The sequence below is a fragment of the Rattus norvegicus genome, chromosome 9 (genome assembly GCF_036323735.1).
Source record: "Rattus norvegicus strain BN/NHsdMcwi chromosome 9, GRCr8, whole genome shotgun sequence".
In the NCBI taxonomy this organism is placed as follows: Eukaryota; Metazoa; Chordata; class Mammalia; order Rodentia; family Muridae; genus Rattus; species Rattus norvegicus.
In genome coordinates, this window is record NC_086027.1 from 98,452,949 (window position 1) to 98,524,688 (window position 71,740).

A 71,740-nucleotide genomic window follows, 5' to 3' on the forward strand; every position below is an offset into this window, starting at 1 on the left:
TGTTCATAGGTTTATTATGATGCACTAACTCAGCCACTCACAGATAGTTGTTTGCTTGTTACTTAAAGTGGAGATCTGCCCTGATCTTTTTGAGGTGTTTGAGATGCATGTGGATGGAGAGGGGTGTATGTGGGATGGAGTGGAATGTATGTTGCATGTTGATGGAAGTGGAGGAAGGTCTGTCTGTGGAGGTGCCTGAAGGGATGGAGCTCTGCACTGGGAAGCTGGAGAAGCATAGCCTTAAGACATGCTCTTGCCTTCTGCAGCTCATGGATCTTAATGGTGTCATTGTGATTCCAGGTTTTTCCCTAACAGAATGCCGCTACTGCTCCACTTTTGTGAATGGGCTTTTAGCATTTGGAATGATGGCTAGACTCCAGCCTCCTGGTGCCATGTTAAAGGAAAGGACCTAGAGAACAACAAGGCTCTCTCAGCTTTGACAAGGACAACAGTATTTTTGTCTAGCTCTTTTTGTAGAAACATTTGACCTTTTCTAATATAGGAAATAAAATCAGCTACATCATCGTTTGGTGTGGAAATTTACAGTTTTAGTCCCAGCACTCGGGAGGCAGAGGTAGGCTGATCTCTATGAGCTTAAGGCCAACCTGGTCTACATAATGACTTTCAGGCCATCCTGGGCTACATATTGAAACCATGTTTAAAGAACAACAGAGTGGTTTAAAGAGCTCTATGAATTTAGGACTCTGGCTTGGCTGCCAGATATTTTAAAATGATTTATTTCCTGGAAGAGTATGATAAGATGAAACAAAGTCCTCTTATGTTTTAGGATGGCACGAATTATTTGAAATGCCAGCAGGGAGGCACTTAAGACGTGCACTGCTTTTAACAGAAAATCCAAGCTTGCTTCCTAGAACCTATGCTGTAACTCCAGCTCCAGGGGATCCAACCCTCTCCTCTGGCTTCCAAGGGCCACCCATAATCCTGAGCACAAACCCAAATATGTGCACGTGCGCACACACACACACACAGGCACACACAGACACACGGACACACATATACAAATACACACACAGAGATACATAGACACATAGAGAGACACACTGACAAACGCACAGACACACAGACATATACAAATACAGATACAGATACACACAGACATAAACACAGACACAGATATACACAGATACAAACAGATAGACACACACAGACACACAGAGATACATGGATAGACACACAGACATGTGCAAATACAGACACAGATTACTCAGACACACATACACGCATGCACACATGCACGCACACATAAAATAAAAATATAAGTCAGTACTCGGGAAAGTATGTAGCCTAGCAGCGAGGCTTCCTTCTCTTCTTTCCCCAGGAGAGTTCTTTACGTGCAGGTATCTTGCCTTTCTGGATGTGGTGTGGATAAAGCTGCTTGGATGTGTTTGCCGAAGGGGGATGTAATTAGAAAACCAAGTCTGCAGGCAGTCCATGAAAAGCGCTGGGCGCGTTTCCCTGAAGGGGTGTTGTCAATAGGAAGCAAACCCTTCGGAGAAGAATTAGACTCCCTGAAAAAATCCACTCTCCCGAACGCAAGGTCATTTGTTTTCAAAGCATTTGCAAGCATCCATGTTGACAGGCAGGAGGAAATGGGAGTGGGCCAGGCAGTGCCCTTGATCCAGAGTTTACCTGGGACCTTTGTAACCTGATGACAGAAGAGGAGAGAAACCAGGGCCTGGTTGTCCTCTTGCTAGGCCTCCCATGCTGTGCTGGAACATGTGGATCCCCTACCCCGTAAGTCTGGCCTCCTCTCTCAGACCGGGTTTCCATGGTGCCCAGGGCCAGGTGTGCACAGCAGCACAGGTCCTTTCCCTCTTTCCCAAATGCTCCCTGTGACCTCCCTGTGACCTCCCATGACCTCTCCGTGATGCCTCCTCTTGGTTTGCTTTCACCTTGGCTGACCTTCAAAATCATTTACATAAGTGATTGATTACTTGGCAAGCCCTTCTACTCATGGACAATGCTCATAGACTTATTATGATTTATTAAGTCAGCCCTTCAGACACTTGTTTGCCTTTTATTTAAGGGGAAGGTCTGCCTTGATGTTTTGTTTTGTTTTTTTTTGTTTGTTTGTTTAAGCATGGGCCACCCATCCTGTGGCTATTGGTAAAGGCTCGGTGGCCTTCCTGGCTGGGATGCAGTCTCTATAGATGCGTTTAAGAGGGCACAAAAACAGCTTCTCCCCATTTCTTCCCATGCTAACCAGAGATATAGGGTTTTAATCCCTTTGACTCTAAAGGTCTCTAAGCCCCCAGTGTTGAGAGGATCCTCCTCCCAGGCTCTGGGAAGCCTCTGGTTTATGTTCTCAAGCCCTCTTTAAGGTGGAGCTTTGTGGGTAAGATGCCATGCACATTCCAATGGGCTGGGGGAGGGTAGACAGCTGCGGCTGCTTGTGTGGCTTGCCTTGCCTTCAGGAAATCCCATTTCCAGGTCCTGACTTCTAACTCCAGTCTCCCTAGCAGCCTCCTCTATGTCCTTGAAACCTTGGTGGCTAACAAGTTCCACCCTCTGACTTTTCCTCTCATGGGCAAAACCTCCATCTGGGCAGGTGTCACAATTTTTGCAACCTCTGAAGTCCCTGTAGCTAAGTGACCTCTCCCTGCCATTCCTCACCCTCCCTGGACTTGTGTAGGTCTCATACACACACTCTGGGAAGCCTTGGTCATTGTCTTGCTCAGTAACTTTACTAACTCTAAAATTCAGGAGATATGGGAGCATTTCCATAGAAGCACCTCCCTGTCCATGAAGGTCTCCACTTGCTCCACCTTCTGGCCTGCCTTTGAAGGGCTTCTCTGGAGCTCCAGATTATCTTGGGAGAAATGTAATCTCGTTACACATTTCCCCATCCCTGCTCCCTGGTTACACTACCATGCACTGATGGGCTCCCTTCTACACCTCCTATGCTGATGGAGTCACTTGCAATTTCAACATATCTATGGAAAACATAGATACAAGGAAAACCACTCCGTCCACTCACTGGCCACTTTTGATACCTTTTGTGGATTCGGTTTAATGTTTGCATTATGGTCGCCCAAATTTCATGAGGATCTCATGTGTGAGACACTGAGGGTTCCTGCCCCCAGCTGATTCTAATTCATAAATAAGGTTGCTTGCAGACAATGGCTGAGCAGGGAGACAGAGAGATGAGACTTTAGGTTTTCCGGTCAAGGGAACTAGGGGAAGAAAAAAGATTTTTAAAATTGCCATGTTGAGGAAGCAGAGAGACCAGGCTTGAGAGCTGGAGAAGGGAAAGCATAGAGCCATGTAAGAGCTGGGGGAGAGAGGCCCCATTTGGGTTTAGGGTAACAAAGATGAAATTTAGATTTTAGTAAGTAGTAATTCAGGATAATTGGAGGGGAGGTGTTGTTGTTAAATATTGGCCCTCGCCCAGCTGGATAAAACACACCAAACCAACACCAACACGGTTCCACCTGAAGAGATGTAATGGGAGAACAAGACAAGGGGAAGAGGAGAGAGAAAGAAGAGAAAAGAGAAAAGAAGAGGAGAGAAAAGAGAAGAGAAGAAGAGAAGAGAAGAGAAAGAAGAGAAGAAGAGAAGAAGAGAAGAAAGAGAAGAGAAGAAAAAAGAGAAGAGAAGAGAAGAGAAAAGAGAAGAGAAGAGAAGAGAAGAGGAAGAGAAGGCAGAAGCTGTCTGCCTTTTATTTGGATTGTGACGTAACTACTCCCAGGTGAGGTTGTGAATTGACTCAAAGGTTTCCTGGGAATGTATGGGCATTGCCATGGCAACAGTGACCAAATGATGTCACTGTTGGAGGTAAAGGCAATTCCTAATGTTAGCTAAGAGGAAGTTTGAGAGTGGTTCTGCCAGTCCGCTGTTTAAGGCATATTAAAATAGCAGGGCAATTTGAGTATTGATAATAATTACCGCAACAGATATCTACGCACGTGTTCCCTCCATGCAGGCCCTCATATGCCACACCATACACACTTTCAAACAATTCTTTGTTCTTGGGCAATAACTAATGCTTTATACCACTGCTTAACTCCAGCATCCTAACCTTTTGCTTTAGTTCAACCACATAGCTACCCAGGGTCAAGATCTCATCCCACGGCTTAGGGCTCAGCTTCACAGCAAGTACTTCCTTCAAGACAGCAGTCTGAGGTATAAATCTGTCACCCCTACCTCTAACCAGCTATAAAGTAGAGGGACTTGTGAACCTTCTCCTCTTCCTCCTCCTCCGTCATGTATTCCTCCTCCCCCGTCTCCCTCCTTCCCTCCCCCTCTCTCTCCCTCTGCAGCTAGAGGACTCAGAACTCAGAAGACTTACTACCTGTTTATAATAAAGGATAGCTCAGGACAGAAGAGAGATGAGTCAGGGGAGGTGGAGAGTACTGTGTGTGCACAACCTCTCTGAGGCGTCCTTGGGGCTTCTGTGAAGCATTTATGATACCTGGTTTGGTTTGCTATGCTATCCACTAGGTAAGTCAGTCTCCAGTCTCCTCCTCTCCAAAGAAACAATGGGAATGGGTGTTCACCTCAGTACAGCCCTCCCTCCGGGGCTCTCCAAGAGTCACCTGGTGGGTAGAAAATAGCTGTGGCTGGAAGAAGATTATTATGGGTACCGAGGGCCGCCTTATCTTTACCACTCCCACTGCACCAGGGATGCAGACCATCACTGCTACCTCTTCGGGTATGCAGGCATACAGGTGCGCAGGCACAGAGGCGCCCATCCCCCTACAGACATGTGCCCAGCCCCCACCCTTGCCCCACAACCCCGTATTCAAAATGGAAACAGGCTTTCTTAAGGCCTTTTTTTTTTCTTCCAATTCTTGGCTTGGTATGGCCATTCTAGCCATCAGTCATGCCAGGTACATGACATCAAGCGAGGAGCTGACGATCAGAGCGACATCGTCTCCCCCACATAGCAAACATGGTGAGCCACCACCCAGAACCAGCTTTCTGTCACGCCCTTTAACATCATTTTGCCCCCACAGAGGCTTGACCTCTGCTGGCTGCTGACCATTCTGGTTCATCCAGAAGAGCTGTATGTCCCAGGCTTTCTCTCTTATCCCACAACCCCCACCATTACCATACCAGTCAGCTTTCCCAACAGCCTCTGGCACCCCGGCCTCTGGACTTCCAAAGCACTTTCTCTCCCTATGACTTCCAACCCTAATTTCAAAGATTTAAATAACGCATTCTAGCGTTTTTTAAACTGCAATCCTTAGCCATGAGTGCTGTGATTTAATAGATAACGCATCTGGCCTTTGCTCAAGAATTGTAAAGCCTGAGGAATCTCCTGAATGATGGAGGGCTCTTAGCTATTCACTAAAAAAACATCCCCTGCCCAATTGGTGTTGAGGTTTCCAAGGTAGGGGCTGGCTAGGATCAAGATGGAAAGACAAGAGACTTGATTAGAAGGTTGGGTATACAGCTTCGTGCCCCGAACTCTAGGGAGGAGAGAATAGATCCTGTGGCCAGCGACTTCATCCATCCATCAGTCCTGTCTAGGAAATGAAACCCTCATTAAAAATCCCGAAACCAGATTCCAGGAAGCCCCACAGATGAGATCATGTGTTCCCTGCCCATCCCCCTCACCCAAGACTTCATGCCGTCTACATCTTTGAATTCTGTCATATAAACTGTAATTAATGCTTTCTGGAGTCCTGAGTAATTTGAGGGAATTAACAAGTTTGAGCATGGTCCATGACAATCCAGCTTTAGTCCATTTCTGTCACTAGCACAAGATTCTCGATGTTAGACGTTTTATCGAAAATAGAGGCTTGTTTAGCTCATGGGTCTCGGCCCTAGGAAGCCCACGGGTGTGGTATGGGGAGCTTCTAAATATCTGGAGGGCCGAACCTCTTCCCTGGGCCATTTGACATGGCAGAGACAGCCCAAGATGAGGTGGAGCAAACGTGCTATGTCTGATCACCTCTGAAAGCCACAGACCCATCATGGTGCTTCGGACTTATGACCTCGTGTACTTGAGGTTACCATCAAATTGAATTAGCATAGGCAATTGGAGACTAAGACTCCAACACAGGAACTTCGGAGGGACGTGGTTTTGGCTCAGATATGCAGCAGAGTGAGAAGTCAGCCTGGAGATATTTGTAGGTAGTGTGTCCCCCGGAAGTGGTTGTCCTGAGGGGACCTTGACCTTCAGGGTGTGAATTGAGACACGAAGTCCAGGTAAGTAGTGCTAAAGCTGGAGGGCTCTGCCCTCCACTTGAATGGGGGGAACCCACTAGGTAGGTGATAGCCTCAGAGCTGAGTGGGGTGGTAGGAAAGCCAGTTGGTGTCAGCAAAGATTGCAGACCCAACCCCTGGAACGCTAGTAAAAATGTAGTTTCAAACTGTAGACCAGATCACATGGGCTGGGGATTCCTCCTTTACAAAGAGCCTTAGTGAGACTCAACACCGTTAGAATCCGAGAACTCTTGACCATCTTAAAGCCCCATGCCAGGTCCAAGCAAGCACAGACTGAGAAGGAAACCACCGCCCACCCCACCCCAAACATCCCCCTGTGCTTCCCGCTGATATTCCTCGCCCATGTTTGCGCTATGGGCTGGCCCATGCCCTCCATTCAGTACTGAGCTATGCTTTCTCCACCGTGGTCATGGACTCATCTAGAATGGAGAGCCATGTGTTTCCGTAAGCATTCCATCTCCCCGAGGATTGCTTACAATATTTCCAGTTTGTCCTTGTTATTAATTACACATTGTGCTGAAAACCTTTGTCTCTGGAGCACTTGAGGGGTTTGTTTGTAATACCTCAGGCTTCCCAGAAGTTAGATAACTCAGCCTGTCCGCACAGATGGCTGCGGAGTACCAGAGGAAGAGCCGGCCGCTGGTTGCCTAAGAGACCGTGTTGCTATACCTTCTCTGGCAGTGCTGTTTATTTTCTTAAACTTTGTTAACTTGATAGGTCAAAATGGTATGTAATTATTTTAATTTTATTTATCCCGTCCCCAATGTTGCAGGAAATCTGTCCAAGTGTCTGTTTACTAATTGCATTTCCTTTGTGAATTCTTGGCTCCTGACCCGCAACCCTTTGGGTTGGAAGAACATGCCATTTTGCTGTGCAATGAACTCCCTGCCTGCAAATTAAAAAAAAAAATACATTGGCTATGAAACCGTTATTTCTTAATGGCATCAGCACTTAAAATGACTATCTGGCCAAAATGTGACCACTCTTTCTCCCTTAATCATTTATTTCATTATTTTTTTTTGAAATTTAGAAGCATTATCTGGATGCTTGAGTTTGGTTTTCTTATGAAGAGAGATAATTTGAAATGACCCTCTTTAAGCCATCCGGGCATATTTTGGTGTGTGGTATGAAGTCATCTAAACAAATTACTTTCCTAAATGTCATTGTTCCAAAATTATCTACTGAAGAAATTTCCCCTTCCTGTCTCATGTCCTGGGATAGTAGCTCTAGAAGCTCTCCAAAGACAGTATCTGGTGACAGTGTCACCCATGGCCAGGCCTGTGCCCCACAGCCCAGCAGGGTGTTCAGACTTCCTGGAGTTTGAGAACAGCCATTTGAAACACTCGGGAGGAGCTGGGGGCGGTTAGCTCAATGGTGAGAGCAGCTGCTGTACAAGCATGAGAACCCTGGAACCTGAATAAAAGCCGGTGTGGCTACAGGACCGTGAGGGGCAGAGGGTCATTGGCTGCCATCTTGGTTCTAGGTCAGTGAGAGACCCTATATCAAGGAGTGAGGAAGAGAACAGAGATCATACCCAGTGTTTTCCTCAGGCCTCCATGTATACTTGGGCACAGAAAAACATGTATATACACACATATCTAGGTACATATAAAAACATACATACATTTATACATACATATTCACACATATATGCATGCACACAAACACACACACCCACACCCCCCCACACACACACACGCACGCACGCATGCACGCAAGCACACATGCACCAGAAAGATAAGCATATCCTAAGCAGGGGTTTGTGGTCCTTTCTACACTGGAAGCCTGTGGTGGGAAGGACATGAGCTCAGGAGTTCAAGGCTAGCCTGTGCAGCCTGGTTAGATCCCCATCTCAGAAACAAAACAAACCCAACAAAACACAAAGCAAAACCAGAAACATCTCAACGCAGAAGGGAGGTGAGGCTGCAAGTGGCAGATACAGACATCAGCTATCCCCAGATCATGGAGAAGCACCCTGCCTGACACACGTGAAAAAGCAAAAACCACACTGATAAAAGCCACAGCTTCAGTGCCTTTAGGATCTTTGAAACACCAAGATTCTAACAACCTCTGCGCTACAAGCAGGAGTTAGACAAAGATGCTTGGGCAGAAGCTCTTGGGAACCGCTTCCGGAAACACATGGGATCCTGGGCATTTGCAGGAGCCTTGGAGGGGAGCCTTAGGGCTCTGTCATTCATCTGCCCTGGCTCTGGCCTTGGAGAGCAGGAAGTCATAGGTCACCATGGGAAAGAGGATGAGGATAGGCCCTGTGTCTCAGTGTATGAAGGCAGAGGTAAGCACTCCCATCTCTGGGGAACCCCAGTCCTTGGAAAGAGGTAGCTGCTTGTGATCTGGGAAGGGTACTAGGATCCTGTGCTGTTGTTCTTAGCCGAGAGTTGACACAGGAAGCCTTGTCAGTAAACTTTGGGGGTGGGGGTTCACTTGTCACTGGAGGAACATGAGTTAGCCTTGGAGATCTTGACTTTGGGGGAGCTGCGGAATGGTTAGAGGAGACCGTGGGTCCAAGTGTGAAGATGCATTGCATTCTTGGTCAGTGATGGACAGTCTGAAGACCTGGCACAGGGCCTCTGGGCTTCTCGAAGCGCATTTTTCTCACCAACATGGAGTGCAATAAAATGAGATCAGAAGTGGCCTCTAAGGCCCAGCACTTTTCTTCCGTTTGAGGCAACAGAGGACACTTCTAAAAATATCTACCCATTTCACACGAGCCATGGAAAAATAAAAGCTTACGAGTGGCCATGCCACTGAACCGAGACTTTCCTGGGGGAAAATCGCATGTGCCAAATATAAATTTAAAAAAGGAAAAGATGTAATGACTGCCCCAAGGCAGGGTCATGCATCTCCAGAGTCTGAGGAGGACTGATGTTTGCAGCTGCTATTCGCAGACTCACCTCTTCTGTCTGTAGGTGTTTCTGGTTCTGTTTGCTTTTGGTTTTTGAGATGGGGGAGTCTCACTAGGTTTCCTGGGCTGGACTTACCTCAGGCCTTTGGAGTAGCTGAGACCATAAGCTCATGCCTCTCTCCAGCTCTTCATGGTGTGTGTGTGTGTGTGTGTGTGTGTGTGTGTGTGTGTGTGTGTGTGTGCATGCACGCACGCGTGTGTATTTGTGTTGTGTTTATGGTTATGCATACATGTGTGTGTGCCTGTGTTCATGTACACATAAACTCAGGCACTAAGGAGGCCTGAGGAGAATTTTTTGCTGTCCTGCTTTATACTTTCTTTCTTACTCCTTTGAGGCAGGGTCTCTCACAAACCCTGGAACCAGGATGGCAGCCAGTGTACCCCGTGCCTCTCTGCCATCACAGTCCTAGGGTCACATATGTGGCCACACCTAGCTACTTACTTGGGTTCCAGGGTTCTCCTCTTTGTGCGGGCAAATGTCCTCACCCATTGAGCTGTCTTCCCAGCCCCTCCTCTGTGTTTCTAGTGCTGTTTCCAAACTCCGGGAAGCCGGATCACCATGGTGATCTGTGGGGCACAGGCTTGGTCATGGTGATACTGTCACCAGACATCGTCTTTGGACAATAAGCAGAATAGGGTTCGCATCCACTCTTGCCCTGAAGACAGCAGGAATCTGCAGGGTGGGAATCTGATTCTTTGTCAAGGAATCTGCAGGAGTCCTGACAACCACCTGCTGCTCTATGCAGCATGTGAGCCAGTGGTTAGCTAACACTCCCTTTTCCCTTGGCACTTGCTTGATGTGTGTCCCTCCCAATGTCAAGGGCGCTGGGGTCCTAGAGCGGCAGCCTCATTAGCAGCCTTTCTCTGCCAGCACCTCCATCAAGCATAGTCATTAATTTCCTTTCCAATGTTGAGCTCATGGCCCAGCCAACCTTGCCGCCCCGTTCTCATCTACAAGGAATTTGATTAAGGACAGATTAGCTGGAGCTCAGCTTCCCTTCACAGTCCAAGGGGCAGAAAGTTCATAAGCTCTGCTGCACGGTACATCCTGTGTGCACTAGAGGAAACTGCTGATTGTGGAGCTCGGTACTCTCCCAGAACCCTGTTCAGGAAGTGATGCTGTCCCTACCGGTGCTCTGCCTGTAAATACCATGGAAACTCCATCATCTGAAAACACCCATGCCTTCTCGGAGTTTCACTGGGTGGGGAGGGCACTCATCTTATCTTGCTTGGAAAATACACATCACTCCACAGAAAGGTCATGGGAATAAGAGATGGCTGAATGAAAAATATTGGAAGATGACAGACAACACAGGCTGGAGGGCTCTTATCTAAATTGCTCAGGACCTGAGTGTTTTGGTTGCATGTACAAAGAGAGATAGCTTGAGGATGGGACCAGGTGGAAACCAGGTATATTTTGATTTACCTGAAGCTACTTTAGTGTGATATGGGTTTTAGTCAGGGTTTTTTTTATTTTTCCTATGAAGAGACATCATGGCCACAGCAAGTCATATAAAGAAAAACATTTAGCTGGTACTGGTTTAGGATTCAGAGATTTAGTCTGTTCATATTATGGTGGGAAGCATGGCAGAATGCAGGCAGACATGGTGCTGGAGAGGTAGCTACATCGGGATAGGCAAGTAGCAGAAAGAGATAGTCACACTGGGCCTGGCTTGAGCATCTGAGATCTCAAAGCCCGCCTCCTAGTGACACACTTCCTTCAACAAGGCCACACCTACTACAAGGAGACCTCCTAATAGAGCCACTCCCTATGAGTCTATGGGGTCCGTTGTCAATCAAACCTCTAAACTATGTAAACCTGCCCCTTATCTATGACCCATCCCACTAGGGCTGTTGTGACAGTCTACTCATGACCCATCATGTCTGAGCTCAAAGCACTTCAGGGGTTTTGTTGTTGTTGTTCGAGTTTTTGAATTAGGGATGTTCAGTTGAATTTGGAATGATCTGAGGATTCGCCAGTGACTCCTCGTTCCCTCTGAAGCTGAGGAAGTCTGGCACAAGTTTCACAATTCATGAGGACCATTCTCAGAGCCAAGATGCACCAAATGCTTCTTCATTTCCTCTTAGTTGTGGGTCATCTGGTCAGTTAGATGCACTGCAGCCTGTTCCTTCGAGATCCTTCGATAAGCATCTCTCTCCAAGTATGAAAATTTTGGCCTGACTGTATGCACAGGGAACTCCAGCCTTGGGAGAGCAGGAACTGTCCTGTTAGAACAGGTTTCTTCCAGCATTGGTTGCATACTTTTGAAAACGTTGCTTCTTTCCTTCAAATCAAAGTTAGGCACAGAGGCCAGAGCAACCCGGCTTGTGGCAGGAACTCAGAAAAGCTGATGCTTGGTTGTCATTATCTTTACAACAATGTGTGTCCCCTCTGCTACTGTTCTGGCTGGAGTTTGATCTGTTGGCATCCGTCCCACCCCCAGCTACACTCCTGTACACTTGCCCAGCACCAAGGTGGGCATCAAGACAATGCACACTGACCAAAGGATGGGACTTGAACTAATGCCGGATAGGCGATGTCCATTGTCCTTGTGCCCTTCCCTCCCCCACCCTGGGTCCCCTTAGCGGTGGTGTCTCATCTCAGCAAGGAAGCAGTCACTGTGAAGGGTAATTAAACAAGGAACCTGCTGAGAATTGATTCTGAAATAGATAGTATTACCCTATGCCCTAGGAAGATGGGCATTGACAACAATAGTAGGTGACACCCTTTACACAACTCACACCGAGTCTTTCCCCAGCAGGCTTGCTGTAGACCTCAGCCTCTGCCCTGAGCACCCTGAGGTCTTGAGAATAAACTCATTCCTATTCTAGTCTCCCTAGGCAGTGTCCCATGATGACCCCAGCACACACTCTGCTATTATCTCTCTGACCTCCTCCAGGTATCAGTTCCCTGGTCGCCACTCAGCTAGTCAATGCAGATACTCCATGTGGCATCCTTTGGCTTCCCCATAATTCCCTGGGTGGTTTAAGGCCTCTCTGTCTGCTGAGCCTTGGGGTAGAAGGCCTGCTCCATGTCCTTCCCGACTTGGAGCTCATCTGTTCCATGGTGGAGCAGGTGGTAACACAGAGGAGCACTGGGTGGGAAATACTAAGAATGTGACTGTGTGGGAGACAAACGGAAGCTAGAGGAAGCCAGAGAGAGCTTGAGGGCTTGAAAGGCACCTGGAACTTGGAGACGGAAAGGGAGGGCCTTCATGCCTCGGTATAGGGTGATTGTAAGGCACAGCAGCCTGAGACAGCCACACTAGTGTAACCTGAGGCGTAGCAGCACTTCCCTGTCCAGAGGTAACTGTAGGTGTCAGGTATCTCTCTGGCCATCTCCTATGAGCTTACTGGGTTACTAAGGAGCCCTCGTAGTGATCTGGAACTGCATCAGAGAAAGACTTAATGAATGTTACATTCTAAAGCTTGGTGTAACTTTTAATGGTTCCCTCCAGCAACTCTGTGGATTGGTCTTATTTTACCCTTAAATCTAATTTAGAAGCAAAGTCACCGAAGGAAAAGTTTGCTAAGAGCTCCACTCAAAGATGCAGGGCCACTGTCCTTAGTGGTCTCTGACACAAGAGGGAATCTTGGGCAAATCTCACTTAAGCTGACTTCAAGATGGGGGTGGGGGGGGACAGATGAAGATGAGAGGAAGTAAGAAAGCAGCAGCCATTGTATACTTAAGACGTTGGCTGCTAAGGAAACCTGAAACTAAGTTGACTAGACAGCTACTTCCCAAAGTAACAGGTCACTGCGGCAGTCAAGGCCCAGGCAACCTTTCAACGACACAGGCAAGCTCTGCGGGGAGATGAAGACATTGCCTAACTGTGTATTTGGACAGAAAAGGGAGTGTTTCGGGCTCAGCTAAGCTGAGTCCCACCACAGTGATGGGTAGAGCACCTTCCCCCATGTGCACTGTTTGAGATCCTCCAAAGGCAAAACACACCACTGTGTTGTGAGTTTTAAAATGTTATTCAGTCTATTAACAAATAGGGAAATCCTAGCCACCGTATTGTATCTGTGACAAACAGGCTGTGGTCTAAGAGGAGAGCCATAGGTCTGTACCGAGTAGAACACGGCCCAGTGTTTGAGGACTAAAAATGGCGGCAGCTCCACTGTGGTTGCTGTTGGGGTGGGTGGGATCTAGGGCTGTTGTGGTCAGAAATGGAAGCCAGCATTAACTGATGTACTACACAGCTATCTGAACTGTCACAGGGGTCAGGGACCCAAGTAAATGTCAACACCAGTTGTTACGCAAGGGACCCAGGAATTGTCGGAAAAGAGTCAAAGCCATGAAAGACAGGCAACCCCAACTGTTTAAACTCATTCTCCTTGTTTGGAAAAACCATGCAGAATTACTATGATGCTAGGATTAGTCACTGATTCCCCTCACCCTGGCTTCACAATAGCAGTGAATCTCATCCCTTTGATGCCTCCTTTCACTTGAACCCACATGTAGAAACAAACAGTCTTGGTGTGGTGGAACACTGTGATTTGGAAACAACTGCTATTGGCTATGTGAATTTATTAGTTTATGAATACCTCATTTATCATATTCATTGATATTTTGAGGAACTCCCTGTTAATACTAAATCTTCTATTTGCTTGTCGTATGGGCTGAAAGTTTCCACAATGCACATTTACTTTTAATGTTTCACGGGTCAGTTTAATTTCTACATGCATCTCATTTCTAGGTTTAAGAAAACAATGTTAAATGTCCCCTGCTAAATTCCGATCATGGTGTCATGCTTGCAAACACCACATTTAGACACAGATTTGTTTGACTATTAAAATGCTATTTGAAAAATGTTTCGTTATTTTATGGCTTCGTTTTATTTTTTTAATTTTTTTTATTAACTTGAGTATTTCTTATTTACATTTCGAATGTTATTCCCTTTCCCGGTCTCCGGGCCAACATCCCCCTTACCCCCCCCTTCCCTTCTTTATGGGTGTTCCCCTCCCCATCCTCCCCCCATTACCTCCCTCCCCCCAACAATCACATTCACTGGGGGTTCAGTCTTAGCAGGACCCAGGGCTTCCCCTTCCACTGGTGCTCTTACTAGGCTATTCATTGCTACCTATGAGGTTGGAGCCCAGGGTCAGTCCATGTATAGTCTTTGGGTAGTGGCTTAGTCCCTGGAAGCTCTGGTTGCTTGGCATTGTTGTTTATATGGGGTCTCGAGCCCCTTCAAGCTCTTCCAGTCCTTTCTCTGATTCCTTCAACGGGGGTCCTGTTCTCAGTTCAGTGGTTTGCTGCTGGCATTCGTATGGCTTCGTTTTAAAAGCATCTCTCTAACATCAATCCAGTGGCTCTACGCCTGGCTCGCCAGCTGAGAAAAGGACCTAAGCCAATCAGCTAGTGCATGACCTCATCCTCATCGGATAACTCAGGCAACAATTACTTATAGATTAGTAAGATAGCAGAAGAGGTTGGCTTGACTTCACTTGGCCTGACATGACTATTACCTTTTCTTTTGGGGGGTGTGTCTCACATGGTAGGGGTTTAGAGCAGTCTGCCTGGCCCTAGAGAGCAGAGCTTGGCTTATGCAATGGAGGAGTCATGGAAGAGCTGACACATTAGCAGAGATGACAGTAGAAGATTCTCACAAGGATGCCAGATAGGCGCCGTGACAAGGTTCTCTCCAACCCAGAGCTGACCTACAAGAGCTCCCCTGGCCTCCCAAAGGAGGGTGGTTATCAGGCAGCAACTTCATTACACTGGTGCTCTGGAGACATTTGGTTCTCAGTGGGCACCCTGACCCCAACTCTGCCCCATGTGAGAACAAAGCCACGGCACCCATAGCAGCTGTCCACTCTCTCATGACTAAGGGCTGTGGGATCTGGGAAAGTATTTGCTCTGTTTACTTTGGGCCAGAAAAAGTCGCATCTTGTTTGTGTGTAGATGTTTAGCAACAGAGAGATTGGGCAGTCTAAATTTAATAAATACTAAAAATATCATTGTTCCGATACGAAATACGATCAGCATTTTCCCACCTGGTGGGCTGGTGGGACTTGCATCCCAGGATCCCACAAACATGGATTAGCATGAGTTTTCTCGTCTTAGGAATTTTTTCCTGGGCCAGAGCCTGGCATTTCATCCGCGAGCCCAGTGAGCTCAACTATCTCATCTATGTAAGGCCATGACACTTGGTCCCTACAATTTCAAATATAGGCAGAATGCCCCTGGTGGATGTTCTCAGTGAAGCCAAGAGAGCTAGTTCATACTGCCATGAGAAAAATATCCAGGCAGCCTGGACCTCTCTCACAGCACCTTGTAAGGACATGGCTCACAAGCTCAGTATCCATCATGGCTCCCACTGAGGCCCCAAGAGCTAGGTTGGGCCTCAGGCATGGTTTGGATGCCCATGGAGACATCTGCCTATGTTCATGACAGAAGAAAGGGGAGAGGAGCCTTAAGCAGTTTGATTCTACTTTTGTCTGATGTGTGAGTGAATTTTCTCCTTGCTGTGTCCAAAGGCCTGACCAAGGTACCTGACTCAAAGCCAAGGTTCAGTCCATCATGGTGGAAAAGGGATGGCAGCTGGTACATTGTTTCTACAGCCAGGAAAAGAGAGAGAGAGAGAGAGAGAGAGAGAGAGAGAGAGAGAGAGAGAGAGAGAGAGAGAGAATGAATGAATACTGGTGCCCAGCTGGTTTTCCCTTTTTAATTCAACCTCAAACCCTATGGGATGATGCCGCCCACCGTTAGGGTATGTTTTCCCTTCTTTTTTTTTCTTTTTTTTTTTTTTCTGGAGCTGGGGACCTTGTTTTTCCTTCTAAGTTAACCAAATCTACAATCTCCTTCATAGATATTCCCAGAGATAGTGTCTATAAAGAGAGTCTGCCTCCTGTCAAGTTGACAGCCAGTATTAACTACCACAGCCCCTACCTGAACAGTCTACACTAGGGTTGAAGGGAATGGAGTGTGGATGGTGTGGGGTTGAAGGACCTGATCCAATGGCTCACCTGACCTTCCAGTATGTTGTTTTGTTAGAATTAGTTGTGATTGACATTCTCAGGGATGACCAAGTAGCCTCAGGCCTCTGGCTTCCTCGGCAGGTGTGGGCCTTGGGCAGGTGAGAGAGCCCTCTCCTCCCTGTAAGTAGGGAACGGAGTCACTATGAGAAATGAGCATCTGTGTTTCTCCTGCACATTCAAGTGCACATGTGTGCAGTGTACCTGTGTTTTACATTTTGATTTATTTGGAATATATTGCTGTAAAAATTATAAAAAAAAATAGGGGTTGGGGATTTAGCTCAGTTGTAGAGCGCTTGCCTAGCAAGCCAAGGCCCTGGGTTCAGTCCCCAGCTCCGAAAAAAAAAGAAAAAAATTATAAAAAAATAAAAGCTATCTTTTTACCCCACACTAGATCTGGCACCGCAGTGCCCCAAGGTATCTGGTAGATGGCTTTATATCAGTCAGCAAAGCCTCTCGCCTGCTTTGCTCTGTCCCACATCACACTGCTGATGGCTTCTCCCTGAGCCTGGCAACAATCTCTCTACCCATCTATTTCCCAAGGCAGGTTGCCACCATGCCAGAAATATGCATCCCAATTCCATGGTGCACACTCTCTTGAACAGAAATCGCCACATGAAAGAACACAGAACACAATAACCTCTGATCCAATTGATAAGATATAATTTGCTCATCTAGACATACAAAGCCCTGTATACATCCATCCCTTAAGAATATTCATAACAACCTGTAAATGTACAGAGAGAATCTTAAGATCCGCTTCCACGTTCTCTCGGCTGCCTCTCCTCAGCTCCTCTCAGTCTCCTCTTCGTCTCTAAAACTTTTCCCCGCCCATCTTTCCTTCTCATCCAATGACAGGCCTCATCCTATCTTGTACCCGCCTTCACCTGTACAGTGACCTCATCCTACAGTGTGGTACAGTGCCATGCTAAATGGCCATGGCACTGCTCTCAAGGCCCACCCTTGACATTGAAATCCCCAGGCATCCATGTGAAAAGGTACTGACTGTCTCAGCCAGCTTTCTGTCACGGTGACAAAACTCCCAAGACAGTCAACTTGAAAGAGTTTAGTTTGGCTTCCGGTCTCAGAGCTTTGCACTTGGCTTGCTGCTTTCCGACGGGTAGCAGGGCGGTGCACCCAGGTGCTGAGTCCTCCGTGGAGTAAGAATGTAAGAATGAGGAGACAGCTTGGGGTGGAGGGGACACGGAGGGGACAGGACACCAACATGGGACACTAGACATGGGGGACCGGGGTTCCAATACTACTTCAAGGACTCTTTCCCAATGATCTGACTTCTTTCCTTTAGGACATTCTTTAAAGTTTCTATCACTTCTCAACAATGTCAGACTGGGGACCAAGCCTTTAAATGGAGCCCTTTGAAGCTGCTTATCCAACCAGAGCATTTCTGGAACATGAGCAGTGGGTGGCAAGAGGCAGCAGAGGCATGAGAATAAAAAAGCCAATACTAGTGTAGAGCATCAGGGGGCAGCAGTGCAGAGCATCAGGGGACAGCAGTGTAGAGCATCTGGGGGCAGCAATGTGGAGCATCAAGGGACAGCAGTATAGAGCATCAGGGGGCAGCAGTGTGGAGCATCAGGGGGCAGCAGTGCAGAGCATCAGGGGGCAGCAGTGCAGAGCATCAGGGGTCAGCAGTGTAGAGCATCAGGGGGCAGCAGTATAGAGCATCAGGGGGCAGCAGTGTGGAGCATCAGAGAACAGCAGTGTAGAGCATCAGGGACAGCAGTGCAGAGCATCAGGGAGCAGCAGTGTGGAGCATCAGGGAGCAGCAGTGTGGAGCATCAGGGGGCAGCAGTATAGAGCATCAGGGGGCAGCAGTGTGGAGCATCAGGGGGCAACAGTGTAGAGCATCAGGGACAGCAGTGTAGAGCATCAGGGACAGCAGTGTGGAGCATCAGGGGGCAGCAGTGCAGAGCATCAGGGGGCAGCAGTGTGGAGCATCAGGGGGCAGCAGTGTGGAGCACCAGGGGCAGCAGTGTAGTGCATCAGGGGCAGCAGTGTAGAGCATCAGGGACAGCAGTGTAGAGCATCAGGGGCAGCAGTGTGGAGCACCAGGGGCAGCAGTGTAGAGCATCAGGGGGCAGCAGTGTGGAGCACCAGAGAGCAGCAGGGACTCATGGCCTATGCTTTCCTGTATTTTTATCTCGTTTATTTGCCCTTTAATATCAGAGGAAATAGGGGCTGAGGCCACACCACAAATGGAACTATGCAATCATTTTCCTGTTGAAAACTTTTGCATGCTTTAGTGACGGGTGGGAGCAAGGTCTAGCAGGGCCAGAGCAGACTGCAGGGTGAGGCTCCGTGTCCCCAAAAGCCAGAGTACAGGTCAGAACCACAACTGTCACAGCCCGGAGGAAGGTCTGCCTGGGTTCTGTATCTCTCTTTCCTGGGCTTTGTCCGTATCTTCTCAGTGACCCTAGGAGTTGCATTTCTGTTCCTATTCCTCAACACACATCAGGCCTGAGCAAGAAGCCTGACTGAAGCCCATGGGGTGACCATGTTGTTCCAGGCAGTTTGTCCTGGTCCCATCTCTCTTGTGGAGACCTACACCCACCTGAGTCCCATTCCCTGGCTGTCTCCTTGCCCTGCTTTCCTTCCTCTCCACTTGGGTGTTTGTATCTGACCTCTTGGTAAGGTCAGTGGCTGGAGCCTGCACAGCCCCCTTCCAGGGCTGCTGCCGAAGTCAGGGTGGCCTATTTAAATTTAATTTGAGCTTGAGGAAAACCCGAGTCACATGTCCACTGGAAGTCTCTCCCGACTACCTGAAATTCTGATTTACCTGGGTAGCCTGGATTGCTGTAGGCTGACTCCGTCTGTCCTGTTCTCATTCTGTTAGAATATGTACCTAGCTGGATGCTGCTCTGAGCCACTGACTTCCCAAGGGTGGATGTCACTACAAGACAGCCATACCTCCTCTCATCCCTGCTTTAGAAGAACCATCACACTAGTATCAGCCTGCCAACCGTGGAGCAGACCATTCTTCCAGAGAAAGTGTGTTTCCTCCCCAAAGCAATCTGCCTCCCAACTCAGCATGGACGGGCCTGGCTCTGGCCCCAGCAGCTGACATACTCTTATTACAAATGGACAGGACTCCACGTAAGCACAAGTCTGAGGCTGCTGGTTGACCAGAAGTTCACAGTATCCAATCAGGAGCAGAGGCTTTCCACGTCGGTCTTTTACAGAGCTGCTGGGACAGGTTTTCATCTCATCAACTGGGCTTTCCTCAGTGGTGCGATGCTCCCACAGAGATGGGCAGAATGAGAGCCTGGGTGTGGAAGAAGAGAACTAGCTCGCAGTTTGCCTGACCTCTGAGGGCTGCAAAATGCCACAGAAGTGGAGAGGAAGGATTTAAGAAATGGTGTTTGCTAAAGGTCAGCTCTGGGAGCATAAGCCATGCATACGGTGGTGGGGCACTGGATGGATGAAAGTTGAGCTGAACAGCCATCCCTGGATCCCACCCTAGAGCTGAGAAGGATGCAGCAACCATAAAGGCAAATACTAGGGAACTACATACCACCAGCCTATGGGAGCATCCCAGATGGCCATGACTACCCTGACAGGTTCCCCAGTAAAAGGGGAGCGTTGGAGAGGCACACGGGGCAACGGGGAGGAGGTTTAACTGGAAGTCACTGAAGGGAGCTAAGAAGGGCCTCAGAGGCTCAGGGATGCACCTGGCTGCCTACCAAAATTGCCATCTTGTGGATGGATAGGCTCAGGGGGAAGGGTCCACATCAGGCACCTCTTGGGCTTCCCTTTGTATACTGTGGTGGTTTGAATATGCTTAGCCCAAGGAGTGGCACTATTAGGAGGTGTGGCATTGTTTGAGGAGATATGTCATCATGGGTGTGGGCTTTAAGACCCTCCTCCTAGCTGCCAGGAAGCCAGTCTTCTAGCAGCCTTCAGATAAAGATGTAGAACTCTTAGCGCCTCCTGTACCATGCCTGTCTGGATGCTGCCATGCTCCCACCTTACTGATAATAGACTGGACCTTTGAACCTGTAAGCCAGCCCCCAGTTAAATGTTGTCCTTATAAGAGTTGCCTTGGGCATGGTGTCTCTTCACAGCAGTAACTTTACTCTTGGTCCTGCCTGTGCTTCCTGCTGTGGCTAAGGTGAAAAGCTGTGTAGTGACCCTGGTCAGCATCTCTCAGATCGCAGCTTACCCTGTGAGATCACCACCCTACCTCTCATATCCCACTGTCACTCAGGGATCTGTGGAAGCCTGGTTGTCATTCTTGCATGGGCAATCCTGACGTTTAGGAGACTGAAAGCCTTTGGGTTTAAAAAAATCTCACCCCGTTGACATATGACTCACTCCAATTACCATATAACTTTGAACTCCTGCTGTTTCTTCTCCTTTAGTGGGACAGCAGACATTTACTCGGGGCCTGAGACTATACTGAGCAATTGAGGATGAGTCCAGAGAAATATCTCTCTGGAGCTCATTTTTCAGGAAGACAAAATAAATGTGCCTGTGCGTGTGTTATATGTGTATATGTATACATATACAGGATATACTGTCATCACCTAAGCAAATGACAGTAACAACCAGGCCTGGGGTCTTGCTGACAGGAACTTAGGAAAGAAACAGGCTTGCTATTCATCAGTTTTTAGTTGTCTGTCCCTGCCTCTGTTACATGGAATTAAACTCAAAGCCAGCTGGAACTGACAATACATGAGTCACTTTCACCGTGTCAGCAAGATAACCTCACCCCCAGACACCCATCCACAGAGCTTCATGGTCCTGAGGGCCACATCCCGCAGCTGGAGGATGTGTGTTGGGGGTGGTGCCCATGGCCTGGAAACCAGAGAATAAATTGGAAAGGTCAACTCCAGGGAGGTCCTGCAGTCTCCATGGTGACATCTCAAGTGACACAGAGGTCACGGAAGGTTGCGCTTAAGAGCCACAAAGCCGGGCTGCCAAAGTCTCTGGGAGAAGGTCAAAGGAGGTAATGGAGCAGGAAAATCAGCCCGGGCACAGTCTGGGAAGGGACAGCAGCCGAGCCCAAGCATGCACAGAGGCTCCAACCTTTCCCTTTTCCGCCTTGGGAATCTGTGTCTCCTTGTGACATCTTAGCCAGCTACCCAGACCCTTAGCCCTAAATGTAGACATGGCCCTTTGTCACCATTCTATTTGGAAGTGGCCCCATTGCTCCCAGTTGGTGGCCTCCCCAGTATCTTCTGCAGCACCTACAATAGCCACGCCTTCTGCTGTGTTTGAAAGGAAAGGGGCCACCCTGACTGGGGCCACAGGTGGCTTTGCACATGCCTCCTGGGAGTAGATAATTGGGCCCTGGTGCTACCGTAGAAGCTGTGTTTGTTATTTCCTCTGCTGGTGGTCTGCCACTCCCCCCCCCCAGCCCCACCCAGGTTCTGGTGTTTCGGCAGGACCTTTAAGAGGTGGAGCCTAGTGCAAGGGAGTGAGGTCATGGAAACACTGCTTGGAAAAGATTAACTCAGGTCTCATGGGACTTAACTAGTTCCCAGACTCCCAATGAAGAGGGGCAGATGTGAACGTCATGCTCTTGAGACTGCATAACTAGTCATTATTATCTAACATTTTTTCATTGATTAGTTGACTTATTGATTATATGTGTGCATGCACACATGCCCATATATGCAGATATAGGTTATGGGGACTGAATTCAGGTGATCAGGCTTGGCAGCAAGCACTTTAATAGCGGAACTATATCAATGATCCTAGTTTATTAAAGATTTATTATTTTCCTGTGTGTGTGTGTGTGTGTGTGTGTGTGTGTGTGTGTGCTGGTGCTCATTGTTATGAATTATAATGAGGTAAGGGGGTGCCTGACAGGCCCAAGCCAAGGTGTCCTTCTGAGAAACTATGCCATGCAACAGATCTGATATGAAGGGAGGTTTATTTAGGGGAAGGGAGGGGAGTGCGGGCCTGGAGAAGGGGTAGAGGTGGACAGATGGGGAGCAGAGCCATGAGGGTAGAGAAGGGAGCGTAGAGAAGAACAGAAAGGAGAGAGAGTGGGGAGGGGGAAGGAGACGGGAAGGGGGGAAGGAGGAAGGGAGAGAGGGAGAGTGAGAAGGAGAGGGAGAGAGAGAGAACTGCCTGGAGCACATGGGAATAGAGAGAGCTGGAGTGGCGAGCTGTTGTTTTCTATGCTGCCCATGCCTGGCAGTGGCAGGTAATAGCTGCAGATGATGATGTAAGCCCTGGGAGGAACCTAGTGGAATTGTCTGTAAGCCAACACCCATGAAGGTTAAAGTAAGGCTTTAGATCACTTAAAGCTGGAGTTACACGTATGTGTGAGCCTCCAAATGTGGGTGCCCGAATCTAAATTCTGGTCCTCCGAGAGAGCAGGATGTGATCTGTCTTAGTCAGTGTTCTATAGCCGGGAGGAGACACCAAGATCACAGCAACCCTTATAAAAGAACACATTTAACTGGGGCTTGCTTACAGTTTCCGAGGTATAGTCCATTCTCACTGCGGCAGGGAGGCAGGGGGGCAGGGAGGCAGGGAGGCAGGGAGGCAGGGAGGCAGGGAGGCAGCGAGGCAGGGAGGCAGCGAGGCAGGGAGGCAGGGAGGCAGGGAGGCAGGGAGGCAGGGAGGCAGGGAGGCAGGGAGGCAGGGAGGCAGGGAGGCAGCGAGGCAGGGAGGCAGGGAGGCAGGGAGGCAGGGAGGCAGCGAGGCAGGGAGGCACCAGAGAAGGAACTGAGGATTCTACAGCTGGATCTCTAGGCAGCAGGAAGTAGAGCGTGCCAGTGAGCCTAGCTTGGATCCTTGCGACCTCAAAGCCCCCAACCAGGGACATACCCCCTCCAATAATGTCACACCTACTCCAAAAAGTTCACACCCTTAATCCCTTTCAGGTAATGCCACTCCCTGATGACCAAGCATTTAAAGCACCACGTGGTCTCTTCCGTGGAGCATCCCTCCCACCCCTGTAACTAGGCATAAATAAACCTATTTTTCAAGGTTCTCACCCTTGGGCATTTGAGCTAGGCAAACTAGACACAGACATTATTGACACTGACAACTCTGCCTGTGTTATTACCCTCACGGGACAGTGAGGATGTTTGCATCAGCCTCGCTCGTTCTTCCTCCTTCAAAGCCAGCCGTGGCTGGTTGGCTCTCATCTGGGATTGCTCTCTGATCTCTGCTCTCACCACCAGGCTTCCTTCCCTGCTTCACCCCACCCACCCACCTACGGACCCTGTGGGTACCTGGAGCTAGCCTGGTTGATCTGGGATAATCTCCACTTCTCCAAGCCCTTACCTTATAAGAAAGAGGTTTGGGGACTAACCCAAAACCTGTTTAGGGACATCTTTGGGAGAAGGAGATTCAGCTACTGGCCCAGCTCCTTTGTCTTCCTCTTTGTCGAGCTCCTATTGAGACTGGGAACTCAAAGCAATCCCCCAAAGACTCATTTTCATGCCCCACTTCCTGAATCCTGGCTCTGGTGCACAAGGAGGTCATGTTAGTTAACTTTCTCTTTGCTGAAACCAAAGATCAACACGAAGCAACTTGAGGAAGGAGGTGTTCATTTGGACTTACTATTTAGGAAGAGTATAGCCTGTAATGGCAGGGAAGCCGATGCAGGCAGAGTGCAAGTTGGCAGGGCTGGCCACATTGTATCTGCGATCAGGAAGTAGGGCTGGGTGATCGATCCAGCAAAGTCCAGGCCCAGGATTCAATTCTCTACCTCAGAAGTTTTCATGACCTCTGGAAACAGCAGTGCTTGTTGTGGATATTTCCCGAGCAAACTACAATGGGGACTCTCATAAAGTTCCAAGAAACTGAGTCAGGTTGTATCATGTCGACGAGTCCCATCCCTATCCCGCCCCACAATCCCCCCAACCCCTCCACTCTCACCACCCCCTGTCCCCACTATCTAGGTTGCACTCGGTCACACTCCTGAAGTGCAACTGGCATTTCAGGTGACCTCTTTCCCTTCCCTAGGATGGGCCAGGAACTCTGGAGACCAGAACCTTTCCGGCTAACGGAAGAGGAAGGACAGGACCAGAGAGGGATGCTCTCAGGCACTCACTGCTCTGGTTTCCCCGGGGGGGGGGGGGTGGAAGAGCCTGAGTTTAACAGCCTCTCCAGAGAGGACCCAGACTGACAATTTTGTCTTCTAGATTCTGTGTTGATGCCTGACTACGCTAAGGTCCACATGACAGACAGACCAAGCCACGGGAGGATAAGAGATGGCGTTAGGGCCCTGAGGATAGATCTCAGCCACGGCCACTAGAGGAAATGGTTTTTGAAGGCAGAACTGCCCGAAAGGTAGGCGTTGTTGGGAGGTGCGATGACTCATCCTCCTGCACATTTCCAAAGCCTTTTGTCCAGTCAGCATCTCTGAGGACCATAGCTTGGGATGGGTATGGCCTCATCTTCTCCAGGCACTGCCCCCTGTCTGCTCTGCACTTTGGTCTGTCTGCATTTAGTTTTGCTGCTTCTAACCACAAGATAGGATTTGTGTTGGTTTTTGTTTTGTTTTGTTTTTAATTGAGACTGGGTCTCACTGTGTAGCTTTGTCTGGCCCAGCGCTTGCTATGCAGACCAGGCTGGTCTCAAACTCAGACATTTGTCTGCCTCTCCCTCCTGAGTGCTGGCATTTAAGTTGTGTGCCACCACCTTCAGCTTAAAAAAAATAGATTTTTAAAGAGCCTCTCTGAGAGAGAATGGGATCTTGGTCCATACTGGAAAATGCCCACTAGGAAAGAACAGAAGCCGAATGCCGCTACCAGAGCACAGGAAGTTAACTCTGCAGACTTGTAGGCCAGCTGGAGACCACTGGGGACAGGTTTCTGACAGACAGACTCCGTAGCACCCAGACATCAGGCAGAGTCCTTGTCTACCCTCCCTCTCCCCCAATCCCTTTCTTTTCTTTCTTTCTCTGTCTGGGTTTGCTCCATGAGAGGTCCCAAGAGTTTAAGCTGGAGAAGCAAGAGACCCATCTCCTTTTTTTTTCTCTTTTTTTCCTTTTTTGTTCTTTTCTTTCTTTCTTTTTTTTTTCTTTCATAGTCAGAGGACAGAAGTTGAGCACACACAAACCCAAGTCTGTAATTAGCTGTCCCCTAGGGCCACCAGTCACGTTCCTGGGAACAAAGTTACATCCTCTCTCACTGGCCCTCAAACCATGCTGGGAGCTTCTAGAGACCTCACACTGCAGCTTCCCTAAGTGGTCCCGCTCTGTGCTGAAGGGACAGCAGAGAAGAACCACCTCAAAGTCCCCTTCAGCATAATAAAAAGCAAGCCCGAAGGCAGGCCGGATCAAGGGCACACCCAGCTTGCTGGTTCCACATGACTCAGCCTGCCCATCTGCTCAAAATCAGGGTCGGAGCATCTCCAACCCAGTGACCACTCACTCAGCTGCTGCCCCTGGAGGCAGCCAGAGACACCGTGTAGACACACATTGCCGAGCTCCCCCAATATTTACACAGACAAGTGTCAGTGGGATTTGGCCTGTAGGGAGCAGTTTATGGACCCCTGTTCTAATTTGTGAAACATGAATCGAGAAGGTGCCTAGCAGGAAGGAATGTAGAGAAAATGTAAAACGCCTCAGGGCTTAGCACAAAATCTGGCAGTCGGAAGTGTGATAAATGCTCGATGTTAACAGGGCGTGTCGGAAGTCTGGCCCAGCTGCTCCTGATAGGTCCTGTGCTCATGTGCTTGTAGAAGCTGGGACCCTCCTTCATCCATCTGGGCCACAGCATCTGTAGAGAAAGATGGAGGCCTGGATGGGTGTTGGGTCACCAAAGTCACATTCATTTTTTAAAAGTTCCTGAACACCTAACCTTATTGGGGGCGGAAGGAAATGGAGGAAACCCCGTAGGTTCCTTTAATGGCTCCTTGAACTCCTCCCTGGATTGTCTGTATGTCTTCATCTTTGCAACTCTGCCTCTCATTGGTTTCTCTTCTCACCTACTTCAGCTCTCTTCATAAAGCTTCTGGGTAGCTCGGTCTGCTGTGCAAGCCCAATAGGGTTCCATGCATGTCTCATTGATGTCTCTTCCGTGACCAAACACCTGAGAAAAAGAAGCATTTCTCTCACAGTTCCATCCTGCTGGGCTTCTGGCTACTGCGGTGGGAGCCAGTTATATTCCCACCTGTGATAGTCTGTATATGCTTGGGTCAGAGAGTGGCACTATCAGGAGGTATGGTCTTATAGGGGTAGGTGTGTCACTGTGGGTCTGGGTTTTAATACCCCAGTCCTAGCTGCCTGGGAGTGAGTATTCTGCTAGCAGCCTTGAGATGAAGATGTAGAACTCTCATCTCTGATGCACCATGCTTGCCTGGACTCTGCCATGCTCTTGCCTTGATGATGATAATGGACTGAATCTCTGACCTCTAAGCCAATTAAACGTCCTTATAAGACTTGCATTGGTCATGGTGTCTGTTCACAGCAGTAAAACCCTAACTAAGACACCACCAATTAGGAAACAGAGCATCAGATTCTATTGGACATAGCTAGTCTACAGAACCCACATTGACCCCATTCCAGTCCTCAGTGACCTACTTCTGCCTGCTACACCACACCTCTCCAGGGTTCTATGACCTCCCCAAACATTACTACCATCTGGGAATCTTGTGAGAGGTACGTCACATTCAAACCTTACCTGGCTCTGCTTCCCTGGTTAAGATGTTCAGTAGCTCTACACCTCCTGCAGCCTTCCTGGCTTCACCAGTCCTGGGCAGGAGGCTGTGTACCATAACCCCAGCTGGCTGCCCCTGTTGGGGACTGGGGTGAAGACAAAAGGAAGTCACATGCAGTGTTTTCTGTATAGCTGTTTCTCGAATTTGTAACTCATGTTGTTTTAGTTTTCGATTTCTACGTGCCAATCACTGTTAAACTGAGTGACTTGAAGCAATAAACATCTTTGCCTACAGTGTCTGTGCACGGGGAAATCCCAAGGAACTTAGCCAGAAGGCTCTGGCTCCAGGCTTAAGGCAAGATGCTGGCATCTGAAGGCTTGGATGGGTTGCCTCTCCCACAGGGCTCTTGGCAGGCAGTTCCAACCCTTGTGGCTGCTTGCTGGGGGCCTCAGCTCCTTGGCCTTGGATCATTCCATCCAGCTGCCTAAGTAACTTTATGCTGTCAGCTGGCTTCCCTCGAGAGGACTCAAGAAAGTGAGGGACATGCTTGGATGATTTGGGTAACCTGTCTTTGGAAGCCAAATATCGCACTTCTGCTAAACTCTCTTCAGTGGTAGAAAGGCTCACACAGCACAGCCCCCATTCCAGAGGAAAGGGACTAAGCCAGCTCTTAAAGAACATGTGCCCAAGAATCCACGGGCATATCTTAAAACCACCACTCACCCATAAGCTCCCTTCTCAGCCAGCACACTGGTGTATGGAGACACATAGCCATAAGAATCCACTGTGCTCTGTGGCTCTCACGATCATAAATAGTGTGGTTCTTCCCCAAGCTTCTCTCTGTCTGTAGAAAATGATAAGGGTCTGGGTGCTGTAACATACCTCTAACCTCAGCACTCAGCAATGGAGTCAGGAGGACCAGGAAGTTCAAGACCAGCCTCTGCTACATAGTGAACTTAGCCAGGAAACAAACAACAGAAAGCCATGAGCAATAAAAATGGCTGCACAGCAGAAGAATGGGGAGGGGAAGACAAAAGGAGGAAGAAGAAGGAGGAGAAGGAGAAGGGAGAGGAGGAGGAAAAGAAGGGAGAGGAGGAGGAAAAGGAGGGAGAGGAGGGGGAAGAGGAAGGAGAGGAAAAGGGAGAGGAGGAGAAGGAAAAGAAGGAGAGAGAAGGAAAGGAGGAGGAGGAAAAGAAGGGAGAGGAAGAGGAAAAGGAGGGAGAGGAGGGGGAAGAGAAAGGAGAGGAAAAGGGAGAGGAGGAGAAGGAAAGAAGGAGAGAGAGAGAAGGAGGAGGAGAGAGAAGGAAAGGAGGAGGAGGAGGAAGAGGAGGAGGAAGAGGAGGAAGGAGTGTGCCTGCAGAACAGCACTAGCACTGAAGGTTCTGATCTGAAGGTGCGACCAATTTTGGATTGTAAGTAGATGGAGGAATTCCACCCCTGGGCAGAGGCACTGCATTCTTACCAAACATGTGCACATGCTTTTCTTGAGTGTTTTTACAAAGACTCGAGAGTAATAATGACTCACACGACGTCTAGATGTTTAGGGAGTAAGGTCTTTCGAGTTGTCTGCAGAGTTCTGAGGTGCACAGGACTGTGTTCTTGGGAACCCTGGAACCAATCTCCCTGGATGCTCAGAGATCACATTGTACATTGGCTAAGGCTTCTACCAAAGGCTCCATCACTGGGATGTGACAGACTCTGTGGGTTGACCGAACCTCAAACGATGGAGTTTCCTCATGGTCATGAACTTCCTGTCTCTCTGCTGCTAGCCAAGACTGACAGCACAGCTGTAGCACATCCACAAAATCCAGTGTTTCTCGGCACATGACAACCTGAGCTAACAGCCTCCATGTGGCCTTCACTCCTTCTGCCATCCTGCCCTCTACAGGACCTGAGGGAAGAGGGCCATGATGAAGGCAGGGGGCCAGGCCTCTCTCTGGGAGGTCTCCCCATATGGACACTCATCTATTGTCACTCGGGATTCTCCTGACTCACTGGGGATTCTCCTGACTGTAGGGTCACCAACAATTGTCCAAGGGACATTGTGGGCTGGCAGTGCCTAGGCCCAGATATTCAGAGCCCTGAATTTCAAATCCGCCAAAGCTTCCTGCAGACCCACATTCCTTGTAACATTATGAAAGCCAGAAAGACATTTCAAATCCTCGCTGAGACAAATCACTGCCTGGCGTAGTGAGAGCGCCTGCCTGGCACGGCCCGTGTTTACAGAGTCACAGGAGGTAGGGCAGGGAGCAGAAAGCCTGCGTGCACTCCGTGGAGAGCATTGTGTTGCTATGAGCTGCAGGCACGTGGGAGCGATTAACATTTTTCTCCGAGCAGAGGGTAATTCTGTGGTTGGTACTTCTTGGCGCCTGGCAGCAATGAGTCAGGTTCCCCCTAGTGTCTGCAGCCTATTTCCTGGTCCCTGTGTCCTGTACCAGCCCACCAACTATTCTGAATCTGTGAATCTGGTTGCTGACCTTGGCCACCTGGAGATGCTATGGACCTGACCTTAGTGGTTGATGCTAGGTCCTATGTAGCTTCTAAGCTTGGATGCCTATCCCAGAGTCCGAGGCCTTTGCATGCTGCCTGGTCTGGGTTGGGTTTCCTAAACACTTCCTCCTGTGTCCTGCGTTTTACAGAAGGAAGGCTACAATAAAGCAGGAGCCTTGCCACCCTTGAGAAGCTCCTGAGAGGACTGGTAAAATTATCTCAGCTCAGAGAAAAGTAAAGGGGGAAGGGGGAGAAATCATGTTAAATACACTCGGAGTGAGGGGTGAGGTCTCTTTCCAAGTTTACTATTAGTGATAGTTCAGTACTAGCTGAGACGTGTCCCCAGTATTTAAAGCTTCAACATCAAGCACATGCTGTTTCTATAACATACCACAAGGGGCTTGCTTCTTCCCCAAGGGGCAGTTTTTGCTGTAATACCACAGAGAAAGGCGCTGGGGTATGAGCCTTTAATGGCTGCAGAAGAGATGGACCAAAGTCTTGAGATGAAGGGATCCCTACACTCGCGTTCTTCAGATGAGCGCCTACACCTGACCTGACCTCTAAAGTAGACCTTGGCAGAGTCCAGAGCCCAGGTAGGGTCTGAGCCCTAGTCTAGTCCAGCCTCTTTCATTAGAGAGGGAGTGATGGGCAGTGTGACCGTTAGTGTTACATTAACTATGCAGACCACTGGCAGTTAATGTGACCTAAGGGAAGCGAAGAAGCTGGCCAACCCTTATTTCTTAATGTGTATGAGGAGCTGTCTTAGGGAGCGATTAACCCTGGAATTAATAGGCTGAAAATAATGTCTATCCTTACCAGTGTGAGTTGGCTCCATCCAATCCTGTGTGGACCTAAGGCGGACAGAGTCTCAAAAAGGGTGTGGTGGCTAGTGGCAATTGTCAACTGGACAGACTCTAAAATCATCTGAGAAAAGGGCCAATGGGCATACCTGTGGGGGATTATCCCGATTGTATTAATTGAAGTGGGAAGACCCGCCCACTGTGGGTGGTGCCATTCTCTGATTGGATCTTGGTTTGTACAGAGGAACGGAGCTGAGCAGCAGGACTCATTGCTCCTGAAGGTGCAATGTGACCAACTGCTTCAAACATGGCTTCCCACTGTGGTAGACTAAACCCTGAGCTATGAGTGAGAATGAACTCTTTCTCCCAAGTTGCCTTCCTTAAGGTGCTTTAATCATACCAACAGGAAAGGGAGCTAAGACACAGGATAAATGGTCCATCCATCTTCTCTTGGAAGAGCTTTTGCTCTGACCTTTGAACTCTCTAGACTTACACCATGAGCCAGACACTTTTAGGGCTTTTGGATAAATGATACCAGTAGAGTTTGATGTTGTTTTGTTTAGTTTGGTTTGTAGTTGTTGTTTTTGTGGTTGTTGCTGTTTGGCTTCACTGTTTGGTGACAGCAAATCATGGGACTCTTTTCTGACTGGTTGACTGATTCCTGTACAGAATTCCCCTCAGGTACTGATGCCTTTTCTTCAACTCTATTCCACAGAAACCCTGTCTGACTCAGTGCCGCTCAGACGCCAAATCTTTTAAGTTCAGACTCCATTTTAGAGAACCTAACCTAAGTGTGAATTCTAACAGACTGGTACCTAGCATTAGTTTCCAGGTTGCCACCCCTCACCCACCCAAACCCCAGCCTAGCTCCAGTCTCTAGGCTAATCCAAAACAAGGCCAGAGTCTCCAGGTTACACCCTCAACAAGACCAGCATCTCTAGGTTATTCCCCCAACAAACCTGCACCCCCAGGTTGTAAGCCCACCCCTTGTCTAATGACCACCAATGCAGAGAGAGGAAATTAAGTTCATGGTATGACTCCCAGCACCAGCCAATTATGTTAAAGGCCACAGTAGCTTTCCAGTTAGATGCTTGAACACTTACTCCACCCCTTGCCCCAATAGATATCCAGGTCCCTCCCCTCATCCTGCATAATGGTGGTGTGCTGGGTCGGGGGCATGCAAGCTAGCTTGAATAGAATCAGGACGATGCTGTGAGTTGCATCGAATCAGCTCCTATCTGTTTTGGGGATCACTAACATTTCCCTGGCACTAGACCGCATCCCTCAGCAGTACCATCCCATGTTAGCCTCTTCCTCCCTTTCCCTCCAGTGCCTGTTACAGATTGCTCAAGCTGACCAGATTCTGAGCAAGACAGGAAGAATTTATGAAAATGTTTGGATCCTGTAACTAGCAAGGATTCATTCCTCCCTCAACAACAGAGAGATCCACCCTATCCCTCTGGTATCCCACAGCCTTTTAAGACTCCCACAATTGGCCTGGACATCTGTCCTACATCTTGGCTCTCCACACCCAAATATTGATTAATCTTAGGCGTGGTCCACAAATGATGTCAATACAACTTCCTATGGTCATCTCCAAGGCCTCAGTTGGGTCTATGAGATGAGAGTCAAAACCGCAGGGCCTGTAGCATACGGTGGTAGCAGGTCCCACCCCTGGACCATTTGTTGTGTATCACTTACTGCAACCCAAGTTGCTCTATGATTTGCTGTGCCTCCTTCCCTCAATCTTCCCAACAGCTTTTGAGGTAGCCATTAGAATGATTTCTACTTAGTAAAGACTGCCACACATTGGTACTTATAGGTCACCCCTTCCTCTACCCTGGCTGCTGGACACACACATTTTGTGTTTTATCTTACTTTGCTCCCATGGTATCTCCATGATCCCTTTCCATTTCACAGGCAGGAGCACTGAGGGCTTGGGAAAGACCCCAGACCATAGTTCACAATCATGAGAGCTGAGGAACCCATTCCAGTCAGTGGTCTTCAGAGTACTGAAGCCATCCAAGAGCACATGGCCATACAAGTTCCTGGTGGGATTCTTTCTCTGAAGGGCACTGCTCTAATAATCTCTCTGAGGTGACCCTGATGCCCCTCATAGAAGGCTCCATCTGTGGAGGACCTCAGATCAGCTCTTCTGGCCTTGCTGCTGGCAGTGCAATGACCCCAGCTGACTCTCCCTAGTGGACCAATGCTGAGGTGCAGAGTTCAGGGGGAGACATGGCCTACTTTGTGGGGAGGGCTTTGGCTGATGCCTGACACAGAAAACTCTGAAGAATGAGTGTATTTGAAACAAAGATTAAACTCAATCCACAGGAAGGATGGTGGGGGGGGGCGTGTCACTGAGGAGATTTGCCATAATCACAACCTTATGTCTTGCGAGAGTGGGAAAGTTTCCCCCCTTACACAAGGGCCCTGGAAAGTGCTCCAAGGAATCAGCTTCAAACCCTGATTAAGTTAAACTCAATGTGTCAGAGGCAGATGGAGTGAAAAGCGGGGCTCCCTGCAACTCCTGGCCATTAACTATATTATATTGACAAGAGATACTGTACGTAGACAAAGAAAACTTCAGAATATCCGGGGCGAAACTAAATCCGCCAAAGGTTATGGTATTCACTTTTCCTACAGCTTTCTAGGTAGACTTGAAACCTAATCTCACACCAATGGTTTTACTGAAAGAACAAACCAGTAAGAAGAGAGACGTAGCATTTACCGGCATTTTCTCTTCCTTTTAAATACTGAGCTTAATAATTCTGAAGCAGCTCTCTGCCCACCTTCTGCACAACGACTCATTTCTAGCATCCTTTTCAACACTGGCTAATAAGAGCTATAATTTGTGTCTCATAAAATCGCCTCCTGCTCATGCAACTGGACTTTGAAATGAACAATGACTGTATTGACTTCAGCCTCTGGGCCTGTGGCTGCCATGTGCACTTCCAATTTCCCAAGCATGTCTTTGACAACTGGCGTAGGATAATGGGCACCCGGAGTGGGCAGGAAATGGCTCCATGTTTCTTTCTTTCCTCTTCCTTCCTTTCTTTGTTTCTTTCTTTCTTTGTTTCTTTGTTTCTTTGTTTCTTTGTTTCTTTGTTTCTTTCTTTTTTTTTACCACGTTGTTCTGATTCTTGTGGAATGGTACCACTCAAACTTCATTTTATGACCAGCATCAAGGAAACACTGGCCCTCTTGGAGGCCCTTCCTCCTTCCAAAATGTAGCCCTGGTCTGGGTGACTCCTTCTTAGGTCAGGAGACTTCACTGCTGAGGAAGACAAAGGCAATCCAGTGAGCGACTGCACCCAGACTCCAAGCAAAATGCTTAATAATGACATCACCATCGAAAGGTCTTTGGGAAGCCAAGAATCACGACCTGGGATTGCCAGGATAAGCTTTTAAACCTCGGGGGTGAAAGCTGATTCACTCTTGCTTTCTAAAGGGTTGGAGGGAACTTGAGTAGGGCTCTCATCTGTGGGCACTAGCATGCACTGGGCTTTCAAAGGAGCCCTCCCCCACAGGGTAGCTAGGAAGGCCCAAACCCTGGCAAAGGCTTTTATTTCCTTGGTTTCCATGATTTACCAAGTGCCAGCTGCTTTTCCTAAATGAGGCCCATCTGAGAACACCCCTCCCCACCATGATTCCTGAGATGCCCCGTCTCTTGTCCTGTCTGCTCCTCTCTCCCAAGTGGCTCTCTGCTCCTTAAGGCAAACCTCTTACTGTCTCTTGACACACAGGGTCTGAAATCTGAGGTGGCCCTCACCTGCCACTCTCCATTGTCCCTGTGTGTTCTCATGACATTCCTCCCCTCATCTGAGACTTTCAACTTTGTCCCACTGCTGTCTCCCTGGGATAACAATGAGGCTCTATACTTGAACCTTGTACAGATTCAGACAGGAGAACAAGGACCTGGGCTATCAAAACCACCACAGCGCAGGAGAAAGGGCCTTCTGCTCCCATGGTGTAAGAATGAGAGAGGATCTCTGGCAGAGCAAAGATTACCACATTCCAAACTCTCCTGACTTTCAGATAACAGCAATCTTATTTGTGAAAACAGTGTAGGCAGACAGTTAGATGTTTCTCCTCAATTAATGACTTGAAGTCAGAAGATAGGAGGAATATTCTTCTGTAGCAATCAGTATTGCGACTGATATTTTAGTCATAAATGTCGCAATACTGGGACATTCCTCTACTATGCACGCCATTAGGAGCTAGCGTCTAGATTAGCATGTTCATGGCAGCATGAACGTCCCCTTCCCCCACTTCTTTGTAATCTTTGATATTGGGTTTTGCCCTTTTTAAAAAATAAGATTGTGTGTGTGTGTGTGTGTGTGTGTGTGTGTGTGTGTGTGTGTGTGTGTGTTGTAGCTGTCTTCAGACACACCAAAAGAGGGCATCAAATCCCATTACAGATGGTTGTGAGCCACCATATGGGTGCTGGGAATTGAATTCAGGACCTCTGGAAGAACAGTCAATGCTCTTAACCACCGAGCTATCTCTCCAACCTGGGTCTTGCCCTGACACAGGCATGCTCAGTCACTAGCTCTAAAGAGCATCTATCTTCCTTACGAAGTCGAGGAGAACATGAATCCAGGTACCTTGCTTGGACACCACTCTAGGTAACTCTCTGATATGCTGTCTTTTTTAAATTCATGGCTTGCTCAGTCATTGCTTGGCCTTGTAGAGACCCTTTACAGACGACGTTATCATGACTGCCAAGCAGTAGATCATCGCTTTTGACTTCACAGAAAGAAACTGAGGTTCATTGAAAAGTAGAGTCCTACCCAAGACAAGATTAGAGTCCATCCATGTCTGTGAGTTATCTGTGTCCAACCCATCAGGATGCACAGGGCCTCAGGCAGAAACACTTGTGTGTACATCACCGTGTTGTATTTATGTGTATGTGTGTGGAGGTGGGCATATGATTGCATGTATGTGTGAACGTGTGTGTGTGTGTGTGTGTGTGTGTGTGTGTGTGTGTAGTCCAGAGGTCAATCTCAAGTGTCATTCCTTAGCAACTCTCTACCTTATTATTTAAGACGGGGAGTTGTGACAAAGTCTTGACTGCCAATGGAAATCACTCTGTAGACCAGGCTACCCTCAAACTCAGAGAGATATGCTTGTCTCTGTCTCCATAGTGCTTGAATGTCCAGGTTTTAAAAGTGAGAACTGGGATCTAAACTCAGGAAAGCATGTTCCTGACTAAACCATTTTCCCCAGCCCCACCATAATAGATCTTGATGTCACATATGTTGGGGGTAATGTTTTATGCCCTTGAAGCCCTCCTGTAGTCTAGTCACTTACCAGCAATGTTTTGTGGAGTGCCAGTGAATGTCTGCAGGATCCTCTTAGCAACACAGCAACCCCTGTTAATTGAGACAAGGAAATATTCCAAGTGTTGGGGTGTCGACAGAGATAACCGTGACCCTCAGCCTTCCCCAGCTTTCTGTAGAAGACCTCAGGGGATTTTGATGGAATCTTTAAAGTCTGGTTAAATATGCAAGAACTTTGAACCCCAGTCTCGAATAATTAATGCTGAAAGTGTGACCTAAGTGCCAGAGGCTGATGTATATTTTTCAATCTCTGGTCCCTGAAGAGTAAAGAAACAATACTTTACAACTGTGCAATGCTGCTCTTTTCTCAGAGCTGGGCGATTGGAGTCCTTTACTCACTCAACAAAGCAAAACACAGTTGCCCCATTTGTCTTGCTTTCCAAATATTTGTCCATTTTGTTAGCCTCCCTGTGAACCACCTTCTTCATTCTGGAGGCCAGAACAGGACATGGTTTATGATAACCAAACTGCTGTCAAATATCCAAATATCATTAGGGTGGCCATTATACTAACACATGATGGTGCGTTATACCTCATCCCAGAATGTGCCTCCACTCCTGACTCCAGCGTCCCTGCCAGTGGGTCTTTTCCACAGACAAGTGTGTATGACTTTGTATGACTTACGTGTTCATCCCTTGACCCTGCTTACTATTCTAATGAATCACACTATGTCAAAAGCCCCATTGTGTTGCTTCCTATTTAGGGCAGAGAAACTGTAGAACATTCTGGAAAATCTATTTCCTTTCTCTTGTGCAATTTCTTTACACACCTCTCCAGGCAGTGTGGGTACAGAGATGCCGCAGTGTGAGCTGGGACAAGCCAATCGTGGTTTGCCAGAGGGTGTGGGAAAATTCTGTCCAGCTGGTGTCAGACATAGAATGGAGCTTAGGAAAGTCTGCCTCACTGTTTGATTCATGCTGCCACCTTTCCTAGGACACTTCCAGTCAGATCAGTAGCTTCCCAGTACTTGTGTGTAAGCGGATGTCTTCCTGACGCATGTGGAATGAGGTCAGCAATCATTTTTTTCTCGTATTATCTTTCAGCTTCCTACCATATAGAGCCAGCAACGCCATCATATGTGCCTTAGATAGTGGGAGAAAGCAGGTTTCTTGTAGTTCAGGCTAGCTCATGTAATGCTTTGACATGACTCTCCACTCTTTCATTCATTCATTCACACCCTCCCTCATTCATCTATCTCCCAGAACACTTTTAGAGAGCCCCTATTATGTGTAAGGTCTAATGTAAGATATTCTACCTCAGAAGCGCATGATCCACAGTGTTCCCAGCAGTGTGGCAAGCATACTGTGACCTTGTTTGAAATAAATTTGTCTTGGATCCATATTCACCACTGTTGTTGGCTACATTAGGTTAGACACACCCATACTACCTGATGTGTGAAAGGATATGTAGAAAAGAATTAGCTGTTGTGTCTGCACGTGCATGTGTGCCTATAGGTGTGCTTGTGTGTGTGTGTGTGTGTGTGTGTGTGTGTGTGTTGTGTGTTGTATACAATGCACAAGGAGGCCAGAAGAGGACCTAGGGTGCCCTGTTCTATCATGCACCATCTTATTTCCCTGAGATAGGATATGTCACTGAGCCTGGAGCTAGTCTGGCAGGGGAAAGCCCCATTCACTCTCCTGCCTCCACTCCCACCACATTGCTGTTACAGGCACAAGTGCAGTCATGCCTGACTTTCTGCAAGCATCCTGGGAATCTGGGCTCATGTCCTCATGTTTGCACAGCAAGCCCTCTCCCCCACCAAGCCATCTCCCCGGGCATTGCCTGTTTTTTGTTTTGTTTTGTTTTGTTTTGTTTTGTTTTGTTTTGTGACCTTTATTACTGAAAACAAAACATGTCACGAAATAAAAACCCCTTACGATTTAACCTGCAGATTTCTGCAGAAAAATAACACTTCAAACATAGTTACTACAACGATTACACAAAGCTTTGACCAAAAACTAGGTGGTTGAAATTATGGTTTCAAGTGAGTACAATCGAAGTGGGGGATTAAGGACATGTGGGGGCAGGGGATGAGGGGTGGGGCTGTTTCAGGGGCTACTCCAACTCCCTCATTCTCCATGGTTATTGAATTCCGATAGGTTAGGTAGAGGTTGGCAGTGGTGGAGGGGGTCTGCGGTCACAACCTTGGTTCATAATAAACGAGCAGGGCCTGTGATGCCAGGTCAGTGTGGGTCACTACACTTCAGGCAGTTTCTTCTGGATCAACATCTTGAAGTTAGAGGCGTGACCCATGAAATCATACTGAGCGTGTACCAGGAGTGCAAATGTTAAGAGCGAATGAGTGTGTGGACAATTGTTAAGGCTTTTTTTTTAATTTCCTCAAAATAAAGACCTGGACCACCATGCCTCCTGAGACCAGGCAAGGAGCATCATCAGACCTTCCAGCTCCCATGTATGTGGGGTGCCTGGTCGTTGGCTCTTGGCAGCTGTTGGGAGATGGTGGTGTAATGGGATCCAAGGCTCAGGGGCACTGCTAGGGAACAGGTGCAAAAGTGCAGCATGCTCATTGCATTTAGCAAGGGGCTCACAATTCCCCAGGGGCTAGCTGGTCTGCAAGATGAGATTACTGTGGAGATCTGGGAAATAAATTCCTTAGTCTGGCCTCTGTCTCCCATTCTCTCCTCTCTTTCTGATGTTTTATTCTTTTTCTTCTCTTCTCATTCCCATTCCTTACTTCTCCCCACCCAGCCTTCCATCTACTGACCCATCCACCCATCTACCCAGCCACCCATCAAGCCAGCCACCCATCCATCCACCCACCTACCCACCCATCCACCCACCCACCCAGCCACCCATCCACCCAACCACCCACCCAGCAATCCACACATCCATCCAGTAGCCCAACTACCTACCCATCCCCATCCATCCATCCATCCATCCATCCATCCATCCATCCATCCATCTCCATCCATCCTGCTTTTCAGAAAAGAATTCTTCTACACTTCTAAGTATGTGGAGAATTTTATACACTTTCTAGAGGGATGACATCACAGGATGCTAACAATGGCTCCGTGTGTGTGTGTGTGTGTGTGTGTGTGTGTGTGTGTCTGTGTGTCTGTGTGTCTATGTGTCTGTGTGTGTGTGTGTCTGTGTCTGTGTGTGTATCTATATCTCTTGTGTGTGTATGCAAATGCCCATGTGTGTTCACAATCTTGTGTGCACTCGAAGGAGAGACCTTTTAGTTGGAATGAGAGAATGGAAGCTTAAAGATGGTTTTAGTTTGGTTCAGAGCAAGGATAAAAGGCCCTCGTGGCTCTGGATGTAACATGATATTAAAATCAACACAGAAAGAAAAACTCCTTAACGTCAGGCAGATTTCTGCATTCTTTGCAGAGTGAAAGATTATACCCTGCATGTCTCAAGAATGCAGACAGAACACCCGTTTTTATTCTTGACTCTTTACTCTGTTCCTGTGTCACAGGCTAACCTGGTGAGACTGGAATTTTCCGTCTGTATGCTACGTGTGTATAAAGTTTCCTGAGAGCCTGAGCTTGGCTTTTCCTATGCATCTCAGAGCCTGGGTCGCTGCAGTGTCCCTGAGGCTCTGAGGCATCCTGACCATCTTCATTGGACTTTGTGGGAAATCCATGCAGCACAGGGTACTGTCTTTCCTAAGGAGAGGATTCGCTGCAATTGGGAGCTTCTCGTAGACATGCCCCACAGTTGCCTTAGGTCACGGACTCCGTGTGTTTCATACCAACTGTTCTTTCCTCTGAAATGTGTCAAGTGGAAATGAGACCTGTCCATTCTTCCTCACAGCTCACCTCAGGGACGTAACCCTGAGGTCTGTGCTCAGCGACCAGGGTCACAGGTGGCCAAATGGAATCGAAAGGGCCAGTTGCATAAACACTTTCAGGCTGGAGACTGCTGACAACTGCTACTTTAGACTCTGAAATTAGTTAAGTTCAGTCCCAGCTCCCAGCTTCTGAAGCTCCCTGAATACCTACCTGGAGGAGCTGCCTCAGGAATGCACTGACAGCCAAGGAGCTGACCCTGTCTGCCACTTTGCTGCCTCTTCAAACAAACAGACCCTTTCCTCTGTAGCTGTAATGTGTCTTCTGTCCTATCTTTGGAACCTATCACCACACACTGTCGCCCCAGAGGAAGTTACCCACTGGGGCTTCACATTTCAGTGTTGTACGCAGATTTTTCTCCTTCTAGGATGACAAGTACAAACACTGGAAGTCCTTACTGGACAAAGCAGGAGACCCACTGGGTCTTTTGTCCTTCAGCAACACCCCCTCTGAGATACACCCGTCATGCTCATAGTTTCGGCTGAGTCTTGTCAAGGGAGACCTACACAGACTGACTCTACTCCCTGTCCTCCAAACCCATGCTGAGGGCACAATGGTAACGCTGTCCCCATCTGTGTTAGAAATAATGAGACTCTAGGAATCGGTGGAAAGTGGTGACAGCAAGAGAGCTGATAGCCTGTCTCATAGCATCTGGAAGACCTAATACCTAGGACAAGGCCACCATTCCTCTTAGCTGGGGCCAGAATCTGAGGGACGGGAAGGGCCCTGCAAATCTGGGGAAGGATGAGATGGGGAAAGATGCCAAGGAAACACCTGGCAGACAGATCCTCTCCCCTCTCTCCTCTCCCCCACCCCACTCACTCTCACTCTCGATGTGTGTGTGTGTGTGTGTGTGTGTGTGTGTGTGTGTGTGTACATGTATGATCTCACTCAGACCAGACCTTCTTCTGATCACAACTTCAGACCAGACTTCAGGCCCTGCTGGAGCTACAGAGAATTGCTTCCAATGAGGCATTTGGATGATTTTGTTGCTGTTGTTGCAGTCTGAGGAATTGAACCAAAGGCCTCCTGGAATCTAGGCAAGGGTTCTACCATGGAGCTACAGTATATTGATACTACCACCACCACCACCACCACCACCACCACCACCACCATTGAGGTTATACTGTATACATTTGCACTGCTCTCTGGTTACTGTCTTTCTCTACTCTGTCTTATCTCCTTCCTACCTCTATCAACCTCCCTTCCTCCCTACTTGTCCTTTCCCAAGATTTCAGCTCTTTTCTCACATTTTACTTTGAGACTCAGCCTCACTGTAGTCTCCCCAGGATATCACTGAACTTTCTTTCAGTCCTCCTGCCTCCAGCTCCCAGATAACTAGGACTACAGGCCTAGAGCATTACCCCTAGACTTTTAGAGGCTACTTTGACAAAGGAATGTCCTAGCATTCCTAATTTTCCATGAGCAACCACGGATCACAGTGAGCTTACAGCGCAGTGAGCCTTAGACTGCATAGGCCACTCTCTCTAGCTGCCAGAAGCTTCCAGATCAAAGAAAATGAGTCATGTCACCCAAACACACAGTCACAGACTTCCAGGAAAGAGCTGCTAGGAAGTGGGGACCTCGATTGATTAGCTGTGGTGGGCAGGGACACTGTACTCGATCAGGAAGCCCTGGCTGGCTGGATGGGAAGTGCAATCTGCTGACCTATCTGGTTGTGCCTTCCAGTCACCAGCTGAGGAAGATGCCAGGGGTAAGAAGGATAAACGTGTGTGGAGAGAGCAGAGGGCTGGCTGGCTTGCAGATGAGGCTTCAGTCTCTACTGGAAGGGTGGTGCTTGCCTGGCAGCATCTGCCCAGGCTGCCCTGGGTCATCTGCTCTGAGACCTTCTTTCCTTCTCTCCACTCAGAGCGCAGCTGTTAGGGTCATTGTGCATCCCAGGTGGCTCTGTGTCCTCTGTGCCAGTTTATTCTCAGTCCAAGGACCTCGTGGTTCTGGGGCTTCCATTCTAGCCCCTACCCAACCCATGCTGATCAACAAAAAATGAGTAGAGTTCTTAGTTCTTCAATGTCAGATGCTAAGGTGATTCGGCCAGAAAGACGTGGGACACACACTGGTCTTGTTACCCGCTGCAGACCAACTTCTTCTGGCACTGTGGGATGAAGCTAGAGGGGTGTGGGTGGGTGTGGCTGCTGTTTTGTTAGGGCTTTGAGACCTCAAGATGTAATTCGTAGACTGGCCCAAAAGTGTCAGGTTTTCCTTGTTTAATCCCTTTTTTTCTCCACCAGGGGTTGGTCAGGATTCTTCACTCAGCTGATGTTTTTGATGAGTTAAGAACCCATCTCTAAGGGGTTGGGGATTTAGCTCAGTGGTAGAGCGCTTGCCTAGCAAGCACAAGGCCCTGGGTTCGGTCCCCAGCTCCGAAAGAAAAAAAAAAAAAGAAAAAAAAAAAAGAACCCATCTCTAAAGCTGACTGGTGTAAACCGACTGTCCAGGGAAGGGCAGAGCAGGCGACACAGACACTGGGCAGGGCAGCCAGTGCCAGCACAAGGGCTCAACTTGCCCTTCTTGGGGCCCGGACTGTTGGGATAACTGATTTTTGCAATGAGTTGGGATCATTCAAATATATTTTTAAAAAGTAGGGGATGGAGAGATGGCTCAGTGGTTTAAAAATACTTGCCATTGTTCCAGAGGACCCCAGTTTCATTCCCAGCATCCACATGGTAACTTAAGACTGCCCATAACTAACTCCAGAGAATCTGATGTCCTCTTCTGGCTTCTGAGGTCATTTGAACTCATATACTTATACCTACACACACACACACACACACACACACACACACACACACATTTTGTGTAAGCAAGCTGCCTCAGGCTCTGTTTTTACCTTGTTCTGTTGTTCACAGATTTTAGAGTCTAGGCTTTCATAAAATTACTTCGGGAGACTGCTGGACTCGCCTCATGTTGTAGAAGAGCTGAGGAGAGCTGTGTTTCTTGCAGAAATAATTGTAGGGAAGCTGAATGAGGTCTACACAGAGAACCCGTGTGTATAGGGAATAGCTTGGGAAGGGAAGGTGCTGGCCACGGATGGGCTGGTTTTGCAGAAGCTCTCTCTTCAGCAGAACAGTTCCTAGGGGTTTACAGGCACGAGTGATTTGGAGATATCCCTCCCTCAGTCTACTTCCTGAATGGCTGTGTAGGGTTACCATTATTACTGTAAGTCACGCTTTTATTTCTTTGAGACAGGGCCTCCCTCTGTAGCTCCCAGCGCTCCTGGAATTTGCTAGGCAGATCAGGTTGGCCTCAAACTCACAGAGATCCACCTGCTTCTGCCTTCTGCCTGAGCCACCGTGTCCAGCAAAGCTGGGCACAAAGCTGGAGATTTCTTCGTTGATTTTTAATTTTATCATGGTGGGCAAACATGTGACATTTAATCTTTCTAAAAAATAAGTTCTGGGGACTTATTTTAAAAGCAAGGCCATGCCCTTTGTGGAGAACACCCCTGTATACCTGAGTACCAGGTGTCTTCTGTGTCACTGCCGATGCTGCCCCTTTCAGATCTTTCCCCTCCAGGCATTGTGGTGTCTTTCCTGTCTTGTTCTGGAGACTCCACTCACCCGGGTCTTTAAATCCAGAATGGTTTCCAATGTCTCTTTCTTTCCCTTTCATCTCCAGACCCTGTATATCTGGTTCTTGTTTTCTCATCTAATCTAGCAATCTCTCTTGTGGTCAGGAGCATTCAAAGGGCTTTCAGTTGTAATGCAAATGTCCTCTGTCTAGACTGCCCAGGGTGGCAGCCACTACCACAGGTCACTACCCGGCACTGCTCTCGATTCTAATTTGCCTGAGGCCTGAATTTAAATTTAAATGTTAATGGGCAAAATGTCTAGTGACCACCACATTCGACAATGTGGGTTTACATAATTTACATTCCATGCACTTTTTAAAAGTTATCTTTAATCTTCTTTACACAGTCCAGTCGTTCTCCCACTCCTGGTCTGCCCTCCACCAGTTCCTCATCCCATTCTTCAGAGGATTCCCCCCCTACCCCACCAGGCCTCCCCACTCCCTGGGGCCTCAGGTCTCTTGAGAGACATTCCATGTACTTAATGATGCATTTGGGCTTATATTATTTTATTATTATATTATCGCTGTACAATAATAACATAGTTAACATTTTTAATACAGTATCTTTAATACAGATCATAACTACATTTCCACTTGTTAATTTTACATTCATTTCTGTCTTTCTTTTCTCTCTCTGCGTTTTATAATTAAGCACGTGCCTTTTGTGACTCTGTTTTATGAGTACTTTTTGATATTTATAGTATTAAAAATTTGTTTGGCAGGCCAGCAGAATGGCTGAGTAGAGAAAGACATTTGCTGCCAACCTCGATGATGTGAGTCCAAAGCTTAGGTACATGAGGAAAGAGAATGGGTTCCTATTAATTGTCAGTTGACATGGACCGTGGCCGGTGTGTGCTCCCCAAACCACACAAAATAGATTCATGAATGGAAACGAGTCTCTGCCTCCAGCTCGCAGGTCGCCTGAGGTAGCAAATGATTCTGCATCCAGCCGTGGCTCCCCTTGCTGCTCCTGTGGCACAGTCTCGGCCTCATATTTAGAAGTCACACAAACTAACGTCCTTATTTCTGTGACTAATGTTGCTTGGATGAGAGAAATTTAAAACAAAAAAAAATCCAATTTCAATTTTTCGCATATATTTAAAAATCTCAAATGCTCTTCACTTCTTGTACGGGCTGAGTTTGGTCCATCATTGTGGGGAGAGTGTAGGAGAATCATCTACACCTTGATGGACAGAAATGCTCACATGCTGGTGGACAGGAAGCAGTGGAGAAGAAACAGGGAGGGGCTAGGGTAGGATATGGCCCCCAAATTTAAGCAGACCTTTGGAAGTGGTGGGACTATGGGTGTTTGGCTGGACAGGAAGAAGCAGGTTGCTAAGGGGAGGTTCTTGGGGCTCCCCACATCCTACTGCTACACTAGGCTGTCTGTCCACTATGGTGTGAGCTGACCTGCCACCTCCTCCTGACCATGACAGATCGATGCCTCTGAAACCATGGGGAAAGCAACCCTGCGCGACACTGTTTATGCTGGGTGTTTGCCACCATAATGGATTGAAATGGCGATGACAGTCTGGCCAGTACAAGCCAGCACTTCCCTTTCCTGGACAACAAATACTCCTGTCAATGAACAGGAGGAAATGGCTCTGCCCAGCAAGATGGACGACCCACCTCTTTGTGGGAGGCGTGCTTGAACTCAGCTGACTTTGTGTACCTTTCCCTCATGACCAGTGTTTGACCCCTTTGAAACCTTTGGCTTGTTCCACCTTATGGTACTTGTTCAAATGCACTTAACAAAAGGGTTCTTGACAGATATCAAACATGGAGGGAAGCAACCCAATCCCAGCCAGGAGTTAGGAGAGCAATCACAAGGGCTTCCCTCAACAGGAGATGACCAGGCTGGGAAGTGGCTGCTCTTCTGTGTCTCACAGGATGATAGGATGGTCATAGGATGGTCATAGGATGATAGGATGGTCTTGGGAAGTTTTTAAAGATTAGTTTATTTGTGTGTGTGTGTGTGTGTGTGTGTGTGTGTGTGTGTATTGCCTGCACATATGTGCACCACATCATATGTCTGCCTAGTGCCTGTGAAGGTCAGAAGAGGGCATCAGATCCCCCAGAACTGGAGTTATAGTTGTGGCCACCCTGTGGGTGCTGAGAATTGAACCCAGATCCTCTGGAAGAGCAGCAAGTGCTTCTAACTACTGAGCCATCTCTCCACCCCAGCCCTGTCTTCTCATGCAATCCTTCCTTGCCCAGACTGAGGTAGAATCACAAAGGAGTCCAGGGCCTGTTGATAGAAAGATCTTGTTGCTGGGGATATAGGCAGTGACCATCCAACCTCTGGTGTCCTTGTATGGGTTTACCTTCTCTGAGCTTGCTCCTCTCTCGTATATCTGCAAGGCACATGGGTTCTATTTTAAGTAGCAAGGTGGCTTAGACTTGATGGGGACGTGTCTGTTTCCTTGATCAATGAACTTTTTTTTTTTTTTTGGTTCTTTTTTTCGGAGCTGGGGACCGAACCCAGGGCCTTGTGCTTCCTAGGTAAGCACTCTACCACTGAGCTAAAACCCCAGCCCCAATGAACGTTTTTTTAAATCAACAAATAAAACAATAGTCATGAGAGGGTTGAGGCTTCTCCTGGGCTGATGAGGCTTTTGGTCTGCAGTGACTGTGCCTGTGCTCACAGGCGGCCATGGTGAGCAGGACACAATGGGGCCAACTCTGCTTCAACAAGCATCTGGAAGAGCTGAGGTAGCTAGATGGGCATGTTTACTGCCCACCCCACCCCTTATGGTCCCCCATATTGAATTTTTTTAAAGCTGTTTGCAAGAATTGGCTGTATTAATTAAAGAGCTTTGTCGGAGTCATGGTTTATGTTTGCTGGAGTCTGGGATTCTTCAGGCATTATTTTTACTTGCTGAGAATAAACTATGGGCCAGAGATGAAAATGCCTTTTAATTTCATCCCCAAACTTGGAGAATGAGTCCTTACTCCTGCTCCACTTATATTTGGTTTTAAGACTAAGTCACAGGGAAGAAACTTCAGGGGGTTTCAGGACAATATATGGAGAATTCATTCTAGATCTCTGGGACATGGGGAGAAGTCCAGGAAAGTGACTGGTGACTAGCATCTGCTGGGACACAGATGCCCCCTTAGAGCATGAGGAATGCTTCAAATGGCTCCCCAACTTCTGAACTAGAGGAACCTCTCCCCAGCCTAAGGGTTGATGACACTGTCAGAGCCAGGCAGTGTCCCACTAGAGCATGGGTACTTATGGTCACATAGTTCCTCAGTACCAGATTCAACCAGACCATGTAGATGTTTCGGTAATAATTTAAAAAAGGCGAGACCAGTTCCCATGCGTCACCACTCCATGCTGGCCCCCTGGTACTCTCGGACCCCGGTGGTTGCTCTCTGGCGTTAGTTCTGGCACCGTAGGGCACCATATAGAATTAACATTAACTTATCTCAGTGGCAGCTGGTTTCAGTGTGGCACCACACCACGTTAGCCTAGCTTTCTTCTAGCCCCAGTGGTCTCTCCACTCCCATTGCTAGTCACCCTGGCCAGCCCTGGCCAGCCAGGAACTCTCTGGTTCCAGCTGCCCACCCGGTAAAATCAAGACTCACCAAACTGTAGCCCAACAATCAGATTTACAAGTTAAATTCTCAATCCACAATACATCCACCGAATAAATTCATTGCCAATTTATAAAGATAGATACCGGCCACCTAGGCAAGGTAAGCTTGACCTAAACCACCTGGATCGGAATCCTCCTCCTCCTCTGTCGCCATCTTGATTCCTCTTGCTCTGAGACTTTTCCCCGCCTACCCTTCCTTCTCATCCAATGATAAGCAACGCCTTATCCTGGACCCGCCTTACTGCATAATGACATCATCCTACAGGTAGGCACTCTGCCATAACCATGCTCAACAAAGCTCATTTCATGTTAAAGTGGCCTTTAGTAATTTGCTAGGGGATGAAAGTGCTTTATGAATGTGGTTTTTAAAAAAGGACAGAAAGATGTAAAAATGAAGATAAAAGCATCGACAGGCATAAAGTTCAACGTGTTGCTTCTACGAAGGCTGCAGTGTTTCTCTTTATATTTTATTAGACTTTGCAAGAGGCTTCAACAGTCTGTAAAAATATATTCTTTATGGATCCATAATATTCTACATTGTGGATATATTGTGACTTACTTGGACATTTTCCTGCTATCAGGTATTTATGTTGGTTTTTTTTTTTTTAACTTTTCTCGTTGTTAAAAAAAAACAAACCTTGGACATTTTTACACAAAAATCTCAGGCTATTTATTTTTAATTTACCGTTATATGAGTGTCTCTGTATGACAGCCTCAGAGGTCAGAGACTTTGGCCAATGGTTGTGAGTCACCTGGCATGAGTACTGGGAATTGAACCTGGGTCCTCTGTAAGAGCAGCAAGTGCCCTTAACCTCTGAGCCATCCCTCCAGCCCCAAATTCGAATGATAACGTACTGAGAAAAATCAACAGTCTCTAGTTGGCTCTTTAGAATCCGATCATCTGATGTGTCTGCTTAAAGTCAGCCAGATTTACCTTGAAATCATCTTGAAGGGAAAGCTTTGCCCTAGATATAGAAGGGCACCATCCACTGTCTCTCCGGTTGTCTGTTTTATAAAACACTTCTAAGCTTGCTAAGCTGCATCAGCTCTGTGTGAGCATGACAGAGTAGAGCTGCAGATGCCCAGGTCCTCAAACAAGTCTTCTCCAAGCACAGGACATCTGGGTACCAGTCACACCGCTTTGGCTTTTGTTTGCAGTATTAGACAGACACACCAAGGTCTGTTCCGGTTGTGATGCGGAAAATAAAGCCTGAGGTTTATATTGCGCTAACCCAAGGTTATCACTGGCTATGCAGGCCTGTGATTTCCTCTCTGTTCAGCCTTCCAGATAAATCAGAGGGCTCCATCAGCAAGGAATTTGTTAGCTTCCCCGGGATAGGTTTGTTCTCCCGACCTTGAAATTCCTCCGTCTGTGTGTAACTTCCCTGCTAATGAAGACAAAAAATAAATAAATCCGTATGGAGAAAGGGAGAAGGACAAAAAAAAAAGAGAGAGAGAGAGAGAGAGAGAGAGAGAGAGAGAGAGAGAGAGAGAAATGACATTCGTACCCTTGGCACCGGCTCTTGATTAGTCAGGAAGGCCTGAGCTGCCTTTCTGCCACGTGGCCTCCTCTGTGCGCTGTTTTTCTGAAGAGGTAGTTGAATACCAGCATTTATGTGCTAGCAGCCCTGGTGTCAGAGGAACAGCCACCTGTTGCTGTGATTCAACTGGAGCCAGACTTTGGAGTTAAGGCAGTGGGGTAGCTACTTTGAGGCTTCCCCTTAGTTCCCTCCCCCACACCCTATGAATCTGGGGTCACCCACTATCAATCACCAAGGATCACCTACACTTAGAGCACCCTCCCCCGACTCCTCCATAAGGCTCGCCCCTACAAAGCAGCAAGCATTGGCTTAGAGATGTGCAAGTGTTCCTGCTGAGACCTGGGATTGTGTCGGAGCTGAGGAGGAGCGAATAAGCTAGACTATTTATATCCCACCTGTCCTGGTTCCCAGGGTTACAGTCCTGCAAGGGAAAGAGGTCAGCCGTGTCTGTAGCAATAAACAAGCGCTATGCTGTGCTTTGAATGCAGAGACAAGAAAGCCCTCCGAGCCTCTTCCTCCTGGTGCTTACATTCTACAGGGCAGCAAACAGAAAGCACTAACAAATGACTCATGGGGCTATTTCCATAAGCCACTGGGTGGAATGTGCTACCTAGAACTACAGCAGAAGGAACAGTCAGTCAGACAACAGCGGGCCTGGAGGCTTTGCAGAGAGCAGTGAACAAGGACCTGTTTGTGGGGTCATCTGGGACACAAGCGTTTGCACGATGTCCTACACTGGCCAGCACCCTGGCTGTGTAGAGTCGAGGAGAACCAATAGGAGATTCTAGATAAGAAGGGTCTTAGAAATCTGGGGGTGGCTGTGGAGTTTCTGGAAAGACTTGATATTTACTGAAGACCTGAACAGCTTTGGGGAGGTTGAAGGCGCATGGCTGTCTTCAAACTGCAGAGAGGAGACAGGTGTTCGAAAATGGGCTCCAGGCGGCCTGTGAGTGGGAACAATGGAGCTGGCAGCTTCTGAAACCCAGACTCACCGTTGCTTGGGTAGGTGAAAGGGGAGTAGCTTGGTGGTTTTAGGAGATTGTAACCTCACTCAAGCTTTGAAAAGAAGTCAAGGTCCCATTCCCCAAGGCTGTTAGAGCAACTGCAGAAATGGCTTGGTTACAGTATAGGGGTAGCATAGGCTCACTGTCCTGACCATGTCATGTCTCCTGTGCCCCATCCCCACCCTGCCCCATCTCCTTCTAAGCCTCAACAGCCATCCACAGTGAAAGTATCCAGATGTGACCAGTTTAAAGGTTCAAAATGATATTCTTCAAAACATGAATTAATCTCCCCATGAGAGAAACGCACATCTCATTTTTTTGTGCATCCCACTTTGTTTTGCTTTATAGTTTTTGATGTACTGGGTTTTCCTTCTCCAGAGTGTCACTGCCATCACAGGGCTGAGCTTCCTAGACAGACAGGTGAGGCTAACAAGTTAATAAAATCCTATTTATCAGATGCCCAAATCCATTTCCTCTTCCCTGACTCACAGTTATTTATTGGTCTTTATGGAAGTTCAGTATTCCTTTACACCTGACGTCCTCTTTCTCCCTCCCATTTCCAGAAGTGATGCCACTGAAGGAGGGAAGGTCACTGAGATGGGGCTACAGGTCATCCCATCTGGGTGTTGGAAAGGTCGGTCTGGAAGAGTACGGTTAGGTAGCCAAGATTTTGACGCATAGGCAGGCTGCCCGTGGGTATTCCTGTTTTCAGGTCAATGTAACTGAGAAATCTTGGCAGCGCCCGGTTAGCCCAGCTTTGTGTCTATAAGCTGGGAGAGAGAGAGAGAGAGCAGCACCTGACCTCCAGGAGACTCCAGAGTTTAACCTGAGAACTGGAGCTACATTCTGGAAGCCTCTTTTGTTTCCTTATGACGGCAAGACTACAACAACAACGCATGTGAAAGGTTTTTAAGACAACACAAATACAGAGACCACAAAGCAGGATCCAGATGGATTGTGCTGTTATCAACAACACACCCTGGAAAAATGGGGAAAGGGGGATCCCTGACTGTTAGTGTGGTAGACTCAGTCTAGCCTGAAAGGACTTGGTGCAGGCTAAGTGTGGACTCTAGCTCTGAGCAGTGCAGTGTGGGTGCTTGGCTGTGTCTGGGTGAGCCTGTGGGGTCCCCAGAGCAAGTGACCTTGCTGGGGTGAGATACCCAGAGCATTGCCCCATGTCAGCCTTCCTTCACAAAGAATGCCCCAAAGTTCTTATGCTTTCCATGCCTCCTGGGGATGACCTTTGACTTCTACAGGTATCTGTTAACTCACCCAAGTTTCGGATCTTGGTTCAAAGATGTATAATAAATTCCAGTATGATGCCAGTTTTAGTGTGTGTGTGTGTGTGTGTGTGTGTGTGTGTGTGTGTGTGTCTGTCTGTCTGTCTGTCTGTCTGGGTATATATGTGAGTGTGTGACTATATATGAATGTATGGCTGCGTGAGTATATGTGTGTGTATACCTGTGTGTGTTATTGTAAGCTGCTGTGAGAGCCTGTATATATGCATGTTTGCCCGTGTGTTTTCAAGTGAGCCAATGCGGTTAGCTAAGAAGAGGGGAAAGCTTCATTCTAAAAGTACAAAATGATCATGAGGAAAAAAAATGACAATGGACAGATTTCTAAGAACTGTGTAGTGTTGATATGCAAAAACTCAACTGTTTTATTTGAAATATGAACAATTGGCAAAATAACGTGCAAGGAGCATCCAGAGAGCATTAACAATAACTATGAATAGCAAGGGATAAATCTGACAAAGCAACTGCCGGGTCTGTGTGAGGAGAGCCTTTTCTTCTGCTGAGAGAAGGGACTGCTACTGAGGGGTGTTCTCTGTGAGTAACTGAGATAACATATCTCACTCTTGGATGGGGAGGCTCAGTGGTGAAGAGAAATAAATCGCCCCAGATAGACTATCTATTCCATGAAGAATTAAGTAAGAGAGCAATGCGATACTTTGGAATTTCTCAGCATGATACTAAACCGCACGTGGGAAAGTAAGTGTCTGAGGACAGTCGAGAGGATTTTGAAAAGTAAGACAAATGCAGGCGGATGCTTCCCAGATACCACAACACTGAGTTATCCCACAAAGATCCCTTCACGCTGAAACATGCATCAGTTGACAGATCAGGGAGCTGCACACGCAAGCCAGAAACCAGCCGAGGTGCCTGCAGGGGCCCCAGTAGGCTCTGGACAGCAAGGCAGACATGCCTAGACAGGGCAAGGACTGGGAGGGCCTCCTTCAGTGGGATGCCATTGTGCAGAGAGAGCAGCTGGGGATTTGAAGGGCTATTGGATAAGCATTTGATGACAAGGATTAAATGTTTGCAAGGGGGAGGGGGTAGTAAGGGGGATTTTCCGGAGCTTTGGGGGAAAATGGCTTCAGTGTTTTGAAAACAAAAAGACAAATATCTTTGTATACATGACCCAAACAATTGCAAAAGCAAAAGCAAATACAAAAAAAAAAAAGAAAATCAGTACTGCAAAATTCCAAAATGTAATGTACATCAACGTACAGGGGGAAATGGCTTCATAAACTGGATGAGTAAATACATTATGTACAAGCACGAAAATGTCGCGATGAAAGCCATTACACTATGTAATTAGTATGTGCCAATAAAAACACTTAAAACTGGTATATTATAGATGGTATTAATCAATGATGCATTAAGTTGTAAAAAAACAGATGGCTCTTAGGCAAGCTCCTTTTTTCCTTCTTCACAAAGAAAATATTTGATTTCAGAAAGGCTCATAGAGAATTAAGGGAAAAATATCAGTAAATAAACACTAATTGATGTTTCAAATCCCTCCAGGCCCTGGTAACCTTCTCTAACTGCCTGAACTCGGAATCCCTCATGTCACCTGTGTGTCAGGCTTCAGTGACAGTCATTTCTCTGTTCATTTGAAAGCCCTGTGGTAGCTGTGATTGGAGAGGACAGACTTGGAGCAATTGTTCCCAGAACCGCACAGTGCTGGCCCTGCAGTCACTCACTCTGTTTGCTGATAGGAAATGGCCCGAGGCGTGGATTATGTAGATTCACTGTCTGGGTAGCTGCCTTCCTTGGCAGTGGCCTAGGGATGCTGTGGCCTCCCAGCTCCTCTGTGTTTAAGGCTGTGGGTGGGTTGCCTTCCAGGGAGCAATGTGGCTGCAAGCAATTGTGAGGCACTTTGCTTTTACCTTGAGGATTCTGGTGGCCCCAACCATGGGAAGGTTACAGTAGCGAAGGAAACCTTCACGAGCACGCTTCACTAGACAGCAACTCTTGGCGTGAGGTGCGTACGCATTTTCCATGTAGTTCCTTAACATTATATAAAAATCCATAGAACCATAGGCACTCTTGTGCGCGCGCGCGCGCGCGCGCGCACACACACACACACACACACACACACACACACACACACACACACACACACACACACTAATAACTGTAGGCTAAACAATGCGACTCATACCAGCCATATTTTTTTCACTCTTTGAAATTTAATGGCCTCATCAGGACATGCCCTGTGACCTCTCCGAATGTTCTCCTGAATGCAGGCTTTCCACAGTGTTTTTATTGTTTTAAATATATTATTAGCTTTCTGACTTCAGTGTCTGCCCCATTCTCTGACTCTCTAGTGTCTTACTCTGAGCAAATCTCCGAGCCTGCCTAGCGTGACCCTGACGTGTATTTCGGTGGATTCTCCCTTTGTGTCTTCAGTCTGCCTTATGGAGAATGAGTTAGGAGGACTTCTGTACTCTGAAGAAAGTGTGCACATAACAAATGCACATGTATAAGGGGCCCTAAGGGAACACAGTGTCTTTTCAACACAGCCCTGCCTGTCACAGACCTATGGCCTCATAGCAGAATGAGAGGCCTAATTTTGAGCCCAGTAAGGTTTTTCTTCCTTATAAGTCTATCAAAGCCATTATCAAAAAGTGCAATGGGGATTTCAGGGGTGAGGTGACAGACTAGAAACTAGCTCCGTGTGCCCTGTGAATGAAACTGGTCAAGGCAGCAGACTCTGTTGAGAGCACCAGCTTGCACCACCGGCCTGGTTTAGGTGTTCCTGGGAGGAGAACCCAGGGCTCCATGCAATGCCAGGTAGGCAGTCTCCCAACAGAGCTGCATCTCCAGCCACAGATGCTCATTCTGAAGAAATGAGGGGCACTGGCGGGACCACTGGAAAGTGCAAAGCAGCAACAGACCTGGTTCCCAGCTCTTCAAGACGGAACGCATTCTCATAAGCCCTAAATCCAGCCAGGGCTTGGTGTGAACACAACTCTTCCTGCATGGAGGCCAGGTTTGGAGGAAAAAGAAATATCCATTTTGCAATTCCCTCTATCCTAGTGGCATGTAGCCGGGAGCCATCTTGAAAGGGCCCCTGTTGGTTGAGACTGAGCTACTCTGGGGACTTAAAAACAAGAAGCAATTGTAGGTCAAGGAGGCTGGAGACACCCTGCCTCATTGCCCATTGCCTGGGATGGACGTTCAGTAAGAGACATTGAAGGAGAGGGGACACCCTTGACAAAGACATGCTGCTAGGTTAGGCAGCGGGTACGAGGTGTGTGCAGGATGTGGTGGTTGGTGGCCTAACCTCTAGGTAAGGAGCTGAGGCTATCAGGGGAGGCCGACTGCTCTGAGTCCACAGCCTGAGGACTACCTGGTTTCCAGATCTACCGTCTGCCATGTGTGCTTCACAGATGGAGGGACCAAAAGCCCTGAGTTCAGGTCAGCAAGCATTTGGTTTCTGTTCCTTCCTCTGATAGAGCCTTCAATGCTGGGCAGGCTCTGGAAGCAAGAGCTGAGACCGGTTGGCATGTGCTGTGTTCCTTCAGTTCTCATCCTCAGATATCAAAAGCTAGTGGAAGAGGCAAGAGATGGCCTGGCTATGTCGGCCAATCCTGTAACTTTTTTCAAGAAAGATGCTATAAAAGTTTTAAATCTATATTGCAGGGAGGCTAAAGCGTCTGGGCTTCACAAGGAACAGCGGCCCTGTGTCACCTCTCTTTCCATCCCTGCTTTGGCACAGGACTTCATCCTCAAGAATTTGTTCCTGGTTGGGTTGCAACCAGAGTTATCGGAAGATGTAAAATTAGCCATCCAGGAAATAAGGACAAATAATAAAGTTCTTAAACAATCATAAGATGAAGAAAGAAAAATAAAGACATAAAATGAAACATTCATAGCAAGCAGTTGTCGGGAGCAGGAGGAAGGCGACCAGAACAGCACTGTGTCCCCGGTGTCCCTGAGTGTCTGTGAGTAGGTCACAGGGTCACTTCAGTAGACGCAGGGACCCTCGGGCCCATTCAGTGCTTGTGCATGATAGAAAAAAACACTGAGAGTTGATGAGGAAAAGCAACATTTTTCTTTTCCTCCTAGTTCTTTGAGAGTTTCATACAACACGTTTTAATCATAGCACTCCCCCTCCGAGTCCCCCCATCCACCCCCAATACCATTCTCAACTTGTTCAAAGACAGATGGGCTGGCCAGAAACGTTGCATTCAAAAATTACAAGACAATCTTACCTGAACAAAGGGCAGAAAGTTGTCTGGATCCAATGCTTCTGCACTAGAACCCAGAAACTCTCAGGCAAGGAGGGAAAGACGTCTCATCCCCCAACCCCCATGCATGCACACACACTCAAACTAAATAAATCATACAAAGAAAGTGTTTCAAAACATCTTTATGACTATTTCCCAGCAACAACCAATTTTTAAAAAACACTTGTAAAATTGCTGACAATAATATATCAAGGTTTACAATAATCTGGAAATAAATCTCACAAAAGTTGATGAGGACTTTTATTGAGAAATTCTAACAGGATTTTTTTCAAAGGCTAAATAAATGGAAGTGCACTGTGGGTTTACAGGTGGAATGGCCTTATAGAGATATCAAACTGCCTGAGGTTGACTTATGAAGTCCATGAAATTCCAGTCAAAGCCCCATAGAATATGTAATGAGTCTGACTAGCTTTTATCATAAAATCCATATGGAAGAATAAAGGGCCAAGAAGAGTGGGGACATGGTCTGAGGAAGGAAGAGGGAGGGAGACTGGCTATGTATCCCAGTTTTATAACATTATACTAATTAGAACAGGGTGGTATCTATGCAGAGAGGAACAGAGACTTCACAGACCCCAGTGAGGCCCTGGCAGCTGCCTCATCCCACAAGTCACCCAGAGTTCACTGGGTGTCAACGCCAAGGGGAGATGACTGACTCCACATTGGCACGAAGGCATTAACTATTTTCTCAGGAAAATGAAGTCAAAGACACTCCCGACACCCTTCCCAGAATGCATTGCTGGTAGCATAACGAACTATGTAAGATAGACAAGTTCAAGACAGATAAGAACAGAACACTAGCTGAGTTCTTAAAGTTGTGCAGAATAGGCGATCCCTCTGTCCAGCCTGCATGACTCCAGAAACCCTTGGCCTCTTCTATGACACCAGAGTTGGCATTTTCTGCACCACCGCATTTTCCTGCATTTCCCCCTCATTTTTCTGCATTTTGCCACATTTCTGCACCTCACTCACAGGGTGAGTTCCACAGGAAACCTCACAGAATATCTGAGCATCGTAGCAGTATTTGTTAAAAAAAAAAAAGGATTAGAACACAGTGAGACACAGGCAGACAGACTGTAGCACATTCCTGCTGTAGACTACCACACACAACCCTCTGAACGTGTTAGAGCCAACTGCCTGCGGGGAGGGAGTAGGGGTGGAGGCAGAGACTTCCAAGTACTGAGAAACAGGTCTCCAAAAAGAACAGATACCTGAGGAAAAATAGGAAATGTCATTCAATGACGATGACCTAGACTGTGTTGCTGGCAACTGAAACCAGGTTCTTCCTAGGGAGAAATCTGTCTTTAAAAAGGGATCGAATAACCTCATTTGTTGTGTTTTGGATGTGTGGAAAATTTCTCCTAGCTGTTTGGAAGATTGTGGAATCTTTAAGAGGTGGAGCCTTGCTGGAGGAAGTGCGTCATGGAGGGGCGGGTCTTGTGGTTTTATACACCAGCCTCACTTCCTGTTCACTCTCTGCTTCCTGACTGTAGATGCAGTGTGAGCAGCCTAGCTTCCTCTTCAAGTTCAGGCCTTCCCTGCCTACTGCTATATCCTCTACCATGACTGACTATATAGCCTCAAACCGTGAGGGAAAATAAACCCTCCGTCAGGTATTTTATCACAACAATAGAAAAGTAGCAAAGACACCCTCTAAATCCCGAACAATAGACGTTGGAGCAAAAAAACAAAAGCACCTTTTGGTATTAAACTCTGATTAGTTTAGGTTGTGAAGTCGGATGTTGTATATTCTACTTTGTGTGTGTGTGTGTGTGTGTGTGTGTGTGTGTGTGTGTGTGTATAGAGATGTGCATGTGCATAGTCAAGGTCAACCTTGGATGTAATTCCTCAAGATTCATCCACTTATTTTTTGGTAAAGCATCTCTCACTGAGACCTGGGGCTCCCTGATTGGGCTGGGCTGGCCAGCCAGCAAGTTGCATGGAACCCAGCTGTGGCTGGGGCCTCCACAGGATTGGGATTACGAGCACAGAGCACCGTTCCATCCATGCCTTTTGTGTGAGTTCTGGGGATCTACTGCAGGTCCTTGTTGTTTGATAAACACTTTACTGACTGTCATAATTGGGGTTAGCTGTCAACTTGACAAAGACCTAGAGTGACCTGGGAAGAAGAAACCTCAATGGAAGAATTGGCCAGCTCAGAGTGGACTATAGCCATGTCTGTTAAGCAACTGATAATTGATATGAGCGAGTCCAACTCACTAGGAGTAGTTTTATCACTAGACAGATGGTTTGCCCATGGTTCACGGGCATTCTTCCATGACCTCTGCTTCGGTTCCTATCTCCAGGCTCCTGCCTTGGCTTTCCTTCCTGGAATATTGTAAGCTGTAAGTCAAACAAGCCCCGCCTCCCCAATTTGCTTTTTGTCAGTGTTTTATCACAGCCCCAAAAGGCAACCAAAACATTGACTGGGTCAGCACCCCCTACTTCCAAGGTCTTACCATCTGTACATGTCATACTTAACATATATTACCTTGGTAATTAAAACCAGCAATTATCAAGAAGTCTCACCTTTCACTAAGAACCAATAAATGCAAATCACAGTGCTGAGCAACGTAGGTGAGCCAATATGTCAAACGTGTGACTAATATGATAACAACAACATGCCTCGTCGGCCTGCTTAGTCCTCCTTCTGGAAGAAGGCAAAACAGAGCACATGATCTGGAGGCAGCGTCCATAAATCTAAAGTCACTTAGTCCCAAGGAGGAGTTGTGCATGTGTCTGTCTGTGTGCAGAACAACTTGTAGGAGTGGACTCTCTCCTACTGTGTGGGACACGGAGATTGAACTCGGGTCAAAATGCAAGGAGAAAACAGATGGCTCTGCAGATGGCCTGCTAGGTCTGGGGAGCCCTGCTCTTCTCTGGGAATGTGGATGCTGTTAGCACCTACCTGATACCACATGCCTGGGCCTGACAGAATGATGCCCCATGGCAGATGTTATTCCTATCGGCTCAAACGCTAAGTAGGAGAGTTAATAGTATTCATTTCTAGAATCCATTCTGCATGCCACACAGAAGTATAGAACAGAGGAGAAGAAAATATGATTGTAGGGTATATAGATATTTTTGTGTGTGTGCATGTGTGTACATATGTGTTGTGTGTATGTATGTATGTGTTATAAGCGTGTGAGTGTGTGTGTGTGTGTGTGTGTGTGTGTATTCTCACATGCCCATACATGCTTGTGTACATATGTGTGAGCTGCAATCCCAACGGGGCATGAATCACTCGTGAGCTACTAGAGAGCAGCATCATTTCTGACTTGAAGACAAAGGCACTAATTTGATAAGGAGATTATGCGATCGAGATGAAGGAAATGGGGGGTTTCCTGACTAGAAACTAGCCATTGTTAATGGAATCTTCGTCTCACTCCCTGCCACTGCCTCTGCCTCTGCAAACAACAGAGAAGGTGAGGAACGGCTGAGGTCTCAGCCTTCCACGACATTCTTATGGCTTGGAAGGAGTGTAGAGATTTTGAATTTATAGTTGACCAAGAGTCAAAAGTTTATTCGAATACAAAGTTCACTGTGCACAGGTGTCTGTACAAATGTCCAAGGTTAAAACATGAAGTGTTTATGGAAAGAGAATCAACACGGTGCAAAAAAATCTCAACCCTCAAAGGGGACAGAACCTTCCTCAGTTCTTGAGTTCATTCTTACCCATTTCCAGTTGACAGGTTCCTGAACTGACCAGGCTTCTGAGCCACTCCCTGAAACACTGCTATACTGTTAAATTCCTGGGACTAAAATCTCAGAAGGGTTTTCATTTCTTTAGGAAATGTAGGAAAGGAAGAAGTCACCTACTGTAAAACAACTGACCAGATAAAGAATGTTTTCATAGGTGGAAAGTTTATTCTTTCCACACGTTTTAGAATCTGCTCTCTTCTGGCCTGTTAAGGAGTTGGGTTTGAGACACAGTTTAGTCTCAGTGCCTACCAATGAGGAGGAGGTGTCTCAAAGGACCTGTAAAAATATAGTTCAGTGTGTAGTGATGCTATGCGAGTACCAAGACGAAGACCTCTTACAGCTAGCTGCTAACTCTGCCTCAGGGATTGCTGCCCCGAAGAGCTCAGGAAAGCTCTCCGGGACACATATTACAGCTCTGCCTCACTTCTCCCACTCAAGCTGGGATGAGCTAGTGACCTGCCTGAGTGTGACGGTCAGAATGGGCATGGGCTCGGCCCAGATCCTGAGAGATGAATGCAGACAAGTCCAACCGCTCACCACAGTGGACATGTAATAGGAGTGGGAGGCAAACCTCTACTACGATATATACGGGTGTTTGTAACTACCCCAGCCCAGCCCTGCTGTCTGATTCAGGGAGTGACATGTGGGCTCCAGTCTCCAGAATGTAGAAGCATCCTTTGTTAGTCTCCCCCCTCTTCCCAGAAGAAAGTCCACGCATACAATCCTGACTACACTGGAAATTCTGCAGAGCTTGAGTTCCCAGGGGCCAGTTCTACCCCTACCCGCATCTAGATGTGCCCTTAAACCTGAACCAAGGGTGTCGGCTCTGATGTGCAACCTCACCTATGTTTGATCATTGTTGGGTCTCCACTAGGTCTTCTTTTCTCTACAGTTCTCACGGGGCTCCCTGACCCTCTGCGGGCTTGCAGTCAAATCTGTGATATTAGAACATCTGTTTTGCCGTGAACACACATGGCTTTTTTTTTTTTAAATGCAGCAAGCAAGCAGAAGCCCTCAGCTTTGCTTAGACAGGAGACCAGTTTTCAAGGCCTGATGGTGTCACCAGCTCAGGTCCAACCTGTGCCTCACTGCTGGGCCTCTGTACTCCCAGGCTCACTTCAGTTATCGTCACCATCATCTATGGTTAGTTTCTATTCAAAAAGCAGGAATCAAATCCTCACAAACGGGACAGGATGCCCCTCCGGAGCCTGGACTCCTCTTTCCTGTATGCAGGACAACAAATGAGCTCGGCTTTCTGTGGAGCTGAGTCGTCCACTTCCTTGGTTTTCTGCTCATGGGTCCTAAGCCCCCAGCTTGGATCCCCCCAGTGTTTGGCTCAGTTCTGGCAGGCACTCAACAACTGCACAATCGTTAGGGGTGAAAGTTACTTGGGTGTGTGCTATTTCCTTCTGCTCCTTCTTCCATGTGCAAATCTAATTTGTTAAACCTAGCTCTGGTTGGCGTACTCATGGGATATGTTACGGTGTCTTTTTAAAAATAAGTCGCATAAACTGCATCCTGGGTGTCTTAGTTAGGGTTTACGGCTGCAAGCAGACACCATGACCAAGGCAACTCTTATAAAGGACAACATTTCACTGGGGCTGGCTTGCAGGGTTCAGAGGTTCAGTCCATTATCATCAAGGCGGGAGCATGGCAGCATCCAGGCAGGCCTGGTGCAGGAGGAGCTGAGAGTTCTACATCTTCATCTGGAGGCTGCTAGCAGAATACTGGCTTCCAGGCAGCTAGGGTGAGGGTCTTAAGCCCACACCCACAGTGACACACCTACTCCAACAAGGTCACACCTTCTAATAGGCCACTCCCTGGGCCAAGCATATACAAACCATCACACTGGGTCGCCTCGTTTCTTCACGTCCCTGGGTGGAAGGTCCAGAGTTCAAACTCCTCTAATTGGAAATGCTGCTCTCAAATGGGCAGGGCTTCCCGTGGCTCCTGGATTGGCCTGAGCATCCCTTACTCAGGGCATCCCTCGCTGTCCTTCTGCTGGGATGACTGAGGACTAACATCCATTCTTAGCTCCAGGGACCCTTAAGCCCAGCCTATGGGCATGGAGTCTGTGGACAGGACTGATTTCACTCAAAAGAGAAGCCACAGGAGCTATTCAGTTGAACATGAAAACAGATGGCAAATGGGTCTTATTTCCCTACACCCTAGCTGGTCCTTTGGCGGTCTGAATTCCATTCGAGGGTTCCTCATGAGGGAAGTGGTACAAGACAGGCATGGCCCACACAGCTCTGGAACATGAAAAGGTCAACATCTTCTTGCTAGAACCTGGTGCTGTTAATCCATTCTGAAGATGGTCACATCCTGATTTTAAGCCCTACTCTTGGGCTCTGTGTCTACTCCTCCTTCTCCTCCAGTCTCTTTCCTGGCCTGTTCTCTGCCTTTCTCCCATCCTCTCCATCCATTCCTACCCTCTTATGATGAATGACCTTGAGAGATGGATAGTCTAGTGTCTGTCTGTCATCAGTGACTTTGGACAGACCTAGAAGCCACTCTAGGCCACAAGAAAGGCAGTGCAGTCTCTGCAGTAACCTTACTAAGCCAAATATAAAAGTCTCAAAACAAAACACTCAAAAAACGGTTATGTTTAAGACATAACAGGTGCCAAACACAGCACGTGCAAACAAAACTCCACTCGGCAACAGTCCGAGAGGCCTGAGAGAGTGAGAACTTTCTGCTCAGTGTTTCAAAATGATGTACTTTTTGCAATTCGCTGGCTTCAATGTGTCCTCTGTAAACCTCCTTTTGGCAGCATGAGTTTGTCTTGCCTTATAAAGTGCCTGTCTCTATAACCACAGGGAAACATAGAATAAACAGAACTCATGTCTTTACTCCATGCAGAAGAAGATACCGTCCACTCAGACGCTCCAACCTAAAGCCCGGCCACCCTCAGAATCTGCTAGATGAACCGATGAAGAAAAACCTGAGCACCGGGCAGCTTGGAGCTCTCAGCACTAGACAGGAAGTTTGGTGACTTTTCCCAGGCCACAGCCAGCTGCTTAGAGCACATAAATTGACTGGTGGTTTGGGGTTCCATAGACAGTCTTGAAAATCGGATTCAGTTTGTGCAATGGACCACATGACCATTTCGCCTCTCTTTCCCTCTCCACAATACCCCTTTCTCCCCATTCTTCACACCATTGGAAATGGGCGGGCGTGAAGAGCAGAACATGATTGTGGGCCTCATGCGGCCATGAACTAGGACCAGCTGGGAGATTTTCCGGGGCTGTGATCTGGGCAAGGCACACCCTCTAGGAGCAAACTGGAGACAGCGTCTGTCCTGACCCCACAGGGTCAAGGAAGGGTGGAGTGTGGGCCGAGAGAGATCCTGAAGACATTGAAAGTGCACGAATTCTCATTTCTTTCTTTCCTACACCACGAATCTGCAGGAAGTCTTAGTTCTGCATCTTGTGCTTTTCTGCCACTAAGCAGGGCAGTTAGGAACGTGTTTGCTGACTTGGAAGTCATCTTAGGAGACAGAAAATAACTCAAAAGTCTCATGTATGTATCCCCAGAAGGAAGCACTCACATGGCACTGCCGGCTAGTGGGGGGATACCTTCTAAACTGCTTTTATGGGCATCTGGGGAGGGGTAACCTCAGATGCCCAGGGGTCTGATGCGTCAGACCCCCACTAGATCCTGTGTACTGAACTTGGATCACCTAGAAGACCAGTGCATACTCATAACCACTGAGCCATCCCTCCAGCCCCTTCCCCCAGCACCTAAAACAGCCATGAATATCAGTGCTTCTTCCTTTATTATGTCCCCTCCTGGTGTCCTTCTCCATCACCTAGATTATAAAGTCCCAAGAAGAACACCCAGAATACAAGACAAGTCTCACAACTCTTAGTTGAATCAAATACTTGGTGAATCCTGGTGTGTTCCACCCAGTTTCAGAACAGAGTAAGTGTCTTGGGCCACTGAAGGGCATGGTGTAGTGTGTAACCTGTGTCTGGGAGGTTTGTAACTGACACACGAGTTGGGTCACAAGGATGAGGTCTAGCCTGGAGTCCAGCCCAAGATCCAGACTGTGTTACCATAGTATAAAGAAAAGGCAGCTTCCCCAGGACTCTGTTGTTAACCACGCCCTTCTTTATGGGTCTTTGCCTCGGAAAAATCCTCTCCAGACAGATTTGATGCCAAGCAATAAGAATTGAGGTAATGACATAGCATCTCTCATACTGGTCTGGCAAAGGCTAAATGAAGGCATTCCGAGGGTAAGCCAAACTCAGGAAAGCAGAAACCTCACAAAGGAGAGAAGAGTTCATCGGTCAGTCTTAAAGGGCAGCTGGACAGTTAGTAGGGACATTTATTTAAACCTGGACATATTTAGGCTCCAGAGTTCTACTTTTAGACATTTGTTCCAAAGGATCTGCAAGTGTAGGCAAAATGCTCATGGTGAGGAGATTCTGATCCTGGGGCTGCCGCATGCATTGGATAGCATGAGTTTAACTCACCACTGTGAAAACCATGCTCAGGACCTAGTGTGCTCTCTCAGGGACTCGCTGGGGGCTGGTGGGAGCCCGGGGAATGTTCTCTTTTGTTTATTCACGGTTTCTGTTGTTTTCACAAGGGAAAATAAGAGGAATATATTAAAGGAGCCCGCTCTTCTCAGACTCCAGAGGGAAGTGAGGATGATGATTATGGTAATGATGGTGGTGATGATTGTGATTATGACGGTGTGGATGACGGTGACTATTCTTGCTGTAAACTTAAAATAATGCTTCTTTTACCCTGCACTAGATCCCGCACCATACGGCCCAGTGACATCTGTTAGATATCTTTATCTCAGTCAGCAGAGAATCTCACCCGCTTTGCTCCATCCCACATCACACTGCTGATGGCTACTCTCTGAGCCTGGCAACAATCTCTCTACCCATCTAGTTCCCAAGGCAGGCTGCCACCAGGCCAGACATACACATCCCAATTCCAGCAGCCCAGTGTCTCCAGCCACCACATACTCTCTTCAATTCAATTAAATCACCACATGAAAGAACACACAACACAATAACCTCTGATCCAATTGATAAGCTATAATTGCCCACCTAGACAAGATACAGTTGGCTCACCTAGATACACAAAATCTTGTACACATCCATCCCTTAAGAATATTCATAACAACCTGTAAATGCGCAGAGAGGAATCTTAACATCTGCCTCCATGTTCTCTCTCGCTCCAGTCTCCTCCTCCTCTCTAAAACATTTCTCCCGCCTACCCTTCCTCTCGTCCAATGACAGGCCTCATTCTATCTTCTACCTGCCTTCACCTGCATAATGACACCAACCTATAGACTATGATGCGGAAGGGGATGAAGGGGATGTCTATGACAATGATGATGACCGTGATGGTGATTATGCTGGAGATGACAGTGATGATGGTGCCGCCGATGCCTCTGATAATGATGATCACTGTGGCTGTGATGGCAATGGTGCCGGCGGTGGCAGCTATGATGGTGAGGATGTTAGAAATGGTGACTGACTATGATGCCGATGAGGGTGGTGATGGCGATAGTGATGTTGACGACTATGATGTTAATGACTTCAATGGTGATGGTGATTGTGGTGATTGTGATCATGGTGATAACAGTGTTAGTAACTATGGTGATGGTGATGATGGTGACCATGACTGTGATGAGGATGGTGATGGTGACTATGGTGCCGATGACTAATGATAGTTAATGTCTGTGCAGACAGCAACTCAGGTCCCATCTGCCCAATGACACCTGTAATCTCAGCATCATTACCAAGGACGCCTCTTTCCCCTCCTGGCATCCTGGTACCTCCTCTGTCCAATGGCTCTAAGTCCCCTCCTGCAGTTCTTCACATCCATGCTCCAGTGGTCTTGCCCACGGTGCAAGGGTCCACCCTGCCTTAGCCTGTGGTGAACGTGGGTGAGGGCTGGGATTCCCGAAGGATGGGACCCTAAAAAATAAGAGAGCTCTTCTTGCCCTCCTTACCTGGGGTTGATGAGGTTGACCACACAGTGAGCAGCAAACAGACTCATCTCTGAAACCTGTATCCTATATCCAGATCATGGGTTGTTCTGGGGAAAACTAGCCAGGTTTGAAACCAGTTGCAGGTCTGACTCTGTGTCCCTTGCATTGTGGTGAAGGCTGAAGCTGCCTGCTACTGACAGCTTGTTGGGCCCATGGTTGAGATGGCCCATACTTTTCTCCCTAACTAATCAGGACTGTCAGAGATGAATTTGAAAGGATTTATTTTTGGCCAGGTGGAGGAGCCATCTACTTCTCAAGGAAAAGCATTGATTTTAAAGCATGTACCTGGGGATATTGTGACTGAGTCCTGCTGGGACCGAGCCAGCACCCGGGGGAAGCAGTTCCTGAATCGTGTTCACAGACTGCTGAGGTGACGTTGTCCTCAGCCCAACTGTCCCTGTTCAACCCTCATGATTGTGACATGGCTAAGGGTGGCTCCCCAAGAGGAGACTGGGTTGTAGTTTACAGTAGACACCAGTGTGGTCTGGAATTCATCTCCTGTTCAACTCCTGGGGCAGAAGGGAATTTGTTCTGCAGTTGTGTCTACTCATTAATGATGAACAATGAGAGGGAACCGCATGTGTGCTCTACTGCTGACAAGGAGAGGCTCCGTTGCTGTCCCTGATGAGAACAGCTGCCCCAACCCAGGCAGTGGCTGTAAGAAGGAAGAAGGCATCCTCTGAGTTTCTCCTACAGTTCTCTTCACTTACAGCACAATAGTGAGTGTAGCAATAGCCAGGGTACGGGTGGGTAAAGAAAGGGTGGCATGTGGGTGGCATGTATTCACAGCTGAATACTACTCAGCCCTAAAAAAGAATGCACCGTCACCTGGGGATAGCTACCTTAGGCCAAATAAAGACGAGGACAGACAGACAGACACACACACACACACACACACACACACACACACACACACACCACAGCACAGGCTCACATTATGTGTGCAATCTAACACTGCTGATCTTACAGAAGAACAGACTAGAGCAGTGGATGTCAGAGGCTGAGCGGGGATGGGGCTGCCAATGCTCTGGGACTGTCGAGTGACAATACTTTACAATCATTGACTGTGCAAGTCAAAGGAATTTCTCCAGAAGAAAAAGCATTTGACTGTTTTAAATAGAAAGTAACGAAGGAAGTTTGATGTGATGGATGTGTGGCGGCCAGAACTGTTCATTTCACACTACGCCATGTCCTACAAGCCTGCACAATTATGTGTCCAATGAAAATCAGATACACAAAACTAAAGTGGAAGCGGTTTCCATAAAGACAGAGCACAGGTTTGTGGTTTGCAGGGAGTGTACCCTTCACCCCAGTCGAGAGAGCTCTGGCATTCTGGCTGATGTGTATGAGTCCCTAATTCTGGAAGGCCTTCCTCCGCCCTTCCCTGCCCCTTTCCTGTGCGGAAATCAGCAGGTGTGTTTCCTATTTGTCTCCTTGGACTTCCAGCTTCCCTCCAGATGCCAACATGTCCATCACACGTCTCCCAGCCAGCAACACAGAGAGCTCCTGCAGAAAGAGGGGAAGCCAAGTTCATCTACCCCAGGTAGCCACCAAAGAGACCCATCTCCACAAGGGGAGACTCTGCAAGGAAGCCACTCCTGCTGGCTTTCAGCATCGTCACTGCCTCTCCCAGTTGTGAGGGCTGCAGGAGAAGCTGGCCCTCTGATTCTTCCTGATTGTCTGCCATGAGTGAGCTCCTCTCTTCCTTCATAGTACTCTCTCTCCCTGGCCTGGAAAAGCTTCTCACTGACTCCCGTGACTGAGGACCCCCAGACTCACATTGATGACTATAATATATATAATATATAATATATAATATATATATATCTGTCTATAATGATGTCTTCCTTTGGCATGGGCTCAACCACAGACTCTGGAAGATTCTGCCAAAAATGACCCTGGGAGGGCTCCTGCATCCTGGGGTGGATGTTCAGTGGTGCAGAAACCTTATTTCCTACGTTCAATTTGTTTGCATACTCCTTAGCCCCCATGTTCACTGACCCAACTTGGGATTCTGCTCCAGAAACCCAAATCCATTTTCACCACATGGCCCATGGTCCAGGGATGCGGTCCTTCCCCTGCCGCACCTGTGTCTGCCGCCAAGAATTCTGCAGCGGCCTCCTCCTCCCCTAACACCCTCCAGCCCACACATCTTTGAACTTCTATGGAATTTGCATCTGTGACAAATTACTTGCTCTTAATTACATTCTGTCACATTATTCCTGTTGAACTTGGCTGAGAGGCACACTCTCCTCCAAGGCTGACACATCTTTGTTGTGCTTTGCCCAGAGCTGGACAGCTAGACCGGCAACCACAGTGAGCCCTCAGACTTAGGTCATCTGAGCGCCTCCCAGCATGTGCATGAGGGTAACTCCTGTGTTTTCCCAAGTCAATCTTTTTTTTTCTTCACTTAAATGAATTCATTGTTTAAGGAAATTTTTATCACCTCCTGAAATGGAACACTGGTGCTGTTTGCCCTCAGTAGAATCGGGCTATAAAAATAAATTCCATGTAAACAGAGCAATGCTGTTGAATCCCACCTCTGTACATTTGTGCCCTGTATCTGCGTCACCTGGACTTGGAAGCCCAAAGTGTTACAGATATAGTCAAGATTGGCTAAGAGTAAAAGAGAACTCTGGCTCTTTCCAGAAAGGTTGGAAAATAATTTTTAAAAGAGCCCACCCCTCTGAGCCGAGTTCAAATCTATTAGTCAAAAGCCTGGAGATGACCTAGAACCAGCCTTTAGCCTGACATCAGGACCCTCTACACAGGCCCTGATACCCACTGACTGCGCCATTTCATTTAAAAGGATTGAATGATTTTCAAGCAACAAGGTCAAAGTGTTGTCTCATGGGAGCCATACAAAATTCCCCAGGGCTGCCCCGATTATTAGCCTGTGCAGTGGTTTGAAAGTGGGATGTGCCCGACAGGCTCAAGGGTTTGAACACTTGGTCTGGTCCCCAGCAGGTGGCGCTGCTTTGGGGGAGGGGCTGAACTAGCAGAAGTGGGTCATTGTGGGTGGGATCTAAACGCTGTGCTTACCTCTACCTCTGTCCCTTCTTTCTTGGATCCCTCTGATCCTCTGCCTTGTAAGAAGCCTCGGCCCACTGCCTCCAGCAAACGTGGATCATCCCTTGTTATACACACACGTACGCACACACGCACCACGCACCACGCACCACGCACCACGCACCCACGCACCCACGCACCCACGCACCCACGCACCCACGCACCCACGCACCACACATTCACATGTGCCCGTTGCACTATGGTGGACTACTCAAATCCTTCCTCCCTTAAGTTGCTTCTGTCAGGCATTTTGGTCACAAAGATGAGAAAAGAAACTATTTTGCATCCTTTTCAGCCCAGCGAACAGAGCTGCTACCCGATAAAGTGGCCCCGAAGCAAATGGTAGACAGCAAGGTGGGATCTGGCAAGGATAAAAAACAATTCTTCAAGGGTTGGGGATTTAGCTCAGTGATAGAGCGCTTGCCTAGTAAGCACAAGGCCCTGGGTTCGGTCCCCAGCTCCGGAAAAAAAAAAAAAAGAAAAACAAAACAAAACAAAATTCTTCAAAGTTCTGAAGAAGAGAAAGCCTAATTATGAGACTGTCTCAGGTTAGAAGAACCAAAAAGCTTAACGCAGGGCATCACGGCAGCCTTAGTGTCCACAGCATGACAACCAGCTTCCACCCTTGCTGAAACGGGAGTCTCGGCATCGATATTGTCTGCTGAGAAACAGGAAGCAGGGTGGGCTTCAGTGGGAGGAGCTGCCCCGTGGAAGAAAGGAGAGGCCATTGCTGAGGGTCACCTATCCCACAAGCTAGGCTTCCTATCTGTCTCAGTAGCAGAAGCCAAAACCATCATATTTGTGGGCTCAGAACCGGCAGGGGCCAGAGTCCTAAAATGGAGAGAAATATGGGAAAGGAGGAAGAAGGATGCCTCAGACCACCAGATACAACTCCTCCTGGTAGTCTAACTCCGGGGTGTTCTTGCCACATGGCATAGATGTGATTGATTTTTTTGTATTTTACAGAAAATTGGAATTGGGGCATTTTTGGTCCATTTTGAGAATGACTGGCACTTTCTGCTTCCCAGGTACCTGGATGTACCAAAGTGATCTTGCCGGCCTCCTAGATTGTCATTGGGAAACGAGGGAAAATGCTCCAGGGTGGGAAGATAAAAGGGGTGACACGTTTTTTTTCTTTTTTATGGATTGAGAACTGATCATAAGTCTGTGGCACGGGAACAAGGCTCCATGCTTCACTCCCGCTTGCATTTCTAGGAAAGAGCCAGGACTCCTACTGGGTGGCGGGTACGTTTGAGAGGCTGGGGTCTCAGAGCTGGACCCTCCTTCTTGGCTAAGTCTTCCAACTCCATGGGAGAACAAGGCAGAGAGCCACGGGGACCACACATGAGATGGATTGGATATCACAGGCTGTTTTCTCGATGGGGATGGATGATGTGTAAGCCCAGGAGCACGGAGCGGGTGATAAGAGTAAGGCTCAATTCTCTGCAGTGTGGTGGGTAAACCAGTGCAGGAGCTTCGGATGGATTTGAAGGAAATAAAACCAGGCTGTTTCTGTTGTGGGCTGAGGTCCGGAAACATCCAGTGACAAAGGACACCAGGCAGTCCTAAGATGGATTTCCCATCCCGGCCAACCCAGGGCCTTAGGTGAGTCTTATGGCAATAAATTTGAAGGGTGTTCATGGAATTCTCTGAGACCCGGAATCTGGGCTGGCTGGCCGGCCGCAGGTACAGTAGATTTCTGGGAAGGAGCCCATCCTGTGTGACCCTGTGGTGAGGGACAGAAACTGAGGCTGTTACACAGAACAGGCGTAGCAGAGCAGAGGGCCGTTTGGTCCTAGAGTTTACCTGGAAGTGGGAGCCAGGTCAAACCCTCCTTATTCCTTGAGCACAGGGAGCAAGGAGACAGTCCCGCTGCCTTCCCTGCCTAGGAGAGAGAGTACACATCGGATTACTCTAAACATCCAATGTGGCGAGTGGGGCTGGAAAGATGGCTCTTGCGGAGGGCCCAAGTTTGTTTTCACGCACCCACCCACGTGGAGAGGCTCACCACCACCTTTGAGTCCAGCTTTGGGGGATCCAGCGCCCTCTTCTGCCTTCCAGGAGCACTGCACTCATGTATCCATACCTGGGCACACATACACATAATTAATTAAAAGTGAAATATATCTTTTAAATTTCCCAAAGGTTCTCTCTCTCCTTTTTTTCTTCTTCTTCTACTCATTTTTCTTCATAGCCAGTTTTAGGTGGAGGGCGAGTCTTTGGGCCTTTTTGTATTCAGCTGTAATAGATTTCCCTAGGTCAAGGATGCATACATTCCTTTATTAGAAATCTAACCTATACTATCTCCAAAGAAAAAGACATCAGCAAAGAATAGGGGCCCCTGAGAATTTCAATCTATCCTTTGTATGTCCTCCCAGGCCAAGGACTATTTTTCACCATATCTTCTGTGTCTTCCGGAGAGGGGTCAGCTGTGAGGTGGTCCCAGGATGAGTGTAGAGTTGCCAAGGGCTTCCAAAGTGATTCTAGACCCTGAGGACACCGGCCCTGTGGCTGTGGCTGCTGTCAGCTCCCTGATGTGTTTGTCAGTGTGAGCAAACCTAGCTGGAACTGCCCTGTGTCTCAGACCCAGCCCTTGGTCTCTCTGCCTTGGAGAAACAGACAGGGCTTAGGCTGTGATCCTCAGACTGTAGGCAATGACTGTAGCATCTCATGAGTAGAATTCTAAGACCCCTCAGCCTGAAAAAGTGTTGAAGAGTCTGAGGAAACCACCAATGCTTAGACTTACGTGCCCCATTAGATGTGGCATCACTCCTGTAAGGCACTGGGGGACTTCCTGGAAGCATCCAGTTCTTAGGAACTCTGGCGCACTTACTATGTTTGTAAAGCTGATATAAATAAATTATCAGTAATCTCAGGCCTCTGCAGAAAAATGGGTTGGGAACATTGGGGCAGGGGGTGGGGGGACGATGATGCCCATGATAGTTAAGAAACCTCTGGAATTTTTCTGTTGATCTTCATCCTGGCCAAGACCCTTGAACAAAATGTGTGCTTTGCACTTTAAAACGGAATTGGTTTCTGTGTCTGGGGAGAGGAAAGGCAGCTTTTGGGGAAGGAATAATTCTCACTGTCTCTCAGGCCTAAGGGACAAAGGAAGGCCATTTGCAATTTGAACAGAAGCTCTGAAAGGATGTCTTTGAGGGGCTCCTACACTCTCAGGCTGCCCCTCCATTTGCATTTTAACTGTTTTTTTTCTTTTTCAGCAAGGCCATTGTGGACAGGAAAGCCTCTGCCCTGTACACAGTGCCTGGGCAGCTGGGCTCCCGGTCCCATTGTGGGCAGGTGCTCCCGGGGGACATCGGTCCTCTCAGGGCTCTTGTTTCAGTTGTTTTTGGTGTGCCTGCATCCTCCTCTCCTTTGAAAGAACGTGCACGTTAGTTAATCATGAAATAGGAAGCAGAATGTCCCACCATTCCCTGACTTACTGAAGATTTATGTGGAAGCAAAACCGGGCATCCATTTTGCAGGCATCTCCTATAGAGAACAAACTAAGGCATGAGAAAACGTTGACCAACCCTGTAGGCCAGGCCGTGCAAACACCACCTAGGAGCCTGAGGCATCATTGATCCAAGCCCCCGCGATGCTGAATCAGGGGCCACCAACACTGTTCTCTTTGCATGAGCTGGGGGAAGAAGGCTCAGCAGCATACAGGCTCTAACCACACAGGGATCCTACCTCACTGACAGAAGGAGTGCTAAGAAACAATCTACACATGTGAGGAGACACGATGAATGCAAGCCACAGTGAAATGCAACCTGTAGTTCCAGTGCTGCAGAGCCAGGAGCAGAAGGATTCCTGGGGCTCACTGACCAGCCTGACTGAGTCAGCAGACTCCAGCCCAATGAGACACCCTGAGATGTCCACCAAAGTGGATCACACCTAAGAAAAGACACTGAACGTTGACCTCTGGCCTTGATACCCTATACACACTCAATTTGCATGTACACAAACACACATGCATACACATATATGATCACATATATATAGCCACACATATCTACATATGTGCATAGACACATGCATACACATATAATATGCACATGCATATACAAACATGTATATATAGATACATTTTCATGTATACACATAGACACATGTATGATACATAAATATATGCACAATAGGAATATACATACATATAGATATATAGACACATGCACATACAAATATGCATACACATATACTTGCATATACACACATACATATATAGACACATACAAACTTAGACACACACATGCATATGCATGGATAGACACATATATGCACACATGCATAGACACAGTTGAGCACACACATAAACTCAAACACAGACATGCACACGCACATACACACAAACCAGCAACCCCCACACCCTACACACAAAAGCAATAGAACTTAGAAAAGAGGCAGGAAGAGACTGCAGTTCTCTTTCAATACCACCCTGAAACTGTCAAACAATCTGACAAGGCCATCTACGGCCCATGTGAAGTGCTAAGAGAATTTTTTAAAGTTGATTTAATAGAAGCAGTGCGGGGTCAGACCATGTAGATGAGTG

General features: G+C 47.7%; 3 long non-coding RNA genes across 5 annotated transcripts; all 3 read right to left on the minus strand.

Moving 5' to 3' along the window:
* Nucleotides 1-23,983: 23,983 nt before the first annotated feature.
* Nucleotides 23,984-28,081, minus strand: LOC120094743 (uncharacterized). 3 transcript variants are annotated; one of them, XR_005489320.2, is made up of 4 exons: nt 27,566-28,081; nt 26,707-26,828; nt 25,885-26,115; nt 23,984-25,803 (listed from the first exon to the last, which is right to left on the minus strand). It is a non-coding gene; the product is annotated as an uncharacterized LOC120094743 (long non-coding RNA). The 3 variants fall into 3 exon arrangements; XR_005489321.2 differs by having other exon boundaries at nt 26,012-26,115; nt 27,566-28,074; XR_005489323.2 differs by lacking the exon at nt 27,566-28,081 and adding an exon at nt 27,407-27,556 and having other exon boundaries at nt 26,012-26,115.
* A 4,179-nt stretch (nt 28,082-32,260) lies between these two features.
* LOC134480409 (uncharacterized) lies at nt 32,261-35,414 on the minus strand. Its single transcript, XR_010054866.1, has 2 exons — nt 35,287-35,414; nt 32,261-33,250 (listed from the first exon to the last, which is right to left on the minus strand). It is a non-coding gene; the product is annotated as an uncharacterized LOC134480409 (long non-coding RNA).
* Nucleotides 35,415-67,327: 31,913 nt separating this feature from the next.
* LOC134480303 (uncharacterized) lies at nt 67,328-69,992 on the minus strand. The gene is made up of 3 exons (XR_010054669.1): nt 69,203-69,992; nt 68,995-69,073; nt 67,328-68,914 (listed from the first exon to the last, which is right to left on the minus strand). It is a non-coding gene; the product is annotated as an uncharacterized LOC134480303 (long non-coding RNA).
* Nucleotides 69,993-71,740: the final 1,748 nt, after the last annotated feature.